We start from the raw sequence: 72089 nt of genomic DNA, 5'->3' as shown, positions 1-72089 counted from the left end.
GACCAGATCTGGGACGACCTCAGAGCTGTAATCCACCAAGTGTACACCAGAGAGTGTATGGCGAAGTCCAGATACATGGAACTCTACACGTATCCTCCTGCTTGAACTGAGATAATTTGCTTTCGAATTTTGATACTTAGTGGTAGGATCTATGAATTATTAGAAATTTGACATCGTGTGTTCTCTTCTCAGTTCATCCTTGAAATGTAGTCACAGAATTCATCTTTACCTTTAAGGTTTTTGAATAGAGGTACTGTTTTTCGGTTTTTTGAACAGAGGTAATAAAATTGGCTAGTTAGTTGTCTAATGCAGTGCTGGTCAGGACAGTAGCCACTAGTCACATGTATCTCTTTACATTTAAAATAATTTAAAAATTCAGTTTCTTAGTCACAGTAGCCATAGTTTAAGGGCTTAATAGTCAGATAATAAAATATTTCTATTACTGTGGAAAGATCCGTTGGACAGCACTGGTCTAAAGCAGGGGATCATTTGTTGAAATGTTGTCCATTTGTTGATATATTGTCTACAGCTGCTTTCATGTTACTCGGAGGGAGTTGAGTAGTTCTGTCAGAAACAATCTTGTCCACAAAGCCTAAAATATTTGCTATCTGGTCCTTTACATAAGAAGTTTGTTGACCTGATCTAACGGGATAGCACAGAGAACAAAAGTTTAACTGTTCTGGTCTTGTTTTACAAATATGGTATTTAAAAAGTATCTCCCTCATTTGTCATGTGGCCTGCCATGTGTGCGAGGGACAGTGCCGCGTGCTGCAAAGGTCACGAGGGTGTAAAAGACGCGGCCCTGCTCTTCCATACCCAGTGATGTGCTGTTCACCTTTGTAGAGTTTCTTGGTTCCGTGCAAATATGAAATTGGAACTAGAGCTAAGCCAACTCAGTAGTGAGCAGGTTGCTGCAGATTCTAGGATTTCAAAGTTCAATGGAGATTTAAGTTTAAATCTTTAGTATGTATCTGTAATTATCAAACTAGGTTATGTGATATTGTAGTGTTCTCTCAAATATGTTAGCATCTTAAAATCCTTAAGAAGAATTTAAACATTGATTTAGATGGATATGAAGCTGTCTATTTCTAAATTAACTTACAATTTATTGTATGTATGTACACATATTCATATATGTACTCATATATACTTACATGTAGAACACTTTTCTAAAAAAATCAGCTTGATTGAGATAATTCACATACCATAAAATTCACCCTTTAGAAAGTCAAAAAAAAAAAAAAAAAAAAAGAACCAACTTTCAATCTACCTAGTGACTGCTGACGTCACTCCGCAACCATTGGTCAACCCGGGGCCCCGCAGGAGACCTCTTAGAACCCTTGGGCGCGAGCGGTGTGTGCGCGGGCTCACTTGTGTTTAGCACTGCTCCTTGGTTACCGTTCGATCGGGAGGCTTTTGAGTGGTGCGGTCGTGGCAGAGAGGTTGGCTTGTACAGAATAGTACCGAGTAATCGCTGGTATTAGGTTTACAAGTGGCTCAGAGTCGAGGGGGCAGGTGAGCGGGCTGGCCAGTTAAGCTGCTGTCTCCTGCCATGAAGACGGTTTTTGACTTTGGACCGTAGAAGAAAACGTCACTCTCTGGCACCTCCACCGGGCTGCAGGAGGCGAGCGTGGACGCGGTTTTTTCGTGAAAGAGAATCGGCTATCGGCTGAGCTGGCAGATCCGACTCAGACATCTGGGAAAGATCCATCACGCTGCCGAACAGGGTGATGTGGAAAGAGGACAGCTGATCTTTCCCTGTGGAGTAGGGGTCGGGAACCTCCACCAGGCGGCAGGAGGCGAGCGCGGGAGCGGTTTGGTTGAGAAATGGAATCGGATTTCGGCTGAGCTACCAGATCCGACACAGACATCTGGGAAAGATCCATCAAGCTGCAAAAGGGGTCATGTTAAAAGTGGATAGCAGATCTTTCCGTGTGGAGTAGGGTAAGTGCATGACAGAGTGGATGGAGAAGTAGGGGGCGGAGCCAGGCCCAAGCTTAGGAAAGAACTGATCTGTGGCCACGTCAAGTAATAGCCCATTAGAACCATCTTTCAATATCCTTAGTGACTGCTGACGTCACTCAGCATCCATTGGTCAACCCGGGGCCCCGCAGGAGACCTCCTAGAACCCTCGGGCACGAGCGGTGTGTGCGCGTTCTCACTTGTGTTTAGCACTGCTCCTTGGTTACCGTTCGATCGGGAGGCTTTTGAGTGGTGCGGTCGTGGCAGAGAGGTTGGCTTGTACAGAATAGTACCGAGTAATCGCTGGTATTAGGTTTACAAGTGGCTCAGAGTCGAGGGGGCAGGTGAGCGGGCTGGCCAGTTAAGCTGCTGTCTCCTGCCATGAAGACGGTTTTTGACTTTGGACCGTAGAAGAAAACGTCACTCTCTGGCACCTCCACCGGGCTGCAGGAGGCGAGCGTGGACGCGGTTTGTTCGTGAAAGAGAATCGGCTATCGGCTGAGCTGGCAGATCCGACTCAGACATCTGGGAAAGATCCATCACGCTGCCGAACAGGGTGATGTGGAAAGAGGACAGCTGATCTTTCCGTGTGGAGTAGGGGTCGGGAACCTCCACCAGGCGGCAGGAGGCGAGCGCGGGAGCGGTTTGGTTGAGAAATGGAATCGGATTTCGGCTGAGCTACCAGATCCGACACAGACATCTGGGAAAGATCCATCAAGCTGCAAAAGGGGTCATGTTAAAAGTGGATAGCAGATCTTTCCGTGTGGAGTAGGGTAAGTGGATGACAGAGTGGATGGAGAAGTAGGGGGCGGAGCCAGGCCCAAGCTTAGGAAAGAACTGATCTGTGGCCACGTCAAGTAATAGCCCATTAGAACCATCTTTCAATATCCTTAGTGACTGCTGACGTCACTCAGCATCCATTGGTCAACCCGGGGCCCCGCAGGAGACCTCTTAGAACCCTCGGGCACGAGCGGTGTGTGCGCGTTCTCACTTGTGTTTAGCACTGCTCCTTGGTTACCGTTCGATCGGGAGGCTTTTGAGTGGTGCGGTCGTGGCAGAGAGGTTGGCTTCTACAGAATAGTACCGAGTAATCGCTGGTATTAGGTTTACAAGTGGATAAGAGCCGAGGGGGCAGGTGAGCGGGCTGGCCAGTTATGCTGCTGTCTTCTGCCATGAAGACGCTTTTTGACTTTGGACCGTAGAAGAAAAAGTCACTCTCTGGCACCTCCACCGGGCTTCAGGAGGCGAGCGCGGACGCGGTTTGTTCGTGAAAGAGAATCGGCTTTCGGCTGAGCTGGCAGATCCGACTCAGACATCTGGAAAAGATCCATCATGCTGCCAAACAGGGTGATGTGCAAAGAGGACAGCCGATCTTTCCGTGTGGAGTAGGGGTCCGGAACCTCCACCAGGCTGCAGGAGGCGAGCGCGGGAGCGGTTTGGTAGAGAAATGGAATCGGATTTCGGCTGAGCTACCAGATCCGACACAGACATCTGGGAAAGATCCATCAAGCTGCAAAAGGGGTCATGTTAAAAGTGTATAGCAGATCTTTCCGTGTGGAGTAGGGTAAGTGGATGACAGAGTGGATGGAGAAGTAGGGGGCCGAGCCAGGCCCGAGCTTAGGAAAGAACTTATCTGTAGACATGGCAAGAAATCGCCCGTGAGAAACAACTTTCAATCCCCCTAGGGCCCACTGACGGCAATCAGCAATCATTGATCAACGCGTGGCCCCGCAGGAGACCTCTTAGAACCCTTGGGCGCGAGCGGTGTGTGCGCATGCTCACTTCTGTTTAGCATTGCCCCTCGGTTCGCGTTCGATCGGCGGGCTTTTGAGTGGTGCTGTTGTGGCAGAGATGTTGTCTTCGAGAAGATAGTACTGAGTAATATTCGCTCATATCGGCTTCACGAGTGGGTATGAGCCGAGGGGCCAGGTGAGGGGACGGGCCTCTGAAGCTGCTGTCTTCTCCCAAGAAGAAGCTTTTTGACATTTGACGGTAGATGAAAGAGTCACTCTCAGGCACCGCCACCAGGTGGCAGGAGGCGAGCTCGGACGAGGTTTGTTTCAGACACAGAAACGGCTTTTGGCCTAGCTCCCAGATCCACTCAGACATCTGGGAAAGATCCATCACGCTGCCTAAAGGGGTCATGTTGACAGAGTACACCAGATCCTTTCGTGTGGATTAGGGGACGGGGATGACAGCGGAACGAGAAGTAGGGGGCGGAGCTCGGCCCAATCTTAGAAAAGAACTGAGCTGTGGCCACGTCAAGAAATAGCCCATTAGAACCACCTTTCAATATCCTTAGTGAGTGCTGACGTCACTCAGCAACCATTGGTCAACCCGGGCCCCTCAGGAGACCTCTTAGAACCCTTGGGCGCGAGCGGTGTGTGCACGTGCTCTCTTGTGTTTAGCAGTGCTCCTTGGTTACCGTTCGATCGGGAGGCTTTTGAGTGGTGCTGTTGTGGCAGAGAGGTTGGCTTCTATAGAATAGTACCGAGTAATCGCTGGAATTAGTTTTAGAAGTGGATAAGAGCCGAGGGGGCAAGTGAGCGGGCTGGCCTGTTAAGGTGCTGTTTTCTGACAGGAAGACGCTTTTTGACTTTGGACCGTAGAAGAAACAGTCACTCTCTGGCACCTCCACCGGGCTCTAGGAGGCGAGCCCGGACACAGTTTGTTCGTGAAAGAGAATCGGCTTTCGCCTGAGCTGGCAGATCCGATTCAGACATCTGGGAAAGATCCATCACGCTGCCAAACAGGGTGATGTGGAAAGAGGACAGCTGATCTTTCCGTGTGGAGTAGGGGTCGGGAACCTCCACCAGTCTGCAGGAGGCGAGCGGGGGAGCGGATTGGTTGAGAAATGGAATCGGATTTCGGCTGAGCTACCAGATCCGACACAGACATCTGGGAAAGATCCATCAATCTGCAAAAGGGGTCATGTTAAAAGTGGATAGCAGATCTTTCCGTGTGGAGTAGGGTAAATGGATGACAGAGTGGATGGAGAAGTAGGGGGCGGAGCCAGTCCCAAGCTTAGGAAAGAACTTATCTGTAGCCATGGCAAGAAATAGCCCGTGAGAAACAACTTTCATTCCCCCTAGGGACCACTGACTGCAATCAGCAACCATTGGTCCACCCGGGGCCCCGCAGGACACCTCTAAGAGCCCTTGGGCGCGACCGGTGTGTGCGCGTGCTCACTTGTGTTTAGCACTGCTCCTTGGTTAGCGTTCGATCGGGAGGCTTTTGAGTGGTGCTGTTGTGGCAGAGATGTTGTCTTCGAGAAAATAGTACTGAGTAATATTCGCTCATAGCGGCTTCACGAGTGGGTATGAGCCGAGGGGCCAGGTGAGGGGACGGGCCTCTGAAGCTGCCGTCTTCTCCCATGAAGAAGGTTTTTGACTTTTGACGGTAGGTGAAAGAGTCACTCTCAGGCACCGCCACCAGGTGGCAGGAGGCGAGCTCGGACGAGGTTTATTTCAGACAGAGAATCGGCTTTGGCCTAGCTCCCAGATCCACTCAGACATCGGGGAAAGATCAATCACGCTGCCTAAAGGGGCCACGTTGAAAGAGTACACCAGATCCTTTCGTGTGGAGTAGGGGACGGGGATGACAGAGTGGAACGAGAAGTAGGGGGCGGAGCTAGGCCCAATCTTAGAAAAGAACTGATCTGTAGCCACGTCAAGAAATAGCCCATTAGAACCAACTTTCGGCACTCAGCTCCAGGCGTGCGGCCCCGGCGCTGAGGGACGCTCCCCGATCTTGGCGGGACTGGGTTTCGCCAGGGCCTGGTCCCATCGACCAGGCGGAGATGTCGCGCGAGCCTTGTAGTCTCCAGGGAAATGCGGGTTTGCCTGCAATGAGATTTCATTTTCTGCATTTAAAGGACATCCTTTTCTGAGCTGCTGTGAATAAATTTGGGATGATACTGTATATTTTCATCTAATGGAGAATTAGCTGTATTTTGAATAAGGATTGCTGCACTGGACGACTTCAGAACATTACTCACAATGTCATCAAACAGGAGTCAGAATCCCCATGGACTGAAGCAGATTGGCCTTGACCAGATCTGGGACGACCTCAGAGCTGTAATCCACCAAGTGTACACCAGAGAGTGTATGGCGAAGTCCAGATACATGGAACTCTACACGTATCCTCCTGCTTGAACTGAGATAATTTGCTTTCGAATTTTGATACTTAGTGGTAGGATCTATGAATTATTAGAAATTTGACATCGTGTGTTCTCTTCTCAGTTCATCCTTGAAATGTAGTCACAGAATTCATCTTTACCTTTAAGGTTTTTGAATAGAGGTACTGTTTTTCGGTTTTTTGAACAGAGGTAATAAAATTGGCTAGTTAGTTGTCTAATGCAGTGCTGGTCAGGACAGTAGCCACTAGTCACATGTATCTCTTTACATTTAAAATAATTTAAAAATTCAGTTTCTTAGTCACAGTAGCCATAGTTTAAGGGCTTAATAGTCAGATAATAAAATATTTCTATTACTGTGGAAAGATCCGTTGGACAGCACTGGTCTAAAGCAGGGGATCATTTGTTGAAATGTTGTCCATTTGTTGATATATTGTCTACAGCTGCTTTCATGTTACTCGGAGGGAGTTGAGTAGTTCTGTCAGAAACAATCTTGTCCACAAAGCCTAAAATATTTGCTATCTGGTCCTTTACATAAGAAGTTTGTTGACCTGATCTAACGGGATAGCACAGAGAACAAAAGTTTAACTGTTCTGGTCTTGTTTTACAAATATGGTATTTAAAAAGTATCTCCCTCATTTGTCATGTGGCCTGCCATGTGTGCGAGGGACAGTGCCGCGTGCTGCAAAGGTCACGAGGGTGTAAAAGACGCGGCCCTGCTCTTCCATACCCAGTGATGTGCTGTTCACCTTTGTAGAGTTTCTTGGTTCCGTGCAAATATGAAATTGGAACTAGAGCTAAGCCAACTCAGTAGTGAGCAGGTTGCTGCAGATTCTAGGATTTCAAAGTTCAATGGAGATTTAAGTTTAAATCTTTAGTATGTATCTGTAATTATCAAACTAGGTTATGTGATATTGTAGTGTTCTCTCAAATATGTTAGCATCTTAAAATCCTTAAGAAGAATTTAAACATTGATTTAGATGGATATGAAGCTGTCTATTTCTAAATTAACTTACAATTTATTGTATGTATGTACACATATTCATATATGTACTCATATATACTTACATGTAGAACACTTTTCTAAAACAATCAGCTTTATTGAGATAATTCACATACCATAAAATTCACCCTTTTGAATGTCAAAAAAAAAAAAAAAAGAACCAACTTTCAATCTACTTAGTGACTGCTGAAGTCACTCCGCAACCATTGGTCAACCCGGGGCCCCGCAGGAGACCTCTTAGAATCCTTGGGCGCGAGCAGTGTGTGCACGTGCTCACTTGTGTTTAGCACTGCTCCTTGGTTAGCGTTCGATCGGGAGGCTTTTGAGTGGTGCTGTTGTGGCAGAGATGTTGTCTTCGAGAAGATAGTACTGAGTAATATTCGCTAATATCGGCTGCACGAGTGGGTATGAGCCGAGGGGCCAGGTGTGGGGACGGACCTCTGAAGCTGCTGTCTTCTCCCATGAAGAAGCTTTTTGACTTTTGACAGTAGATGAAAGAGTCACTCTCAGGCACCGCCACCAGGTGGCAGGAGGCGAGCTCAGACGAGGTTTGTTTCAGACAGAGAATCGGCTTTGGCCTAGCTCCCAGATCCACTCAGACATCTGGGAAAGATCAATCACGCTGCCTAAAGGGGCCATGTTGAAAGAGTACATCAGATCCTTTCCTGTGGAGTAGGGGTCGGGGATGACAGAGCGGAACGAGAAGTAGGGGGCGGTGCTAGGCGCAATCTTAGAAAAGAACTGATCTGTAGCCACGTCAAGAAATAGCCCATTAGAACCAACTTTCAATATCCTTAGTGACTGCTGACGTTACTCAGCATTCATTGGTGAACCCGGGGCCCTGCAGGAGACCTCTTAGAACCCTTGGGCGCGAGCGGTGTGTGCGCCTGCTCACTTTCCCTCACTCTGGGAAAGATCAATCATACTGCCAGAAAGGGTGATGTCGAAAGAGGATAGCTGATCTTTCCGTGTGGTGTAGTGGTCGGGCGCCTCCACTACGCTGCAGGAGGCGAGCTCGGACACGGTTTGTTTGCGAAAGAGAATCGGCTTTTGGCTGAGCTCGCCGATCCGACTCAGACATCTGGAAAAGTTCCATCAGGCTGCCGAAAAGGGTGATGTGGAAAGAGTACAGCATTTGCTGTCCCATGGAGTAGGGGACTCGGATGACAGTGTGGAACAAGAATTAGGGGTCGGAGCCAAGCCCAAGCTTTGGAAAGTGCTGATGTGTAGCCATGGCAAAAAATAGCCGGGGAGAAACAACTTTCAATTTCCCAAGTGACTGCTGACGTCACTCAGCAACCCCTGGTCAACAAGATGTCCCGCACAGCCCTCTTAGAACTCTTTGGTGCCAGGGCTGTGTGCGCGTGCTCACTTGTGTTTCTCACTGATGCTTGGTTACCGTTAGAACGGGAGTCTATTGAGAGGTGCTGTTGTGGCACTGATGTTTGCTTCTACAAAATATTACCGAGTAATATTCGCTCATTTCAGCTTCAGAAGCGGGTAAGAGCCGATGGGCCAAGTGAGGGGACCGGCCTCTGACGCTGCTGTCTTCTCACATGAAGAAGCTTTTTCACTTTTGAGGGTATCAAAAGAGCCACTCTCGGGAACCTCCACTAGGGTGCAGGAGGCGAGCGTGGAGGCGGTTTGTTTGAGAAAGAGAAGCGGGTTTTGGCTGAGCTACCAGATCTGACTCAGACATCCGGTAAAGATCCATCACGCTGCCAAAAGGGTGATGTCGAAAGAGTAAAGCATATCCATTCGTGTGTAGTAGGGTACCGGGAAGACAGAATGGAATGAGAAGTAGGGGGCGGAGCTAGGCCCAATCTTAGGGAAGTACTGATCTGTAGCCACGTCAAGAAATAGCCCTTTAACCAACTTCCAATCTTCTTAGTGACGGCTGACGTCACTCAGCAACCGTTTGTCAACCCGGGGCCCCACAGGAGATGTTTTAGAACCCTTGGGCACCAGTGCTGTTTGCGCATGCTCACTTGTGTTTAGAGGTGTTCCTTGATTACTGTTTCGTACCGGAGGCTTTTGAGTGCTGCTGTTGTGGCAGAGAGTGTGGCTTCAAGGTAAAAGTGTGGAGGAATATTCGCTCTTACCGGTTTCAGAAGTGGGTAAGAGCCTAGGGGCCACGTGAGGTGACGGGTCTCGGAAGCGGCTGTCTTCTCCCATGAACAAGCTTTTTGACCGGTAATGGGATCTTAACCCTTGATTTGGTGTTGTCAGCACCACGCTCACCCAGTGAGTAAGCCAGCCATCCCTATATGCAATCCGAATACGTGACCTTGGGGTAATCAGCACCACACTCTCCCGAGTGAGTCACAGGCCGGCCCGAAGCTTTTTCACTTTTGAGGGTACAAGAAACAGTCACTCTCGGGCACCTCCATCAGGGTGCAGGAAGGGAGCGTGGACGCCGTTTGGTTGAGAAAGTGAATCGGCTTTCGGCTGAGCTACCCGATCCGACTCAGACATCTGGGCGAGATCCATGACGCTGCCAAAAAGGGTGTTGCCGAAAGAGTACGGCATATCCTTTCCTGTGGAGTAGGGGACGGGGATTATAGAGTGGAATGGGAAGTAGGGGCGGAGCTAGGCCCTATCTTAAGAAAGAACTGATCTGTAGCCAAGTCATGAAATAGCCCGTGAGAACCAACTTTCAATCTCCTTCGTGACTGCTGACGTCACTCAGCAACCAGTGGTCAACCCGGGGCCCCTCAGAGACATCTTAGACCTCTTGGGCACCAGGACTGTGTGCGCATGCTCACTCGTGTTTAGAGCTGATGCTTGGTTACCTTTCGGAACGGGAGGAATTCGAGTGGTGCTGTTGTGACAGAGAGGGTGGCTTCTACGTTAAATTATCGAGAAATATTTGCTGAAATCGTTTTCAGACGTGGGTAAGGGCCGAGGGTCCAGGGGAGGGAACGGGCTCCTGAAGCTGCTGTGTTCTCCCATGAAGAAGCTTTTAGTCCTTTGAGGGTACAAGAAAGAGTCACTCTCGGGCACCTCCACCGAGTTGCAGGAAGCGAGTGCGGACTCGGTTTGTTTGAGAAAGTGAATCGACTTTCGGCTGAGGTACCAGATCCGAGTCAGACATCTGGAAAATATCCAACACGCTGCCAAAAAGTGTGATGGGGAAAGAGGACAGCTGATCCTTCCGTGTGGTGTAGGGGTGTGGAACTTCTACCAGGCTGCAGGAGTCAAGCCCGGACGCGGTTTGGTTGAGAAAGAGAATCGGCTTTCAGCTGAGCTACTGGATCCGACTCAGACATCTGGGAAACATCCATCATGCTGCCAAAAATGGTGATGTGGAAAGAGGACAGCATATCCTTCCGTGTGGAGTCACGGACGTGGATGACAGGGTTTCATGAGAAGTAGAGGGCGGAGCCAGGCAGTGATGTCCGGTGTGGAGGAGGCGAGTTGGATGAGGGAGAAAGCACACTTTTCTGGGCTCTCCATGGTTGGGCCTGAATTCTCCTGCTACCGATGATGCTAGGCTTTCGTCCCTCCATAAATTCCTTAGGAGGTGGGACGGTGAAATGTTGCAGGGTTCAAGTCCCCAAACCGTGTATTGGAGCAGCAAAACAGAAACAAAACTTTCGCTGGTGTTTGATGCCTTGATAATTCTCCTTAGAAAGCACTTTATTGAAGACCGTGAAGTGACTTAACTATCAAAATGAAGTCCATACAGCGTATTATTTGTCAAGTACATGTTTTCAAACACCATTAAACAATGTAAGTTAAAAGAAAGTGCATGGGGTGTACATTTCCCACGATACATCAATTTCCGGGGGCTGAAAATTCTTTGAATCAACTCCAATATGCACTGTAATTCAGTCTCCATCTATTCTTATGTGTTTCTTACTGAAGGATGGGAGAAGGAAACCCTCAACTAGGAAGATAGCTCCACATTGTTGTATAGGGAAACTCATGTATTTGAAAATGCGAGCTCTTTTAAAATGTATCCTTTTTGCTTCAGGCCAATAAAAATATGGAGTTTTAAAAATTTTTGAGTAACGCATGCTATCTTTTACTGTTGGGGTGACTTTAAGACAACCTTTGTATTGTGATGAGCAAAGACTTGTCGTTTTAGAGATCAAAAAGTGTTCTAATTCTCCGCAAAAGAGTAGTTCACTAAGAGCTGAAAAGACAGGTAAATGAACAAAATGGCATGGAAAATCCAGAAACACCCACATATGGGCAAGAATTTAGAAATAGTGTCCCCTCTGCAACGATTTGATGATGAAGAGCAGTGGTACCTATGCCGTTGCTTAAAATTTAAGCTCTTTATGAGTATACCAGTAGGAACTTTGGTGGGAGTACTACATTTCACAAACGTTTATGCCTTTTACCCATCAATTACGTTCTACTAAAATATCTATATGTAATGATGAGAGATGCATGTGAGTTGCTTTTCTCATGACTGCTTCAAACAGCAATGCATTAGGAAGAATCCGTATAATAGGTTCTATAAAAAAATGTGGTCACACACCATTCCATCCGACGTATACAGTTTATTTATTTACATTTTTGAAGTAGATACAGCTGTATGTAGACAGGTGAAGACGTACTTTGGTATATTAAATGAGAACAAAGATTGCTTAAACACATGCACAAACAGATTATGGTCTTAAGTTAGCCGAAAATATGTACCAAAGTGCTAAGGGAATGCATAGTTTTTTCTGGATATTTGAATTCAAAGTGAAATTCCCTTTTCCTTTTTCGTATCTGTGATTTCTACAAGGAACATGGATAACGGTCTCAGTAAGTCATTCCTTGGAAGGAAATAATCGTGGGGAAATGTAGGAATGTGAATCTTGCACAAATCAAAACAATTTCCCACTTTCGATCATTGTTATTTTCTGTGGATCTGTATGTTCTGCCAATTTGCAGCCACATCAGAAGTAAAGGGAAACGTTATCTCCGTGCATGTAGACTTTATTATGTACACATTTGGTTCTACACGTATGTTTGTGTTGTGTACAGCTGTATCCTATTTAAGCAGACCACAATAGGTTAATCATTTTGTTTGTATAGTTTTGGAAACAAAAAGCAAACATACATAGGATTACCAGTCATCCAAAAGTATTGCTTAACTTTACGAAATTTTCATTAAAATTATTGAACCCGTCAACTCTATTTATTTATTCAGTCAATGCACCTATTTTTCATGCATAACCTGAATACCTGTTATGTCGCAGACACTTTCTGTTGTCTCTCAGAACACTTTTATCCTTAAAAATGTCCTCTTAATCTGCCAGTGTGAGCAAGAGGACAGGTTTCGATTTGAAGTCCTAGACTTAATTTCGATGAAAGCTTTCCTTCCCTCCTTTAAAACAGATGCAACTGTGAAGGAAGGAATTCGTACAATAGAACACTTAACGGCTCGTGGGAAACATATACCAGTATGAAATGCTAGTATTAATCCTTGGAAATATCTGTCTTGCATTCAATTCTGTAAATCTCTATATTGAGTAAGTGGAGGCATTTCTATGCATTTCAATGTTGTATTCCCGTTTAGCTTAAAATTTCCTGAAACTCAAAAGTAAGCCTGAATATTTTCAGCGGAAAACGTATGGTTAAGGTTGCCTCAAGCTTAGGAAAGAACTGATCTGTAGCCATGGCAACATATCGCCCATGACAAGCAAGTTTCAATCTCCCTAGTTACTTCTGACATCACTCAGCAACCATTGGTTAACCCGGGGCCCTGCATGAGTCCTCTTAGAACTCTTGGGCGCCAGTGCTCTGTGCACATGCTCACTTGTGTTTAGATCTGCTGCTTGGTTACCGTTCTGAATGGGAGGCTTTTGAGTGGTGCTGTTGTGGCAGAGAGGTTGGCTTCTACATAAGAGTATTGAGTAATATTCACTCATATCAGCTTCAGAAGTGGGTAAGAGCCGAGGGGCCAGGTGAGGGGACGGGCTTCTGAAGCTGCTGTCTTCTACCATGAAGAAGCTTTTTGACTTTTGAGGGCAGAAGAAAGAGTCACCCTGGGGCACCTCCACCAGGCTGCAGAAGGAGAGCGGGGACACGGTTTGGTTGAGAAAGAGAATCGGCTTTCGGCTGAGCTACCAGATCTGACTCAAACATCTGGGAAAAATCTATGAAGCTGCCAAAAATGGGTGATGTGGGAAGAGTACAGCAGATCCTTCCGTGTGCAGTAGGGTAGATGGATGACAGATACAGTAATTAGAAGTAGTGGAGAAAGTTATTTGTGGCTACTTGGAAGAATTGAACACTCCCCAGGCTCTCACTCCTTCATTCATTCATCCATCCACTTGTTTTGGTCCAGGAACTGTGCTGGGCACAGTGGCCACCAAGGTGAGGCTGACCTGGTCCTGCCTAAGAGTCTCAAAATCAGGGCAGAGAGACAGACAATTATCATGAGAGCAGAAATATACACAACCGCTTTGGGAAGGAGGGAGGGTTGGTGGTATAGTCTGAATGTCCCCGAAAATTTGTGTGTTGAAACTTAATCTCCATTGTGGTGGTAATTAGAGTTGGGGACTTTTGGGAAGTATATTAGTCCCTTTCTGTTACTTATAACAGAAATACCTGTAACTGGGTAATTTATGAAGAAAAACTATTTATTGATCACAGTTTGGAGGCTGGGAAATCCAAATCCCAAGGCACACATCTGGTGAGAGCCTTTTTGGTGGGTAGTGACCCTTAACATCAAAGGAGGATATCACATGGCAGATGGCAGAAGCAGAGAGAAGGCTAACTATTCATTCCTTTTCTTTTAAAGCCCTCAGATCCATGCCCATGACCACCACTGATGTGGATTAACCCATTTACCTGGACATGGTCCTCACAATCTAATCACCTCTTCAAGGCCCCCCCTTTCGATTATTGTAATAGGATTTCCCACTCTCTTAACACTGTTTCAGTGGGGATTAAGTTTTGGCGGGACATTCAATCCACTGCAGGAAGTGATTATGTTATAAGGGCTCTGCCCTCATGAATGGATTATTGCCTTGTAAAAAGGCTGGTGGGAAGTAGCTTAGGCCCTTTTTGCCCTGCCCCCTTTTGCCGTGTGAGGACACAGTAAGAAGGCCCTCAGAACATACCAAATGCTATTGCCCTGATTTTGAGCTCTGCAGCCTCCAGAACTGTGAGATATAAATTTCTATTGTTTATCAATTATGCAGTCTGTGGTATTTTGTTATAGCAGCACAAATGAGCTAAGACAGATGGGCAGGGAAGTCTTCTTAGAGGAGATCTTTGTGGTTTGACTTGGGGATGAGTTGGGCAAGTGAGGAAGCTGGGATGGTCACTCTTTACAGAGAGAATAGCATGTGCAAAGTCCCAGGGGTCACTGTTTATCATATTTATTAATTCAACAGATGTGTATTGGATGCCAGTTATGTGTCTGTGCTATGCACAGAGATTACAAAGTGAACAATTATGGTACTTATAATCCAAGTGTTTCAGTCAGCTTAGGCTAAGTTATGCTGTGGTGACAAACAAGTCCCGAATATCAGTGGCTTATGACAATGAAGGTTTATTTTTAATTCACATTATATGTTCATTGCTGGTGGCAGAGAGAAGAGAGATGGTGGAACCATGTGTTAATTCTTAAATTTCTGCTCTGAAATGGCATGCCTCTCTTCCACTCACACTTTATTTGACAAAGTGAGTCACAAGGCCAAACTTGACATTAGTGGGTCAGAGACATATAATCCTCCCACGGAAAAGGGCAGTGAATATTTTGACCAAGAGTGCAACCTACCATATGTTTGAGGAAACACTAATAGCTTAATACTAGAGTTTATGGCATGAGGGTGGATAGAACAGTAAAGAGATTAAAATGTGAAGGAGAAGTTAGATCATGTAGGGCCTTGGGTACCAGGCTAAAGAGTTTGGGCACATTCACAACAACATGGATGAGCTTGGAGAAACTTATGTTGAGTGAAATAAGCCAAACACAGAAGGAAAAATACTGCATATCCTCACTCATAAGTGGGAGCTAAAAGAGAGAGAGGGAAGGACAGAAAGAACACAGTGGTAAATTGGACTTGCAGAGGGAGAGAACACACCCAGTGTTGAAGAGCAGGGTGCGGGAAGTAGGGAGGAGGAGGGAAGTTGGGGATTAGTTCTGTGGGGGACACGGGGAATAATCGCAATTTGTGGTAATGGGCATACTGATGGTATTGATCTAGCCATCACATCTTGGGCACAAGTGGTGACAGTCAGCTTTGTACCTCATGAATATTCATAACCAATGATAAAGAAGAGTTTGGGTGCTATCATTAGGCAGTGAAGAGCCACTGAAGGTTTGAAAAATTCTGTTGAGGAGTTTTAAGCCAGGAGATCTTACTTGCTCTTTAGAAAAAATCATTTCAGTGGCATCAGGAGAATGCCTAGGGGTGCTGATGCTACAGATAGGGAGTCCAGTTGGGAAGTTTTGGGAATATTATAGGAGAGAGAATGAAGAGGGCCCAAAGTAAGGCTGGAACAGTAGAGAAGAAGAGGAGAGGGCTTTCAGGTATGTCAGGAATAGTATCAAGGGAATTTGATTGACACATTGTTCAACAGATATTTTGTAAAGAATGAATGAATGAATAAGTGAAAGGGTGCATCTCAACCTTGTGCACCAATGAAGTGACCAATAAATCGATCATTTATAAAGTTAGACAGACCCTGGTCAAATATATCCCTATCCTTTTAAAATTTTTCAGTGACTTTTAAAAACTTACTTTTAATTTACATACATTACCATTCACTTATTCTGGAGTACAGTTCTATGATTTTGACAAGTGTATGTTATTGTGTAACCAATACGAAAATTAAAATGTTGAACACTTCCATCACCTCAAAACTCTCTCTCATACAGCCTCTCTTTGTTAGTGAAATCCTCCCTCCTCCCCAACTTCAAGAAACCCTGATCTGTTCTCTGTTGTTATAGTTTTACCTTTTCAGAATACTGTATAAAAGGAATCAACAATACATAGTCTGTTGAATCTGTCTTCTTCCACATAGCATAATGCATTGGAAATTCACCCAAGTTGTTGCATGTATGAGTGTTTCCTTTCTTTTTATTGCTCAGTGGTATTCTATTTATTTATTCATTGTATGGCTGTGCCAGAGTTGGTTTATCCAGTTGTCTTCTTCTGTTTGGGCTTATAACAAAATACCATAAATTGAGTGGCTTATAAACAACAGAAATTTATTTTTCACAGTTCTGGGGACTGTGAAGTCCAAGATCAAGGTGCCGCAGATTCAGTATCTTGTGAGGGCCCACTTCCTGGTTCATAGGCAGCACCTTCTACCTGTGTCCTCACATGGTGGAAAGGAATCCTCTGGGGTCCATTTGTAAAGGCACTAATCCCATTCAATCATCCCATTTACTAATCCATTCATGCTCTGCCCTCGTGCCCTAATCACCTCCCAAAGTCCCCACCTCCAAATACCCTCACATTGGGGATTAAGTTTCAACATATTAATGTGGTGGTGTTGGTGGTGAGAGGGCGTGGAAAGAAGCATTCAGACCATAGCACCATTCCCCAGCTGAGGAACATTTGGGTTGTTTCCAGTTTTCAGTATTATGAATAACGCTGTTGTACATGTATGAATTCAGGTTTCCATGTTAAGGAGGTTATTATGTGGGTATTTGGTGGGATTGCTGGGCCATGTGTAAGTGTATGTCTAACTTTATAGGAAACTGCCAAACTCTTTTCTAAAGGGGCTGTACATTCTGCATTTTCATCAGCAGTGTGTGAGGGCTTCAGTTGCTCTGCATACTTAGCACTTGGTATGGTCAGTTGTTTTTTCCCCTTATAATAGGTCTGCAGTGGTATCTCAATGTGGTTTTTCTACACATTTCCCTAATGACTAATGATGCTGAGCATCTTCTCATGTGCTTATTTGCCATGTCTGTATCTTCTCTGATGAAGTGTCTATTTAAATGTTTTGCCAATTATTATACTGGGTTGTTTGTTTTCTTATTGTTGAGTTTTAAGACTGCTTTATATAGTCTGGATATCCCTTGTCAGATACGTGAGTCTGTGGCTTGTCTTAATTTCTTAGTATCGTTTTTCATAGAGCAAAAGTTTTTAGTTTTAATGAAATCCAACTTATCAGTTTTTTTCTTTTTATGGATTAAGCTCTTGGTGTCATATCTGAGAACTCTGCCTAACCTCAGGTCATGAAGATTTCACTTATGGTTTCTTCTGCAAGTTTTATGGTTCTTATGTTTTGCATTTAGGTTTTATGATTCTTTTAGAATTGGTTTTTGTGTAAAATGTAACATATAGGTTAAAGACTATTTTTTCCTGCTTATGGATGTCCAATTGTACCGGCATTGTTTATTGAAAATACTATCCTCTCTCCATTAAATTGCTTTTTTACCTTTGTGAAAATTTAATGACCAAATTTGTCTGGATCTATTTCTGAACTCTAAAGTTCCACATAGGTGTGTAGATAGGCAGATACATTGAATGTGTCTATCCTTTTCCCAGTACCATACTGACTTGATGATTATAGCTTTATAATAAGTCTTGGAATAAGATAGTATAAGTCCTTCAAGTTTGTTCCTCTTTTTTCAAAGTTGTTTGGCTCTTTTCTAGGTTCTTTGGATTTCCTTATGAGTGTTAGAATCAGCTTGTTAATTTTTATAAAAAAGCAATTAGGATTTTGATTGTGATTAGGTTGAATCTGTGGATCAACTTGGAGAGAACTTACATTTTAATAATTTTGAGCCTTCCAATTCATGAATGTGGCATATCTTTCCATTTATTTGTGTGTTCTGTGATGTATTTCATCAGTGCTTGGTAGTTTTTAGCATACAGATCCTGCACATGTTTTGTTAGATTGTAACTAAGAATTTCCCTTTTAAAAATTGCACCCTTCTATTAACAGTTCATCTCTCTTGACCCTTGACCCATGTGTCTTTGCTGGTGAGTCTTTTGCAGAGGGAAATTGTAATCTTATGAAAGATGAAGGATTTCATGAAGTTGATAAGAGTATTGTTGGAGAATTATTCTAATCCACAAAGCCAGTCACAAAGGAAGGTCCAGATGAGTTGGGAAAATTAACAAAGAGAAAATTAACAAAGAGAAAATTAACAAGTAAAATAACAAAAAGTGGCTTTAAGAGAGAATAATTTGAATTTCAAAAGATTGTGAGAAGCCTTTGGGAAAACTAATGAGCCTGGAATATTTTTACAAAATTTCTCTGTGTAAACCAAAGACAAAATACAAGGAAGCTACATTATGCTCCCGTATATTTATGTTGAAAGAATATCAATACTTGAATCCTCCCTTTTTAAGAGTTAGAAAATGGTTGCAGTAAAAGTCTACACTTAAAAAAATAAAATATGAAAATTTTTTCATAATTTTTGGTTTCATTTTAAAAATAAAGTCCCAATCAACACTTCCTTTCTGGTAATTATTATAAAAATCAGGTCACGGGCCGGCCCGTGGCTCACTCAGGAGAGTGCGGTGCTGATAACACCAAGGCCCCGAGTTCGGATCCCATATACGGATGGCCGGTTCGCTCACTGGGTGAGTGTGGTGCTGACAACACCAAGCCAAGGGTTAAGATCCCCTTACCGGTCATTTTTAAAAAAAATAAATAAATAAAAAATAAATAAATAAATAAATAAATAAATAAAAATCAGGTCACCATTTTTAGTAGATTCATTTTACGTAGCCCGATATGTTTTCCTTCCCCAGCCAATAGACAGACCCTGGGTTTATTAGCTGGCCCAAATGGGTGCCAGAAATATGCCAGAGCTCCAACTTTAGAAACAGATAAATGTAGATTTGGATAGCTGAGAATTCCTGTGTGGAGGACAAACTCTAAGAATACCCCAAATTTTCCCACCTCTGGTGCTCAAGCCCTTATGTAATCCCCTTCGCTTGAGTGTGGGGAGGACTTATGAGTTATTTATAACCAATAGAATAGAAAAGGTGACAAAGGTGACAGGACGTTACTTCAGTGATTACATTATACGAGACTGTAGTGCACATCTTGCTGGCAGACTCTCTTGCTGGCTTTGATGAAGCAAGTGAGCATGTTGGGGAGGCCCTCAGCCCAACAGGCTCCAAGAACTGACTTCATTCCACTATGTAATCTTGGAAGTGGATCTTTCTCTGCCCAAGACTTGAGATAAGACTGTAGCCCTGGCTGACACCTTAATTGCAGCTTTCAGATGGGATCCTGGAGCAGAGAACCCTGCGAAGTCATTCCCAGACTCACAGACCACAGAAACTATAAGGGGATAAATGGATGGTGTTTTAAGCAGCTCAGTTTGTGGTATTTTGTTATGTAGCAATAGATAAGGAATAACCCTGCTGCATTTAGCTATTCTTATATAAACCTACATAAATACTTGTATTATTCATTCAGTTCTGGTATAAACTTCTCACTAAAATCCAACTTTCTTTCCTTCCCTCTTTGCTTTCTGTTAACACTGTGTGATTACTGTGTGCCAGATTTTATTCTATTCTCTTTTCAAGATTTATTTCCTTTTGATTTTGCAAAAACTTTTAGAATAGACTTCATAGTATTACCCTATTTACAGATGAGGAAACCGTGACTCAGGGAGGTTAAGAAACATGTCTCTGCTTGTAAATGGAGAGTGCTGACTCACACCCAGGACCATAGACTTCCAGAGCTTGAGCTCGTGTTGACCTAAAAGAAGCAACTGAAGCAAACAAAATAAGATAAAGAATTTATTTGCACCAAATTCACAGACTGCCGCCTGGGAGCCACACTTTCAAGTTGCCCTGAATATGTGCTTCCTTTGGTGGCAGTAACAGATTTTTAAAGAGATAAAGAGAGAAGAAGTTAAGCTGTAGTTCCAAAGTTGTTTCAAAGAATTTACAATGGTTCACTGAAACAACATAAGCTGCTGATTGGCTATACATTGCTCTTTGCATCATAAATTTCAGGATCTTGGCAACAAAGAAAGAGTGAGGGTCACATTGCATAATTTGCAATAACATTTGGGTAATCTATATCTATTGGTGGCGGCGGCTAGTCTGGATAATTATTAAAAACAGCAATTTACCCCAGACATGGAGAGGAAGATGTGACTAAAGCCCCATGTTCGTATCTTTCTGGGCATGGTAAGTTTAGCATAACTCACGTTCCTTAGATTGCTCTAGGTCACGTTTATTTCTCACTCGGAACTACCAGTCCATTTGGCCTGGAACTGAGGAGTTTCCCAGGACACAGGACTTTTAGTACTAAAACCAGGAGAGTCTTGAGAGTTTGTCACCCTACATAGCTTTGCCCAGTAGGACCAAGAGAATGGTCTCTGCTGGGTTTAGCTTTGGATGAGGTGTCTTGCTTCCCTTAAGTTCTGCCGAGTACATGCTGGTATTTCACTTCAGGGCTGTTGTCACTAAGTTCCTAGTATTGTCTGCAAATGCCCCAAATCACTTTTCACTCTTCCTTATGCTCTGCAAAATGTTGGCTGCTTTAGGTGCAGCCAACACATAAAAACCGGGCAGGGTTTTTCTAGCTGCTGCCCAGAACACTCTGTGCCTGTAGTACTCCCCCTGCTCAGCCAGGAAATGTCAAAGGTAGAATTTCGTTTGCTTCCTTGATTCACTTCCTGCCAGAGACTCCTCTGAAAACAAACCCCCCTTGCTCAGCACAGCTTCCTGTGTAATATCATTAAACATCACCCCAGCATCCATTACTTAGGAACATCATAAGTTAATTGTACTTCCTACACCCTAGGCAAAAAAGCACATTGCAAAGTCCTGTGAAGTCGCTAAGTGTTGATGCACACACAGATTTCCCAGATATCCCAGATAACCTCTGGATAGGCAGAGAGAAATTGGTCCCAGCGGTCTGTCTTACATCCCTGAGAAAGAGGAATGTTGGGCATTTCTATGCATTGCAGAATTCAGTAACTAGCTGGAAAAGCAGGTTTCCCCCATCCCCCAGACTACAATTGTTCTGATCCAGAAAGTTGCTGGAAATTGGGGGTTAAAGAATTGCAAAGGCTAACAAGTTTAGGCCACACAGACTGAGTTCAAAGAAATGCTTTCAGAAGTAAACAAACAAACAAACAAACAATCAAACCTTCAGCAACAATTTTTCAGGGTTCAAGAGTAATGATTTCAAAAGCAACTTAGTTAATTTAAAAAAGTCTCTGTTGCATTGATAATGAACTCAAAATTATTTTTTAAACAAAAACATCCAATGTTTAAAAAAATATTTGGGGACGAATTTTGCTTATTGAACTGCTGTTTTTTAATTACTAGATAGTATTTACAAATTAACATTAATATAAAATTTTCGTGATTATGAAAATAGTGCATGGTGATTGCAGACAACTTAAAAATACAGAAGAAAGAAGAAAAAAAATAATCATAACTCCATAAACTGGAGATGGGTATCTACTAGAAAAAAATTGGGATTTGACTGTAAATAATGCATTGGGTTCTGTGTTTTTGCTTGACCTTGAATTCAGCTCAAGGTCACCACATCACAGCATGACTTTTAACGGCTGCCCAGTATGGTTTTGTGTATCTGGCATAATTTACCTAACCAATCTCTTATTGTGGGACATCTATATTGTTTCTTTCTTTCTTCCTTTCTTTTTTTTTCCTTCTTTGTAAATGATGCTGAACTTCACATTGCGGCAGATACACCCTGTGCCCATCTCCTAGGCTAATCCTTAGAAGGGGGGGTGGTGCTGGGGTTCATCTGGTTAGCTGAGTTGGTTAGAGCGCGGTGTTGATAACACTCAAGGTCACGGGTTCAGATCCCCATCCAGTCCAGACCCCCCCCCCAAAAAAAAAGATAGAAGGGGGATTGCTGAGTTGCCTCGGGTTTTGGTTGTGAGGACCGGATTCATCTCTTCACCTAAAGGACAGTAGGATTTATTATAAGGATTCTTTTTTTTTTTTTTTTTGAGGCTGGCAGGTGCAGGGAATATCATAAAGATTTTGACCCGGGAGGCTCCTGGAACCAGAGCACCGAGGGACCTTAGCTCTGTTTTGTTCCAGAGTCAGCCCTCCACGATTGGCCTGGCACAAGCAGGGTGGGGCATAACAAGGGGCCTGGGCATCCACACTGAAGCAGGGACTCCCGGTGCGGAGAGACAGGATAGGGTGCACGTGACCCTCACAAGCCCAAGGATCCGGCTGCCAGGCCAGCCACTCCCAGTGAGTTGAGATTCTCGGTGTTGGCTGGGCTGCTGGAGGCCACATCCCCTCGAGAGGGTGGGAATCTACGGTACTGCCTTTATGAACCCCATCAGAGCCTGGCGCTAAGTAGGAGAGGAGAAGGAGCCTAGGCAGGCGGTGGGGCCGGATCAGGCGGCAGACTCTCCGATTCAAATTCTCTGTCAAGTTCCAGGAGGAATCTCCACCAGGATGCCAGGAGCAAGGCTCAGCGATGCTGGTCAATGCTGAGCATTTGTCGACACAGCGCGCCCCCTGGTGGACATTTCTCCATGACCAGCACAACGGGGGCGGAAGGCGCTTGATGGTCCAGCCCTCAGCCACCAGGTCTGGGGAAGCATTCTGGAGATCCTTCTCTTCCTGGGACCACGGATGCCGGGTCTAGGCCCAATTCTGTCCCTAGCTTGGTATGTGGCTCTGGCCACCTCGCACCCCTCTCTGGGTCTCACATTTGTCATCTGTGAAATCTGTAAGGTAATGCCAGCCTCAAAGCTTTGGCCTGTGGGAGAGGAAAGGGTCTGAGCCTTGGCTCTTTTTGCCCATTTTGGTCAAGTTGGGGACCCAAGAGTGGCTGCAGCACACATGTGAAGTGTGGTCAGAAGATTCCAAGGGGTACTGGGTACTGGGTTTGTGCCCTGTACTAGAGCCTCCAAACTCAGGGGCAGAAGCAGGCTCTCTGCCTACATGCGGATCACTCCTCCCATGTCAGGGTAAAAAGGGGCCACACAGAGGAGGTGGCCAGGGTGCTGAGAGCTCAGAGCCAGGCCCCACTTGAGGGTTAGAAGGATAGTGACTGTCATATCCGGAGGTGACTTGGGGACTGGGAGGCTTCTTGGAGAAGGAAGTAGTGAACAGATCACATGGGTTCCAGAGACTGGAATTCTGTGAGTTCAGGCAGCAGGCACTTTGGACGGGTAAGAAAACTGAGCTCAAAAACCAGCCTGAAGGGGGGACATCAGCAGGAATAGCAGGATAAAGAACTCCTCTCTCTCATAAAAGCAACAAGAATACTGGCAAAATTGTCAAAGTCAACTTTTTCAGAAGTCTGGAAATTAATCTGGGGAGTTTCTATTCAAAAAAACAGCTAAGTTTTGGTTACCACAGAGAGCTCTCTGGGGTTTTAACTTGCCCTAGTCCCATCCCTTTCTCCCCATCCCTGCAGTAGCTTTGAAACTCAATAGCTCTGCAATCACAGTGAAAACCAGCAGCCTAGGACCACTGGAAGGAACAGAACAGAGCTGAAACTCCTCCGAAGCTTAATTTCCAGATAACCGTCATTATTTGACCTGTATGGTGGCTCCCTGGAAGACCCCACTTATAAGGCTGTGTTTATTTGACCTGACTTGGAGCTTACTCAGTACAAACAGCATTTTCCCTGGATGGCATTTGTTGAAAACAGTCAGGGACAATTGTTTAACATCAGGGCTGTCTGAGCCAGTGATAGTAGCTGCAGCAAACAAGGAGCTGACCTAAGGTATTCAAAGAAAAAGTTGGGGAATGAGCTGTCCATAGAGGGCTTTGAAAAGCTTTGGTGTACTCCTAGGAATCTAGAAGCCCACACACAGAGGGTTGTGCACATGCTCAGGAAAGACCCTGTTCTTTATTTTCTGATTGCAAATGGTATTGCAACTTCCACAGGCCTTGCCTGCAGTGTAGACTGGAAGTAGGAGGGGTGCAGTATGTACAGGGGCTGGGTGAAGGCTCTGGGAGGAGAGAAGACCGGACTAGGTGTCCTTTGTTATTCTTTTCTCCAAACCCTTTTCTGCGGTGTCTCCAAAATCCTGACTGCAAATGTCCCCTTGCCCTCTGGGTTCCTCTGATGATGGTGGTGGTGGGCATGTGTACGTGCATGCGTGTATGTTTCATATGAACCCTCTCAGTTCTAGAAATGGAAGAATCTCGAGATTTTTATTTAGGTATTAAAAAAAATACAGTACGTCTCATGCACCAGTGTGGCCAATATATAGTCATTGTCTGTAGAGCAATTACTATAGTGATAGGAAATTGTTTATCTAACTAAAAAAATCTGAATTAAAATTGTTAACCTAGACAGCAACCTGCTTATTATGCAAAAACACTTATTCTATATGTTTGTGAGAGCTAAAAATTTGTAAGTATTATTAGTAAAAAAAAAAAAATCATGAAAAATAGTTATTGATTAAAAAAGAGTCAGTGTTATCTACAATCCCCTGCAGTGCCAGGGGCCTCGCCCAGAGTGGGACCCTCAGTCCATGACAAAGGGTGAGCTAGAGAGTTTGTCTCCTTCTCTGCCTCTCTTGATTGATGCCACTTCCCTAAGGCCTGCTTGCAGTAGAATGTTCCGTGTATGGGAGATGCAAAGATGACTGCAGAGCTTGGGCAGGGCAGGGGCCTTGCCTTCTGCAGGGTCGGTTCCCTGAGATGGTAACAATGCATGTAAAGGCCATAGCATGGCTCTGTTATGCAGTCATTTCTGGATTTGGACGTTGGCCAGACTTGCTGAGGGCAACATTTCGGATGCCTTTAAGTCAAGAGATAAGGAGTAGACAGAGAAGAGAGAGAGAGCGAGCGAGCATGAATGAACAACCAGCAAGGCGGAGATGGGGAGAGGTCTTCCGCTCCAGGAATATCTGCGCCCTAACAGGTAAAACTGGAGGGGTGTTGGGGGTGTCAAATCAGGGTCTCAGGTCCTCTCCAGAAGGGGTGGGTATGGAGGTGGCCCTCACCCTATTATCTGTCACACTTGGTCTCCACTGTCCCTCCAGGATGAATTCAGAGTTGCTTCAAAGTTCAATAAGCCATTTCCCTGAATGCAGTTGAATGGTTCAATGCTCAGCACAGCACAGTTACTGACCTTGTGGCAGGCCAGCAAGGTCACCTCAGGACCCAAGGTCAGGAGCTGCCATATGGCCCTTTCCTCCCTCTTGACAGGCCTGGGAGGGGCAGGGATGGGGCATTTGGGAGAGTGTGAGGGAGTCAGAGCAGGGTTGGTGCTCTTGAGATCAGGCCTGATGGACGGTGGCAGTCTCCCGGGGACTGGGCTGCAGCAAGTCTTGCCCCGAGGTCATGCCATTCTGCCTTTTGCCTCCCGGCAGATAGGCACCAGGACCTCATCAGCCTCACCAGGGGTGTCAGCGCTTTCAGGGGAAGATCCACTCCCTTTGCAGTTGAACACAGGCTGCTTCGCTCTGCAGCCTTGTGGAGCCAGAAAAGTCTTTAAGTAAGGTCGGTGGTCTGGGGGTGATGAGGCGAGGGATGTCTGAGCCCAGACAGAACACTAGCCTGGTTTTCCCAGCATTTAGGGGGTAGCCATCACTGAAGTAGCTTTCTGGATATTTCAGGGACCTGGAGTTTGCTACGCCTCGACCCCCCACCACGGTGAGGTCTCTGGGACCTAGGAGGAAGGGGTGCTGGGCGGGGCAGTGAGTGCCAGTCTCGGAGGTCTCAGGGCCCGCTTGGGACTCTCCTGGGCTCCAGTGAGTTTGGGTCCCCAGGCCCAGAAGGCGGTGGCCCCCTAATACACCAGCTCTTCCTGGAGGTCCGAGCCATACAGCTCGGCCAGCATTTTGAACCTGGTCCCCCAGTCGTTGAGGAAGTCGTAATCGATGTCAGAGTCAGACGAATCGGTGCCCAGGGAGCGGAGGGACTCGACGACAGACTCAGAGCCTTTGTAGCCGTAGACGTGCAGCGTGTCGTAGGGCAAGCAGCCGCCGTCGTGGTCCGCCTCGACCTTCTTCACCTCGATCATCGCGGCCATCTCCCTGGGCCCGCCGTGTGCCCTGGGCGCGTGCTGCGGCGGCTTCTGCACCCGCGCATACAGCGGCGGCCGTGCGTCTGGCGACAGCCGCGGGGGCTTGGCTCCGCCGCCGCGGCGCACCGAGTTGAGCACCGACACGTCGTAGCTGGTGGTGTCCATCTCGCCGCCGCCCTCCTCGTTGTAGGTGACCAGCTGCTCGTGGATCTCTGGCACGCTCTTGCCGAGGGCATGGACCTGCCTCCGGAGCCGCCACCGCAGGAAGATGAGCGGAGTGATCACTGCCGGACAGCGAGCAAGAGCGACAGCAGTTAGACACTGCCAGGTTGGGGGACCCCCGCTCCGTTCCTTCCTCATCCCCGGAAATTCCAGGGCCAGGACTCCTCCATGACTTGTCCAACACGGACGCCTGGGGCTCCACCCGTCCCCGTGGGAGAGTCATCTGTCCCCACACTCTTGGTCCTGCCTGGCTGTCACAAACACTGGTGTGCACGAGCGGAGAGGAACAGAGTGGGGTTCGCTGGAGTTCTTTCTCCTCTCTCCCTCTCAGCTCTGTTTATCTGCATCCTCATTTCCTTCCTCCTTGTCCCACTGTGGCGAATTCTTCCACACCGTGTCCCAAAGGCCCGGAGGCCAGAGGTTGGGGCAGAAATGGGCGAAGGGATGGAATTGGAATTTGGAGTGCAAAGATTCTGAGTCACTACATTGTTGATGACTGTGTTGATGACGGTGGATATTGGTGGTGCCAGTGGACGTGGGACTCATTGCACGGGCAGCAGCCACCCTCTTGAGCACCAGCTGTATATGGGCTGGCACTGCATTGGGCAGGTGCTCATGTTACTTCACCCAACGTAGACATTATTATCCCTATTCTACAGTTAAGCAAACTGAGCTCAGAGAGGCCAGGGGACTTGCCCAGAGTCCCATGTTCAGGCAGTGGTGTAGACGTCGACCGTGCTGCAAGCTCTGAGAGGTGTGGCTGTGTGAGGGACTCAGCTCCCTGAGGGGGGCGTGGACTGTGTGGTACAGAGAGCTCCCCAAATTAGGCTCAGACCATCCCCTGGGCTCTGTCCTTGAGCCTTTCACAAACTGCTGCATACATAAGTATGTGGGATACCCAGGGAGACATCCTTCCTGAGCCTCAGTTTCCTTGTCTGTGAAGTGGAAATGATGACTTCTCTGCTCTGTTTATATTTCGAAGGTGGTTATGAGGTTAAATGCAATTCTACGTGTGGTGGGGAAGCCATCATCATTAATTATTATTAAAAGGGGAATCTGAGTCTGGACCTTCTGCTCCACAAGCTCCAGAAAGGGGTCATATCCAGAGGACCTTTCGGGGAGACACTGAGGGTGCCCCACTGTATCTGACCTTGTCACTGTGGTGCACACGACCGTGCTCTCTAATCACCCGAAGGCTTCCTGCCCCACCTCATGGCAGGTGAAATGCAGGATAATTGATACACCTCGGAGGAGCCCTCAACCATCAAATGATGGGGTTGGGTGGATAAACACCAGCTCCTCTTCCACAGGTGGAGAGACGCTGAGGTGTAGCTCTGGCTGCCTCCAGGTTCCCAGCGGGTGAAGCTCCTTGTCCATGATGGTCACTTCCCTGATCCCTTGCCCTTCACTAGCTGCCTCCCCTCCCTGCTTGTCTACCCTTTTCCTTAGGAGGTTTCCGGGGAGCACCTCCCAAATAAACTACTTGCACCCAAAACTTTTCCCAGGACCTGCTTCCTGTGAAACCCAAACTAAGGCAAGGCCTAAAATGCTACTAAAATTTCTGAGGCCCAAATAAGGGGGAAAAAAAAAAAAGAAATATCAAGGCTGGAGGAATTCTATGAAAGGAAAGAATGCCCCCAGGACATAGTCTAAACTAGACAATGTTAAATTTTCCACTTTAGAACTGGATTTTTTTTTTCAAAATTAAGTGTTGTGTAAATACATGCCTGAACAGTGCCTAGCACACAGTAAGTGCTCAAAATATGTACGTTCCAGGAGCGACTGTTATGCATAAGTAAGTTATTTTAAAGTGGAGATGGCCTCTCCCCAATGAGTGCAGAGGGGTCTTAAGCCCCCTGCAACCCAGACGCCTGGTTCGGTGCAGCCGTCATCTTTGTGTCCCACACGTGGACCCTGAAGCCCAGGATGGTGCACAAGCCAGGGCTGCCTTGCAGGCTGGAGGAGGGGCTGGGCCTGAATTCCTGTCCTCTCCTCCTCCTGTGAAGCCCCTCCAGCCTCTCAATCCCACCCTGCCCAGCACTGACCTGTGATGGCGAGGATGCAGACGAAGATGGCCACCAGCGTCTGGATGCTGACGCCTGCCTGGCAGCCACGTCCTCGCAGAAGGTGAACTCCCCGTGCTCGTTGCACTTGCACAGGGCCACGGCCAGCGTGCTGGTGCCTGTGAGGCTCGGCTTCCCGTTGTCCGAGATGAGCACGGGCAGGAAGTGGATCTTGACACGCCCCCGGTCAAATTGCCCGTGCTTGACACTGATGTTGGCTGTATTATCTGGAAACGCCAAGGCAGTGGAGTCAGGCTCTGCCAGGAGCACCCACCGCCCTAGGCCACATGGCCGGGGAAGCGGCTCCCCAGAGAGCCCTCCCTGACTGCACCAGCCCGTGTATTGCCCGGGCTGTGTGTCTGCACTTTGCATCGCCTGCCTCATGTTTTAGCCGTTTAAGCGCAGGTCTACTCCTCCACAGATGGGATCTTTTGGAAAGCTGCTTTGACCCAACTTCCAAGAATGGCTCGGCCAGAACGTAAAGTCCCTGCTTTCTGTTTCTGTGGGCGACTGATATGCCTGACCTCATCCCCTTCCCTAAACGCACTCCAGTAACAGGCAGTTTTCTCTTTCAGCTCAATTAATTAATGATTGTTTCAAGCTTTGACAAGCAATCAGGAAAAATAAAGTTTTAAAGTCTTTTAGTATTATGCTAACTTCTAAGGCTGTTTCTGCTATCCCCGAAAAGCCATTGTTATAAAGGAAGCTTACAACAATAAAAACAATGCACGCGTTCCCGCGAGCACAGAGAGAATAGTTCCATATGTAATGGAGGGTTTCCTGGGCAGTCCGGAATGGGGATATGCTCTGATCCAAATATTGGCTCCTCCTCCCAGCTCCAGTCAGCAGTTTCATGTACATAAGAATTCCCCAGGGAGCTTAAACACACTGATCTTCAGACCCCTTCCCCTCCTCCTAACGTGTGCACGTGTGTACACACACACACACACACACACACACACACACACACACACACACACACAGATTTCTGATTCAGTGATTGTGGGCAGAGGCCAGATAATCTGCCCTTTGTAGGCTCCTGGGAGGTTGTAATACCAATGATCAGAAGAGGGCCCAGGATCTACTGAGCCACACTGGGTTGGCACACTCAAGAAGCCAGCTGAGAGCCAAGGAAGCTGCCTTTTAGATTTCAAACAAAAGCCAAATACATTTCATTATTCATCATTACATTTCAATATTAAGTCTATTATGATTGAAAATAAAGGATATGCCATTGACATTTTACGGGAGAAATTAGAGATTTTGACATACATGACATTCACGATGTCAGTGAATCTGAGACCAACAGACTTGCCTCCTGGTTGCATACGGTTGTCCTTGGGGTGGGATTGATGCTCTCTTCCCCATTGTCGATCCCTACTCTGAGGTGGGCATTGGGGATGGGGTGACAGGTGTTTTGCCACATGATTTACTTCTAAAGACAGTTGAATGTTGAATGGTCCTTCGTTGACTGTCTACACATCACGGACCTTCCCTATCCCACAGGAGGCTCCTTAAAGACAGGCTGTGTCTGATTCCCTGGGTTTGTCCTCTCTTCTCAGGGACCCCACTCCTCAAATTTTCTCAGAGGTGGCAATAGGCTGTTTCAATACAGGGGTCCTCAGCAACCACAGTTTCACCAATCAAGGACAAGCGGAGATCCCAACCTGTGCTGGGTGAAGGATCACTCAATTTAGACCCAAGGGGCATTTTCTCTATTTTTCTGAGGAAGTTGCAGAGGCCATGGAAACCTGTCTACATCGGCTGGCATTAAATCAACTCAGCATCATCACTCTAGAAAGGAAATACTCATCAGAAGCTTGGATTGGTCACTACTGACATCACAGGACCCTCTGGGCTGTGATTGGTGGACCATACCCTGTTCAGGGGCCACCTAGTGGTAAGTCATCATTGTAGCTGAATTAAGACAAAGTTCACTGTATTCTTGGGATTTAGGGTTTCACATTTCCAGCTTGGAGTCTTTGGGAGTGACCTCAAAGCTCCCCATCACAGGACAGTTTGTAATTTTGCAGAGGCACAGAGATTCCAATGTGGGAAGGGATCCATAGCCTGCACCGCGTACCTGTTCTGTGATGCACACCCACTTGGCCATCTTATGGGGAATGGCAGGCCACATGGACTTGGCAGTTTGGCCAGGGTGGCTCTGACCATCACACAGCCCAGGATTGTACAATGTATGTGGCCAGAGTTGTACAAAGTATCCCATAACTTGCAAATCCCAGTGGTAGCCTGGTCCTTGACCCTGGTTGCTTTAAGACTTAAATAACCTGACCCCTGACCCTGCTAAGAGCCAAGTGACTGGTTTGTTGCGCACCGTGATTATCCGTGAGGGTGAAGTTGCTGTCTTCAGTGCTCAGGGCAAATTTGAACTTCACGTTTTGTGGTGTTATGTTCTTGTCTGTTGCAGAGATCCGCAGGACCAGCTGGAGTGTGTAACACAGAGGATGGTCAGTGGTGGTGTTGGAGTGGCCTGGGGCTCAGTGATGGAGACTTTGGGTTTAGATGTGACCATGGCTGCCTCTCACCTGCAACACTAACATAAATGGCTTTCATAAGGACACTCTTTCTACCAACCCCTGTACCCCCCCAATCTACTCTCCATACAGTGTCTCTTGAGCCTCAGTTTACCCATCTGTAAAATAAGGATAATGTTACTTTCTCCAGGGCTGTTGTACAGGTTACATTAAGCTCAGTAGAACTCCAGCTGACTGGATGGGAGGTTCGGCCCCTAAGCCTGCCCCACCCTCCTACCTGAGCCAGACTCACCTGGCCCTGGGCTGCATTTCTCACACACTTTTGGCTCATAGGGCTGGGCAAATTCTGGGGTGTTGTCATCCACATCCAGAACTTCAATGTGGACCTGCACGATGGATTCTTTGCCTGTGGGTGGTCCCTGCATGGGAGAGGACTTGTCACCACTGGGGACTCAGCTGATGCTGGCCCTGAGTGTGTGGGGTGTGGATAGGTAGTCCTGGAGGGCTGCTCCATGAAAGCTGCTTTTTGGAAGGAGAGGGGGCTATGGACCTCTGAAAGAGAGGCCAGGAGTGGTGTTCTGGATGGAAGGAGTGTGAAAGAGGAAGGGGCAAAACTTCATATGTAAGAAAGATTACTGATGTATTACTTGTGAGAATCAAAAATGTAAACAATGTAATTGCATTTAAAAAGGTCTCAATTAAATTAACGAAATCAATAATTTACTTAAGTAATTAAATGGACTTAAATAAATAAATGTAGTTTTTTTTTTTTTTTTTTTTTTTTAAAGATGACCGGTAAGGGGAGCTTAACCCCTGACTTGGTGTTGTCAGCACCACACTCTCCCAAGTGAGCCACGGGCCGGCACCTAAATGTAGTTTAATTAAAGAAATAAAACAAAATAATTACAAAAAAACTAAAAAGGTAAACAACCTAAAAGATGCTGAGATTGGGTGAATAATTTAGGCCACTGAAAAAGAATGGAATATATGACCATTTACAATGCCCATGTAAATTACGTGTTAAAAATGTAATTAAAAAATTATTTTAGTACCATGGGAAAATTGTTCTGGAATAAGGTTAAGTAAAAACACAGGATATTTTGTACAAATATTATGATCTCACTTATTTAAAAATATGTATAGAAAAAAAACAAGAGAAAATACACTAAAGTGCTAACAGCATTATGAGAGGATTGTTTTCTTCTCCTTTTCTGTATTTTCCATATTTAAAATCTTTCTAATTTTAAAATTATATGAATGGGGAAGAAAGGAGCAAAGATTGGTCTGGAAAACATGTAGGAGTCTGTCCTGAATTTGGGGCATAGCTGCCAGGTTGGGAGATGTGAGGGTCTAGGTGGGCCCAGCAGGGGGCAGGGCCCTCCGGGGTAGCACTGGTGGGGTCTTGGCCACAGTTGCCCCTCTCTGGGCCCTTGGGGGATCCTGGGTACAATGGGAATAGTCCTTCTCCTGGAGGATGGTTGGGATTTTTCAAATAGATAAAGGAAACCCTAACACTTGCCCACAAAAGTTCCACAATTTCTGGAGAAACTATCAATCTCAGAGTTGGAAGCTGCTTCAGATTTTGAATCCACCCCATCAACTGGGGCATAAACAACCCCCAAAGGAGTATTTCCCAAACATCCATGATAATAAGAACCACATGACACTTGTTCCATGCACATTCCCAGGCGCCATCTCTGGCTCCCTGGACCAGAACCTTCAGGGAGGTGTCTGAGAAGCTCTGTTTCATAGGTGCCATAGGTAATTCTTATCACAGAGACATCTGTGCACCTGCTTTATAACAGTGCTTCTCAAACTATGATGTGCAAGAGATTCTGATGTTCAATATGGGGGTGAGGACCAAGATTCTACACTTCCAGCAAGGTCTTAGGAGATGCAGATGCTACTGGTTCAGGGACCACACTTGGGCATGGAAGCTCCATCACATCCCAGCCAAGGGGTGCTTCAGCAGGTGCTTGGAATGCCTTTAGAGACCCCAAATGACAGATTATGCCAGTTTTGAAAGAATGAGGGTAAAGGAAAAGAGCCCAGGTCCCCTGGCAGATGGGGTCACTCACCACTAGAATCCAGTTCTTCAGCCTCCACAGTCAGGTTATACCAGGGGTAGATTTCTCTGTCCAGTTCTTTCTCATTGTAAATGTTCCCTTGCTTGGTTATTCGGAAGAATTAGCCCTTGTCACTAGTTCTCCGGATGGAGTATCTGCCAGGGAAGAGAGTTTTATGGCTTTCATTGTTCTTTGCTGAGTCCAAACTCTCAGCATGACAGACAGGGCACTTCAGGACCTGTCCCCTGCATGCTTCCCCACCCTCCTCTTTCACGGCTCGTTGCACTCCAGCACTCACAACACTGAGCAGACCCACACAGCAACAGAGGGATCCAGGGGGTGGGATAATATCTGTGGTCTTAGCAATGGTGCTGTCACCAGGCTGAAGGTGCTACCTGAGACCATCAATAGCATTTTCAGAGTTGGGTAGGTGACACTCTACAACACCTGGAATTGGTTTTTGTGATCAGTGAAAAGAAAGTTGAGCAAGAGCTAGGAAGAAATGCAAAAGAGCCTGGAAGAGATAAGAAATAATTAAAAAGAAATTACATTTGTGAAGTAAAAATTTGGAACGTTCCTTCAGAAATCAGGAAAAAAGTTACAAAGAGATTAATATACATATATGAATCTATATATGAATCTATATACACACATACGTATACACACACACAAACACACACACACACACACACACACACACACGCACACACGCACATATTTATATATAGCTACAGTTTGAGTTGTGTTCCCCAAAGTTTCATAACAGTGTTGAGAGTGGGAAACCTCAACATGGTAATTGAAAGGCGGGGTCTTTGGGAGGTGATTAGATTGTGACGAGACTATGCCTTCGTGAGTGGATTGATACATTCATGTAGAGATAAGTTGATGGTTTAGTGGGTGGTAATAAGTGTGGTTCTGATGGCTTTATAAGGAGAGTGAGGGAGTGGGTCAGCTCTCTTACTCCTGCCTTTCTAGCCATGTGATACTCTGCCTCGCTGTAGAGTGTCAACACCAACAAGAGCAAGGCCCTCACCACATGTATTCACTGGACTTTTGACTTCTGAGCCTCCAACACTCTAAGCAATAAATATCATTTCTTTATAAATTATCCAGGTTCAGGTATTCTGTTATAAGCAACAGACATGGACTAATATATATATATTACTGAGGAAAAATTCCAGAACAAATAGAATGGAAGAAATGACAAAAAATAAAACTTTTCTGATCTGAAGAAAGGCCTAAGTCTACAGATTAGAAGATGTCATCGATATCAGGCATAATTGTAAAAAGAGAACAATATTTGAGCATATCCTGATGACACTTTGAATTTCAAGGCTATGTGAAGGAATTGAAAAAGAGTCCAGACAGAAAAAATACATTCTTCGTAAAGAAAGACGAATCAGATTCACCCCGGATTTCCTTACAAAATTAAATGCTATCACACATTGATAGCAATTTTGAAAGATAGTGTCTGTGATCTCAGGACTATATGAGCACACCTAGGTGTATTAAAATAAGAAAGCAAAGCAAGTAAGGAATTTGTAAATATTCAAGAGCCAGAAAGTATATCACCTCCAAAAATGGGTCCTAAGTTTTTTTTTTTTTTTTTTTTTTTAACTTACTCCATCTAACCAAGAAATGTCTCAACATAAAGTAAAATCCTGGTTTGGAAGGAATTAAAATGAAACTATTGATTTCTTTATCATAAATGGGAAAGCAATGGTGTGTGTGTGTGTGTGTGTGTGTGTGTGTGTGTGTGTGTGTGTGTGTGTCTGTGTGTGCGTGATATTTTTAACTAGAAAATATAGGTCTAGGAAAACATTTAAAATTTCAAAAGTAGAAGTAAATCTACAGGTAGAAGTAAAAATAGATGTATTCCATCCAATTATCTAGGAGAAAAAAGAGAAAGAAAAAATAGGCTGTATAGCAAAGGTGAGGGTAAAGAAAAAAGCCATTAAGTTTAAGAAATGGGAAATATAAAACAAGATAAAAGAAGTAAGATTAAACTTATCATTTATAATGAAAATGCAAATACATTAAACACAAAGCATCTCAGTGTAGATTAAAAAGCAATGCCAACTACATTCTATTTTCAAGAGACAACTTAATGCCAGATGACCTAGAAAAATTAATAGTAAGGGCTAGAACATTTATGTCAGGCAAATATAAATAACATGAAACCAGGACTGACAAACTTAACATCAGGCAACATGGAATCGAAGGCAAAATGTTTAAGCAGAACAAACTGGGTAATTTCCTAGGGATAAAAGTTACAAACCTACTGAAGGTAAAGTAGTTACAAACCTTTGCATATGCAAAGCAAAAGTTTAGATATCCTAGGAAGAAATGAACAAAAATACAATTGTATTACTGCACAGGATGAGCTAATACAAAAACCAAATAACACCCTATCACTCGTAAATGAAAAGAAATAAACCAAGTAAATCTCTTAAATAAACCACTGGGTCAAAGGGAAAACAAAAACTGTAATCACAGAGTATTTAGAATGCAATGGTAATGAAAGCAGTAGTCCTAAAATATGAGATACGGCCAAAATGGAGGGACATATTTCGACCTTAATAAGAAGACCTAGTACCATAGAAATGTTAACTCTTCCAAAATTGATACATAAACACGATTCTTATTAGAATTCTAGTTTTTTTAAAAAACAGATAAAAGATTTTTAAAGTTCATACGAAAGAATAAAAGAGAATGGATAAAAATTATATAAAATAAAAAAAAAAGCAAGGGAGGGCTTGCCTTATATGTACTGAAATTTAGCATAAAGCTTCTGGAATAAAACAGATTGGCTCTGCCACAGAACGATAGAATAAAGAATTCAGAAATAGATTGGTTGTTCTCTTGATGGTCATATCTCGCTAGATGGGACCTGTGGGAACCATGGTCTGAAGGAAGGCTTCAAGGTAGAGCAGAGGACAGACAGCTCTGGATGGCCAGGACCATGCAAAGTGGGGTGCGCAGGCAGGACAAGGTCCCAGCAGCCCAAGTGGGTTAGTGGAAGATCTTGGGCTACTCCTTCTGCCTCTGCTACTTCCCATGCAATGCCGGGAGAAGCCAGTTTTCCTCTCTGAGTCCTGGTCTCAGACGAGCAGACATAAGAACATCACTGCCAGAATTGTCATTGTCATTGTCATCAACACAACCACCAAGTGCTTACCCAATTCTGCACCAAATCTCATTGGGGTCTATGGCTATCACCACGACAATCAGAGGTTTCTTCTGGTTCTCCCACAGCTGGAAGTGGTAGAAGAGCTGCTGGAAGTTGGGGGGGCTCATCCATATCTGTGATGTTGATGATGACGTGGGCTATGTTTCTGCTGGAGGTGCCTCTCAGGTATCCGAGGTTGATGGTGTGGTCCATGGCCTCGATGGTGAAGCTGTATTGCCGGATACGTTCATAGTCCAGGGGCTGCGTTAGGGGAACGTTATGATGAGCACCTGCTCTGAGCTAAGGAGGTGGCATGTCGTCTTCACAGCAACCCTGCACGGTAGTACTAGGGGGTTGCCCATTTTGTGATGAGGAGCCTGTGGCCCGGACTAGTGATATGTCCAAGGTTATCAAGAGAGAGGCTGGGCCTGGCGTCTGTTTTCAGCTACCCCCATTTCATCTCAGCAGCCTCATGACCGCACCCCAACCCTGGCTCTGTGCCTGACCCCGTTGCGATTAATGAGGACATACAATGGATCAGCCATGGTCCTGCTCCCAGACTAGTGGCTCTATCCGCTGGTCCTTAAGGACTTGCCTTTTCTTTATGCCTTTTCCAAGGATGCTTCTCCTCCCCTTCATGCCTGATGAACTGCTGCTCATCCCTCAAGAAGCCAATCAGAAGCAATCAGATGCCCTCTCAGAAGCCCCTCCTGAGGAGGTGGTTGCTCCCTGCATGGTGTTGATACATAGCACTCAACACACCCGGCTATCCTTTATGTTTATATGTCTGTCTCTCCCACTCACTGAGAGCTTCATTGACTCTGGAGGTTGTGTTCTCCCCTGGGTATCTTTAGTCCCCAGCATGGGGCAGGGCCAGAGAGGGACTCAGGCCCAGGACTCTGAGTCCTCTACATGGCAATCCCGGAGCCATTCTTATGCCCCGACAGGACTTTCCCTCCTCTCCCAGATACAGTGGATCTGACTTCTCTGTCAGAACCAGACACTGTCCTTGGCCACCCATGTCCTGTTCCCAGGCACTCATTGTTTTCTTACTTGCTGATGGCTTTTTACTGGCCAGGACACAGTGCAGGCCAGGAAGTGCCAGGGAGTTAATGCCCCCAGGAGCAGCCCTCAGTCAACACTGCAGGGGTTTGGTGTATAAATACCCCAGCTCCCTTGCCCTCAGCTCTGCAACTCTGAGTTGTGTTCAATACTGTGCCCTGGAGGTACCCACTTGCCTACACTCCCATTAATGAGCCCAATATTAGCTTCCTTCTTTTCACATGTTGACATTCCTGGGGCTTCCTGGGATCACCTCCCACATAAATGATTTATAACCAAATCCTTGTGTCAGGGTTTGCTTCAGGGGTAACCTAGCCCAAGACACTGGGTTGCAGTCTCCATGAGCTCATGGCCATCTCTGAGCTGACCCAGAATGTTCTCCTTTGCTGGCTTCCGGCTCAGGAGCAGCCCCTGGGCAGAGGATGCCAGGAACCCCAAACCCCGCACCTGATGTCATTGCCACAGGCAAGCCTACAAACCTTCATGGGCTTGATGATGCCCTCATTGTGGGTGGGGTCTGTCTCGATGGTGAAAGTGTCCCTGTACTCGCCTTGCGCGATGTTCTACTTGGTCATCCGGTTCTGGGGCTCATCTAGGTCCTCCACAAAAGAGAGCCCAAGGGGCTTCCCACGCGGATGGCTTCAGGCACCACAAATGTGTACATGGCTGATGCAAATAGTGTGCCCCAAAGGGCAGTGGGTTAATCAGATAGACAAGGTGATTATACCTTTATATTATCCTACCTTATATTGATACAGGAAATGGACATTGATGAAATAATGATAACAACGATAATAATAAAACCCCTGGGATTCTGGCAAAGAGGTCTGCCCTATCTGTCCATCCCTCCATCCCTCTATTCATCCAAGTAGTTATTGAGCACCTACTGTATGCCAGTCACTTTGCTAGGGGACCTATCAGTTGACAAGAGAGACAAGTTCTGCCTTCAGGGAGTGTTTGCTGCGCACAATGAGGCCACTCCAGGAGAACTGGCCTGTCTTTGTGTGGCCGAGACTCTGAGTTGTGACATCCAGCACCAGAGGATGCAAGTGGACAGAGCCACATGACTTTCTGGCCCGGCCTCAGCCAGGGCATGGGAAAAGCTGTTGGCACACATATTTTGGGGGACAATCAGTCTGTGGTTGGCGTCAGAGCCCAGCCCTGGCTCTGGATACAGAGCTTTGCTGTCCCTCTGCTCTTTGGCTTGTGGGAATTTTCTAGCTGGGGCTTGAGTCTCAGGGCCTGGATTTTCCTGAGCCCATAGGATCTGGGTGAAAATGCTCCTATCTGTAGTGGGGCTCTGGGCACAGGGGTAGCATCCAGCAGGGGGCATGGTTCCCTCTCATCTGTGAGAATGTGGTTCAGGATGAAAGAAAGGCCCCTCCCTGCACCAAAAGGACTCCTCTAGGCCTTAGGTCAACCCGGGGATGGGTAGAGAGGGAGACGGACTCAGGGCTCCTCCTCCAGAGCCCCCAAGTTATTGAGTCCGGAGTGCTCCAACCCCCGACCTCCCCAGCACCCTAAAGGAGGGGCTCACTCTTGACGAGGATGGGGAAGTTGTCATTGACTTCTTGCAGAGTGACCAGCACAGTGGCCGTGCCCGAGTCCCCCCAGAGGCCCCGGGTGTCTAGTGCCTCCACCATGATCTCATATCTGGCTTGCAACTCTCGGTCCAAGTTATTGGTTGTCATGAGAATGAGTCCTGTAAAAGTGTCCCAGCTGGAGCCATGTTACCTAGGAGCTTTTAGAAAATACTGATGCCTGGGCCCTAGCCAGAGAGAACCTGACTTAAAAGCTCCGCAGTTGATTCCACTATGCAGCCATAGCTGAGAACCACGAGTACACATCCACTATTTCCACAGCCTGCACTGTGAGGCCAAAGCTGGTATACAGCAATTTGGTCCAATATTGGTCCTAGCCACCTGGAGCACTGTGTTGAGAAAGGTCGTGAGGACACATCCAGGCTCAGAGTGAGAGTGCTGTGATGGATTAATGATGTCTGTCTTCGTGCACCGCAGGATAGCAATGGTATCTGTGCGATGCACTTGACATCCCTCTGGAAGACAGTGAGCCCAAGGACTGACCATCTAGTTTCCAGACTCAGTCCTTACAGTTTTTTAAGTCACAAAAACTATGTGGCTATGCTCACTCTATACGTTATCAAATTCAAACTTCACAGCTACACTACAAAACCAATATAGGCATTCGTATTTTCTAGATAAGGGAACTAAGACTCCCAGAGTTTAGTTGAGTTATCCAAGGTCTCTAGAGGGGGTTGGTAGCAGAGCCGGAGTTTGGAAACCAGATCTGTCTGAACCTGTACCCAGAGCTGCTAACCAGCATTCTCTGTTGCCTCTCGGTCACTGCTTGGGTAACAAGATCCTGCTTTTGTTCCCTGGACTTAAGTCCATGTCTTGGGCACCTGTCTGCTTCCTTCGTCCCTGACCAGCCACCTTGTCTTTGCTTGTGATACTGACCACCTCCATGGGACAGGGTGGTTCAATGATTGGTGACAACTGTCAGACTGGGTTCCTCACAGCATCTGCACCTGGAATATTCACAGCCCTCATCCCCCATCCCCCAAGTCGGTGCCTGCCCAGGACTGTTAGTCACACAGACCGGAATTATCGATGGAAAAATAATTTTCTCCCTTCAGGACTTGGTACAAGACAGAGGTGTGATCTGCCACAGTGTGGTCATCTGCGTCCACTGCTGTCACACGGAAGACCGAGGTCCCTGCAGAGAGAGAATCCTGAGGTTGCTGCCCTGAGACTGCTGGCCCCTCACCTCATCCCTGGATGAGGGCAGATGGGACTCAGGCTATTCCCTGTCTCAACCTTCCCAGGTCTTCAGGGAGAAAAGGCTGCTTTGTTTCCTGAGGAGCTGGCATGAGGACAAAGTGCTGGCAGTGATGGGGGCCCAGCCAGGCCACCCATGAAGGGAGGCAAAGAACAGGTGGATTGTGCATTTATGAGGGAAATTAGGGAGAGGGCAGAGGGTTGGGTTCAGGTGGAGAAACCAAGGAGAGTAAGGGCTTTTCTCCATCTCCTGGAAGGGTGAGGACAAGGAAATGGGAAGGTTCCCCCAAAGGAGTGGTGTCACATCTCTCATCACCCCCTTAAACTCCAGGGTCCACATTTAACAGGAAGTTCTAGTCTCATGGCCCTGGCTAGGGACCCTAGACTGAGCGGGTGGAGAGGGAAGCCCTTTTCTGGTACCGTCTGGAGAATAGGGGAGGACTGAGGAAGGAATAATAACCTCCTGAACCTGGAGTCCAGGCTGGTGACACGTCTTATGGCCAGGGTTCTGCCCTCCACCCCACTACTACACGGCCTCTCGAGATGACTCTTCTTGCATTAGTAGCAGGGCTTGGTATTCTTCATGTACAAAGGCTACACTCTTGGTGTGCCAATCCTGCGGGTCAGAGGCAGTGGGTGGGATTTGCTCTAAAGAGTAGTGGGATATGTGTGTCTCTGATGGCCAGGGGTCAGTCCATTACTAGGTCTGAGCTCAGTTCATGATCAGGATCAGGGCTCAGTCCATGACTAGGTTCAGAGCTCTGTCTGGGGCCAGCTCAGAGCTTAGTCTTTAGGGACCAGAGTTTCAAGTCATATAAAGTGGCAACACAGTCGTTATAACCACTGCCCTGAGCTCACTGAACCCTGACCCCAGGCAGTGAAGTGGTTGATGTGAGAAGTGCCTCCAGGATGGGGATGAGGGAGAGAAGATGGAGGGGGACAGACTGGGCACTTGCCCACAGCCGACATCTCGGGCACAGATGCATTGAACAACCGGTGCATGAACACAGGCCAGTTGTCATTCACGTCGTGAACTTTGATGGTGAAACTGGAAGGAGAATCCAGGTCTCTGTTGGTGTCATTGTCCACGATGAGGGCAATGAGGTGGTACTCGGAGGTCTTCACCCGGTCCAGCCTCTCAAAGGCATACACGTCTCCTGTGTCCTCGTTGACCCGGACGACCTTGCCGACAGACTCTCCTCTGATCAGGTACCTGGCATTCTTTCTGTTCACGCTCGACTTGATCTAGGAAATAAGAGGCAACATGAGCTGGGAATGGGTAGTGGTGGCTGTGTGCGCGTGCATTCATGTAGGTATGTGTGTATGCACGTGTGCATGTGCGTGTATGTTCATGTGTGTGTGTGCATTGGCGTGTGGTGCTATGCAGGGGTCCTAGATGTGACACTGAGGCTTTTAACAAGGGCCTCGACTGGTCACCAGAGAGTTGTTCCTGCCCAGGTCACTGCAAACACCACATTGGTGTGAGTTGCGTAGCAGCACCCAATGTGCCTAGAACGATACCTGGGACATAGTAGGTGCTTAGAAAACATTTTTTGAGTGGAAGAATATACTTGGTGCCATTGGAAGGCAAGAGAGATTTTTGCCCCTTTGCAGTCACTTAATTTCTCTGAGTGGTTGTTAACTCATTTGAAAAATGAAAACAATATCGCTTCTGATGTTGATGTTGAGTTGCTCTATGAGCACAACAGCCCTTTTGAAAATGAGTTCCAGGAAACACTGGCCTCCTTTGCTGTTCCACACAGTCAGTGGTGTGCTCAAGCTGGCTTGTGTCAGTGTGGCTTTCAAGAGCCAACTTAAGTTTTCAGGAATATTTGTGAGTTGGTTGTTAAACATAGCCATTATTAAACATGGAATTCTATAAACTTACAATTAAATAAATCAAATTAAAAACAAAGGTAACAGATATTCAGAGTTCATCACTTCTAAACTATTTTACTGTGTTCAAGAGGTTAATTATGTCTGTTATTCTGTATGATGGAAATACTAAATAATGATGTGTTATCCACATCTTTTCCCAACTCTGCCCACAGTGACGTCACACTGGTTGATTGAAATCAGACATGGTGAGAGTATTTACACCACGGAATTGGCAATTGCTGCAGATCAGGATCTTTTCCCCTGGAGAGCCAGTTGTCAAACATTTATCAGCACACCGTTGGTCCCAGTCAATTTAGTTTTGGAATGGTCACAGTCTCCTGGAGACTGTGATTGTATAGTCCTGTAGAAAAGAATTCCAATGAGCTTTCTTTAACTCAGGATTTCCCATACTTACTAGGCCACTGAACTATATAATTTTTGTAACACATAGTATTGGTGTCCTAAGATATGTGTGTTTCTGATGGCCAGGGCTCAGTTCATGATCAGGATCAGGGCTCAGTCCATGACTAGGGTTAGGGCTCTGTTTATGATCAGGATCCGGGCTCAGTTCTTATCGAGGGTCAGGGTCAGTCCATGATCAGTATGAGGGCTCAGGGTCATTGGCGCCCTTGGTTGGAGCAGCATCAGCAGGGTGGCAGGGTGAGAAGCCAAATGGCAGAGTGTAGGGAAGAGTCTGGAAGGTGAAGGAGTGGAGGCAGATAGTGAAGACCCTACCTCTTGGGTGGACAGGGAGGGGGAGAGGTTGGCAGCTGGTGCGGGCAAATCCTCTGGGGGCAGTGCTGTGGTACGTACGGGGCAGGTAGTTTCCGAGGTGATTTCAAGGCCCAGAGGCTGGGAGGTACAATGAGTAGCTGGACAGCAAGCAAGGAAGCCACCAGCTCTGTAACTGTGGCCTGTGGGGATAATGGGGACTCAAGGAGAGGGGACCGTCTGGGGCCTTGCATGAGTTGCTCAGGGTTAGGATAGCACGGCAGTTTTCAAATTTGCTTCTGGATCGGTGCGTTAGGACCCGCAAAGGCAGGAACTGCGGTGGGAGGGCACATCAGCTTGGACCTATTTTACTGGAGTTCTGCAGATGATTTCATGTAAATGGAAGTTTCTGTTTTCCTGTAGGCTGATGTTTCCTAAATAGACTTTATTTTTTAGAACAGTTTTAGATTTACAGAAAAATTGGTAAGTACAGAGAGTTCCTATATGACTATTCATCTTTACCCTTAGTATTAACATCTTACATTAGTGTGGTACATTTGTTATAACGAATGGACCAATAATGATAGATTATTATGAACTAGTATCCATCATTTATGCATATTTCCTTAGTTTTACTTCATGTCTTTTTTCTGTTTCAGGATCCCATCCAGTTCACCACATGACATCTAGTCATCGTATTTCTTTAAGCTCTTTTGGGCTGTGACATTACCTCAGACTTTCCTTGTTTTTGATGACCTTGACAGTTTTGAGGAGCACTGGACAGGTATTTTGTAGGGTGTCCCTCTAATGGAATTTGTCGAATGTCTTTCTCATGAGTAGACAAGGGTTATGGGTTTCTGGGAGCCTCTCCCGCTTTCTAATACCACCGTATTTGGACATTAACATCTCAATGCCAAAAGCCAAGCTGACCCATATTTATGGATTCAGAAGGCTGCTCAGGAATGTCTCCTGTTGTCCATCCAGGTCTGTAAAGAAAGGCTCCAGGCTCTGACCTTGATAAACAGGGACTTCCTTCCCTTGGATTACATCCTTGGGAGCCGGGAGGTGATCCTTAGAGCACTGTCCTAGCCTTTCCCAGGTACTCTTGTTTCTTCTCCAGGTGGATCCTCTGTCCCTGGCCCTGTGCAGGGTGCCGAGTGAACGCTGTTGACAGATGGTGGCAGACCCAGCACTCTTTCTGCTGCGGGCAGGCCCTGGGCGAGCCCTCCACAGCGGCATGTGATGCAGGTGGCCCCGGTTTCTGCTGACACTCCCTGTCTTACCCCACAGATTTTCCTTGGAACTAGCCATTCTCTTCAGAGGCTGATTCATGGCACAGTTATCCCACTGGGAAGGTCATAGGTGGGTTGACTATATTTTCCTCTATGACACAGAGCTCACATTCATGCTGAGAGTCAGGAACCTAGCCCTTAAAGGTTCTGTCCTGGTCTCACTTTGTGATCCTGGGCAAATTCTTCCCCTCTGAGTGGCCATGCTGGAGTATTAAAATTTGCCATCCATTCTGGATAGCAAGAAAAGCCTATGGGCATAGTCAGCTGGCTGGGGGTGGGGCTGTGAGTGGAAATTCCCAGTTGGCCCCACCTGCTTCCTTTAGCTGGCAGGGCTTTTCTGGTGCTTCAGCCAGACGGGGATTTCTCTAGGACCAGAGGGCACCACTCACCACCACCACTGGAAGAGTACTTTGCCTGACATATTCTGCCCTTCTAGACTAGGGTGGGCAAACTGTTTCTGTAAAGGGCCAGATAGTAAATACTTTCAGCTTTGTGGGCCATATGGTCCTGGTCACAACTTCTCAACTCTGCCATCATTGCATGAATTCTTAAATGAGTTGGTGTGACTGGTGACTGTGTTCTAAGAAAACTTTATTTACCAGACTGGGCTGTGGGCCAGATTTGGCCCACAGGTGGTTGTTTGCTGACCCCTATCTCCATGAGGTTGGGAACCATGCCTGTTTTTGCCTACAGTTGACTTCCCAGTACCCAGTCAAGTGCTTGAAACCGACCTTACTTTCTCTAGTACACTGACCCATTCTTTCTTGTGACCAATGTTCAGATTCCAAGAAGCTGATGTGGTGAGATTTTAATGCACTCAGAAACCTTCTTCCTCACCAAAAACTCTCAAAATACCTCCTCCATCTAACTGTCACTGCATGTGAAATTCCATCATGTGGACCATTCCTCTGAATTAGACTGGAGAGTTTTGACATCAATGACAATTTGACATGGTGAGACAATTCAGCAGTCACTCAGATTAGCTCCGAGCTCTAGGAAGGTGGGCTTGGATGGATACGTTTTAAAGGAGGACAAAATGAGGGTCAGAGCCCTAGGGACTGGCTTAGAGGTGGGCCAGGCACTTCACTCTGAGTGTCCTGGAATTTGAGGAGTGGTGTGGGGGTCATGGAAACAAGGATGAGATGCTCTGAGAGAAATGGGTTTTTGAGGAGGTTCAGAAGCCTAGACCAGGGTTGGCAAACTATGGCCTGGATGGTTCACTTTGTTATCAGCACAATTTTGTAGATGGCTGCGCAGGCCTTTCCGGATCTCTCAGAGGAGAAAATTGAGTGACAGCTTTGGCTGGCTCTACCCTATGCCCTGAGCCCGCAGGCGAGGCTAGCCTTCTCAGGCTGAGCATGGGGTGGTCCTTCTGCCAGTGCTGTCTTGTCTACGGACTGAAGGCTGGGAGAAAATGAACCATGGTGCTCACCATCAACTATACCACCACCTCCATCATCTCCATGATCACCATCATTATCACCTTCTCCTTCATGACTGCCATCGTCACAATCACCACTACTATCACCATCATCACTACCACCACCACCACCACCACCACCACCACCTACACCTTCACCACCACCATCATCTACCCCTTCACCATCAACATCATAACTTCCATCACTACCACCACCACCATCAGCACCCTCACCTTCCCCTTCACTATCACCAGCACCACTACCACAACTATCACCTCTACCATTTTTACCCCGACTGCCATCACCCTCACAATCATCACCTCTACCCCCACATCCATCACAATATCTACCACCATCTTTACCATTATTATCATCCCCACCACCACTGTCACTATGGGCCAGCTGCTGATGGCTTCTCCTGGCCTGGGGCCTGAGCATTACCTTGCCCACATAGTGGGGCAGTGAGGTGTTTCTCTCTTCATCGATGTGCATCTTGTTCCAAATCTAGTCTCTCTTCTGTTGCCAGAGGGTGGGCAGCATGCTGGGAGTGTTCAGTTGGGCAGGGTTAGTGCCTGCTGTTGCTGCTGCAGCTGCCACCAGCGAGCCCAGGCAGGCGCCCAATACAGCGACCAGGATCATGAGCCTCTGCACCTTTCCAGGAGAGACAGATCTGGGGAAAGAGGAGAGATACCATCAGGGCATGGTGGCTACTGCCCAGGGTTGTGGGCATCTCCCATGGAGAACTGAACAACCTTTGTCCATTCACTCCTTCACCCTTCACTCTCAGATGACACCAGCAGAACCAGACCCTGTCCATGCCCCCAAAGAGCTCAAACTCTGGGAGGCAGAAGACAGACACAGAAATAATTCCTACTTGCAGGCCATGCGTGCTAGAATGGAAGGAAGTGCTGGGGATGTGAGAACCCAGAAGAGGGGCTGCAGGAAGGGTCTCCCAGAGGAGGGGGTGATGCTGATGCTGATGGTAGCTCCAAAAGCCCTATGCATGAGCTCCAGAGCTCATGCCTGGAGAGAGACAAGGACCCACAGGGTGCAGGATGAAATGGGCTCCTCCCCTGGCTGTCCCCTGAGGGACAGGTTGGACTCTGTACATCCCAGGAGGTTTCTAAACTCGAATAACATTTCCCCAGGCCCCAGGCCTGGCGCCAGGCTGGCCTCACTAGGACCTAGGGTGTCTGATCTGGGCGAGCTGACCTCTAGGCCCGCTGACATTAGCAATCAAGGCCCCTGCCCTCTGGTTCCTGCCTCTGGCCCAGAAGGAAGTGGACTCCTAGGGTGGGGGTGGAAATGTGGGGTCTTTTGTTCAAAAGTTGGTGGGCCCAGAATGCAGGTGCCACGTGCCCGGCAGAGGGCCCTGCCTCCTCCAGGCCTCAGTTCCTCAGCCGCAAAGGAGGGGGTCGAGCAGGGAGAGATCTCACGCCCTGGACGTAGGATGCTCCAGGCAGGAGGAAGGCAATGAACAAAGGCTTGGGGCAGGGAGTGGGGAGGTTGGGAGTCCTGGCCAGGAAGCTGGTCCTGACTCAGGGGAGGCTCGGGCCCTGTGGGTCACTTCCTTCTTTGCCCGGAAAGCAGCAGCGAGTCTTGGTTCTCTCTTCATCCCTCAAGTGAGAAGTGACTCAAAGATGATCAAGTAAAACAAATGGAAGTGAAACCAAGGAACAGGGAGAGAGAAAGTTCTTAGACTTCTGGGCAGGAAGGGTGACAGCCCAAGCTCTGAGCTGGTGGCTGTTGGGCGCCTACTGTGTGCCAGGCTCCATGTTGGGCAGTGGGATGCAGCAGAGAGCGAAATGATGGGACCTGCCTTCAGGGAGTGCATGCTATAGTGGGAACAACAGGAACACAAGTAGAAGGAAAAACATCAGCTGGTGATCAGAGTGTTCAGGGAATGATGATGGGGCTGCCACAGAGAGCGGTGGCAGCTGGCGGAGACTACGAGGTTAAAGAAGGCCTCTGGGAGAGCTGACCCTGCAGCCACTGCCTGAGTGTCAGCCATAGGAATGCCAGGGGAAGAAAGGGAATTCCAGGCAGCAGCACCAGCCTGTGCAAAGGACCTGAGGTGGAAGAATGGTTAGTAAGTTTGAGGAGCAAAAGAAGTCCCGGGTCAGATAGAAACGAGCAACAGGGGCTGGGGTGCAAGAAGTGGCTGGGTCAGTGAGATAGGCTGAATATCCACATCCTAATCCCTGGAACCTATTAATATGTGGGGTGGTCTCAATGTACTCACAGGGTCCTCAGAAGATGGAGGCAAGAGGGTCAGAATCAGGAAAGAGAAGAGGTGATGACAGGAGGCTGAAGCAACGTGAGGCTACAATCCAAGGAATGCAGGTGGCTCGAGATGTGGAAAAGGCAAGGACATGGATTAGACTCCAGAAGGAATGCAGCCCAGATTGTAGCACCTGAGCGCTATTCAGTACTGCTGACCTCCACAACCGTAAGTCAATAAACAAATAAATTGTTGCTGCTTTAAGCCCCCAACTTTGTGGTAGGTTGTCACAGCAGCCATAGGAAATGAATGCAGTTGGGCTGGGCAGGGCCTTGTAGGACAGGGCCTGGGGAAAAGTGATGTGATCTGATCCAAAGAGATCCCAGCTACAGTGAGGGGAGTGGCTGGTGAGGGGTCAAGGGTGGGCATGGAAGACCAGTGAGGAGGCTGTCACCTCCATCCCAGGCGAGAGTTGATGATGACCCAGACTGAGTTTATAGGAGATGGCCTATAGGAGATCTGTTTCTGAGGTGGAGTTAATGGGACTTGCTCATTGACGGGATGTAGGGAGTGAGATTTGGAGAGGAACCAAGGATGGCTCCCCAGCCTTTGGCCTGAGCATCTGTGGGGACAGCGGGGACTTTACTAAGATGTGGAAACCTGGAGGCCGGTGGTGGCACATTTGGTGGGGAAGAAGCCAGAAGTTCTGAGTGGGCTGTGTTAGGTTGGAGTTGCTCATTAAACATCTCTGTGACTGTGGCCAGCATCTGCTGGAGACCTGGCCTGGATCCTGGGGGTGCTTGCTGCATGTGGACAGTGTTTAAACCATGAGGCTATGTGAGAATACTATGGATAGCAGGGAGCTAGAGAAAAGAGGTGGCCAGGACAGCCACCAGGGTCCTGACCCTTCTCTGTCTGTGAACTTCAGGGTTGAGCTCAATGCCCTCCTCTGCAGAGCCATCCTTGGTCCCACTTTCCATCCCTGCGCAGCCCTGTGCACCTTCCACCGCAACCCTGGTATGCCCAGGCCCCACTGTGAGGACTAAATTGTAGCTGCCTCCCCTGTTTGCAGAACTTCTTGCCCTCTCGTCCCTGTCTGCATCTTCCCACAGGGACACAAGTCACACAGGGCTCTTTTCAGGCTCACACAGTGCAGGTGACGGTTATGATCGTAAGCTCTTCGGTGTATGGAGTCTCAGTGGCACTGTTTGTTGCTGTGCTGCTGTGGGCCAGACACTTCGCCTCTCTGAGCCTCAGTGTCATCATCGTACAATGGGAACACTAATATCTACCTCTCAAGGTTGTCTTCAGGTCTGTATTAAAAAGTATTTGCAACGTGACCAATAAACAGTAGCTCAAAATGAAACCAAACATGCACGAATCTTTACTGACTCTCTAGTCCTGCCACGCTGAATGGGTTGTTGACCTTTCTTGTTCCTTAATGCCCAGTCATTTGGTTGTGGGATTTGCAGGCCATTCTGTTTTCCCTTCCCACCCTCTGAGATGCACTCCCCCTCAGCCCCCACCAGCCTCTGCCCTGTGTCTAGGGGGCTGCCGCTGCGGCTCCTGGCCTGGTTTCTGGGTAGGTTTGGCAGCAGGGGATCCAGCAGACACTGGAGGATGGGAGGAGAAAAGTGGGTATTTCTTTCCTGCTCCTCTCTGCGCTGGCCCACATTTGCTGCTGTGGCTGCATTTCTCTGTGATGCCAGTCCTGTTGGCCAGGTCCTCTATTGTTTTGTCCCTTCCTGGGTCCTAGAAATGCCTTCCCCTGTGTCCCATCGTCTGTGAGTTGGTAACAGCTTTCTACTGTTGCTGGTCTTGGGTTGCCTCAACCTCCCATTTGTTCCCTTAACTGAGTTCACTCCTCTGTAAGCAGCCCCTTCGTAAACTCTGCTTCCTGCCGGGGACCCCATCCGACAGAGTGAACAGGAGCACGTGTTTCTCTTTGCGGGGGTCTGCTTGGATGGGCTACAGTTCCCCAGGGCTGATGAGTAAATAACTACACTGGACTTCAATAACGCAGAGGCCACATTCACAGGCTATGATCACATGGCTCCTGGGGGACACTGACCTCTTGGTGGGCTTGGGCTGGCCCCACAAACAAAATGTTCCCTGAATAAGAAACCCCCCTTGGATTCTATTCCATGTCTAGCAGAGGCCCTGCTGTGAGCCCTGGAGGGAAATCCGTTGGCACACATGGGTCACCTTCAAGCTCCTGCCCTCTGATGGGACTGCCCTGGCTCTCGTTGAATCAACCCATGTCACCAGTGTGTCACTTGCTGTGGTGGGGGAGGTCTGCATGCTTAGCTCTCTTGTCAGTCAGCTGTTAGTGAGGAGGCAGGAACTTGGAGACAGGGGCTTTTGGGAGGTGGGGATACAATAATCCTGTCTCTACCCCTGTGCTGGAGCCTGTAGCACCCTTTCTTGCCTGGGTGGTGGAGGGGGACCAGCACCCTTGAGAGCCTCCTCTGAGGCCCATGTTGTTTCATTTAAACCTTGCAACAATCCTGTGAGGTAGTTGTCAGTAATCCCATTTTGCAGATGAGGAAAGGGAGGTCCAGAGAGGTGGAGTAAGTCATCCCAGGTCACACAGCAGCAAGAGATGGAGCCAGGATTTGAATGAAGCCGCCTTTCACCCAAAATAGTGCTTTTTGCATCATGCCGCCCTCTCTCTATAATAATAATAATAATAATAATAAACTGTTCTTGATGCTCAGCTGTCATAGACACAACCTCACTTAATTTTCACATTATCCCCAGCATCCCCAGGATGTAGAAATTAACATTCCCAGTTCTCAGAAGAGAAAACTGAGGCTCAGAGACAAACAGCTCATAGTGGTAGAGCTGGAACCCTCACCATATGTATCTTTTTCTAAATCCTGGGATTCTTCTACACTCAATGTCAGAGGGACATGTGGGACCTTTTCATCTGAAAAGCCACATTCATTTGTGTCTTTTGCCTTTTGTGTTAGAAATTTGGCCACCAAAACGGGGGCTGAGAGGAAGGGTTTTGTCAGAATATTGTTCTTCCTTCTACTGATGGAGAGTAGATAACCTGGCATGATTTGCTGTAGCCACAGCTGGAAAAAGAATTTCCCTTGGCTGCAGCCCCTGAGGGCGTGGTCAGAGCCATGGGTGGGGTAAGACTTAGCCCCTTTCCTTCCAACAACTAAGATTTGGGTTTCTTGGTTGTCCTCGCCAGTTTTTGGACAGACTCAGGCTGTTTCTGGATGGATTTGAGAACCACAGACATCAGAGTTTCTGAGGATTTTGAAAATGATTTCTGTGCTTGAAAATCCCCAGCTGAGCAGCCCTGGAACTTGTCTGACCACGGTGGTGAATGAGGAGGCCTTAGCCACTCAGGTGTGGGTGCTGGGCACTCAGAGGCCAGGTGCCTGCCCCTGTCCCTGTCATTCAGGACACTTGATGATGTCCCTCTCCATGGAGCCATGTTAGAGGCTTTGGGCATAGTTCCAAGTAGATGAGAGTTGGCCCTCTGTGCCCTCGGTTAGTCTGGGAAGATCCAGAGGACCCTAAATTAGAGGATGGAGTGTGTGGCACAAAGCCTCTGGTGAGTGGGCATGGAGCCCAGGATTAGGGGGAGGGGTGCCTTGGAGAATCCGGGGGACGGCTGGGCTCAGCCATCCTCAGATTGGGGTCGAGACCTTGCAGGGTCCTGGGGTCCAGGTCTGTATCTACAGTGGGTGGGTCCACTGGGGTCAGAGTCAAGACACCTGAGCCAGTCTGGGGACTCAGGGGTGGCTCTGAAGGTCAAGCCAACTGGGCAGCCAAGGGGACAAAACAGGGGTCCTGTGGCTCCGTCTGCTCCTTTCCACTTACCAGTCTGGTCTCCAGGTGCTTGATGAGACCCAGCCCATAGGAGGTTAACTCTCTGGGAAGCTCATCACCCCTGCCCTGCCAGGCTGGGTCATGTCGTCTTGGTCTTGGCACTTACTGCTCTCTACTCTGCCTGGATTGAGGTCACATGTCACCACTTCCCTGAAGACCTGTCTAGAGCTCTGGAATGACACGGTCACTCAAGAAACATTTATTGCGTGCCTACTATGTGTGAGGCACTGAACTACAGGAGGGGAGCAAACACAGGCTCCACCTCTGGGGGGAGATGAACGCTGATCATGTGGCAAAAAGTGCACAGTTTTAAACTGCGACATGTACTCTGACAGAGGAATATAGGAACCTTTGCAAGAGTGTGGAGGGGAAGGGCCAAGATTGGTCTGAGGGTGCAGTCCCAGGAAGGAGTTCTGTCTCTTATTGACCCACTGTGGGACATCAGGAAAAGCTCCATTTGGTCCCTTTCTCTTTGTGGACCCATGTCTGTCTCTGGGATATGACCTCAAAGGGGTTGTGATTTTGGCTCAGGTCTGTACTCTCTAAATTACAGCATCAAAAGGAGGGGCTAGGGGCACAAGGGAAGATGGAGGAAGGGAATGGAAGAAGACCTGGCATTGTTGCTAAATAAATCATAGGAATTCTGGACCAACTGCGAACCCCTTAGTGGGGCAGCCTGGCCAATGCCCCTGGGCTGGTCCTGCTCCTGACCAGTGGGCAGTCCCCTGTCCCTTGAACTGACCAGAGCTTACTCAAGCCTTGGATTCTAGGAGTCAAGTCTGGGCTTTCAGAGGTTGTTGAACAGGCTGGACGGTTCTGGGGGTGAGGTAGAAAATGTTCCAGGTCAGGGATATACACATGACATCCTCAGGCCACATGGACCCCCAACACCCTCAAATGTGTCTTCACAAGCACCTGACCATGCCAACCCCCACAGAGGCTCTTCCACACAGGGCTGCCCCCTCTGCTCCCCACCAGCACACCCGCCTTCAGCTAGGATGAGATCTGGCAGCTGAGCTCAGCTCCAGTGAGACAGGATGTTTAGTCCCAGCTCAGACTTCCGTGGGTTCTGGACTCTGCCCCAGAGGCTGGGTCAGGGATTTGGGGAAGGGCATGGGAGAAGATGGCCCCGAACTTGCAGGAGGTGTGTCTGCAGGAAGGTGCGGAGCTGGAGCCCAGCTCCATGTGTGGCCTTGGGCAGCTCCCCTTGCTGCCTGCCTAACCCACACTTTGAGTCTCAGTCTAGGACAGGTGTGGGACCCAGTGACCCCCAATTTTTTTCTGGACTGTCAAACTTTCTGCGTGAGCCGCAGCATTTATAGCTGGGCCTTGGCAGCCACAGACAAAGAGTGAGGCCCTGGGAGACTCAGGGATGGGGTTTGTCCAGGCAGCTATAAACTGTCCCTTGGTGCTTTCTCCTGGTTTGTGGCTCAGTTCGGCCCTGGGACCTGCTCCTCTGGGTCTCACACCTGCTCTCCTCACCTTGGGGTTCTGCCAAAAGTATCCCTAGTCTCCATTCCCCTTACAGCTGCTCCTCAGCTGACCACTCCGTCCTGATTCCCTACTCCTTGCAGCCTTTAAGGCCAGCACAGTGTGTCCCCTGCCAACACCTCTAGCTCTCTCTCTTCTCCTCCTCCTCTCTGACGCTTCCAGGCATGAGGAGAGCCAGAAGTTTCTGGAATGTACAATGTGTTTCCTCTTGCCAGCAGTCTTTTTGCACAGGCTGTTTCCTCTGCCTGGAATGCCCTTTCTAGCTGTGTTCCCTAGGCGAATGCTTTAATTCCTTTTAAGCGCTAGGCTACCTTCCTTCTGCAGGAGGTCTTCTGACTGCCACTTGCCCCCAGCACAGCCTCTGCACCCTGGCCTGAGTGATGTGGAAAGAGGAAAGCTGATCCTTCCGTGTGGAGTAGCGGACGAGGATGACAGAGTGGAATGAAAAGTAGGGGGCGGAACCAGGCCCAAACTTAGGAAAGAACTGATCTGTAGCCATGGCAAGGAATAGCACATTAGAACCAACTTTCAGTCTCCCAAGTGACTGCTGACGTCACTCAGCAACCATTGGTCAACCCGCGGCCCCGCAGGAGACCTCTTAGAACTCTTCGGCGCCAGGGCTGTGTGCACATGCTCAGTTATGCTTAGACCTGCCGCTTGATTACCGATCCGAACGGGAGGCTTTTGAGTGGTGCTGTTGTGGTAGAGAGAGGTTGGCTTCTCCGAAACAGTACCAAGTAATATCCGCTCATATCGCCTTCAGAAGTGGGTAAGAGCCGAGCGGCCAGGTGAGGGGATTGGCCTCTGACCTGCTGTCTTCACCCATGAGGAAGCTTTTTGACTTTTGAGAGTAGAAGAAAGAGTCACTATCGGACACCTCCACCAGCCAGCAGGAGTCGAGCTTGGACGTGGTTTGGTTGAGAAAGAGAATCCGCTTTGGGCTGAGCTTGCAAATCCAACTCACACATCTGAAAAAGATCCATCACGCTCCCAACAAGGATGATTTGGAAAGAGTACAGCTGATCCGTCTGTGTGGAGTAGGGGTCGGGCACCTCCACCGGGCTGCAGGAGGCGAGGGCGGACGCGGCTTGGTTGAAAAAGAGAATCGGCTTTCGTTTGAGCTACCAGATCCGACTCAGACATCTGGGAAAGATCCACCATGCTGCCAAAAGGGGTCATGTTGAAAGAGTACAGCGGATCTTTCCGTGTGGAGTAGGGTAAGTGGATGACAGAGTGGATGGAGAAGTAGGGGGCGGAGTTAGGCCCAAGCTTAGGAAAGCACTCATCTGCAGCCATGGCAACAAATAGCCCGTGAGAAACAACTTTCAATCACCCTGGTGACTATTGACGTCTCTCAGCAACCATTGGTCAACCCGGGGCGCGCACGAGCACATTTAGATCTCTTGGGGGCCAGGCTGTGTGCGCGTTCTCACTTGTGTTTAGACCTGCTGCCTAATTTCCGTTCCGAACGGGAGGCATTTGAGTGGTGCTGTTGTGCCAGGAGGTTGGCTTCTACAAAATAGTACAGAGTAATATTCGCTCGTATTAGGTTCAGAAGTGGGTAAGAGCCGAGGGGGCAGGTGATGGGGATGGCCTCTTAGGCTGCAGTCTTCTCCCATGAAGACGCTTTTTGACTTTGGACCGTAGAAGAAAGAGTCACTCTCTGGCACCTCCACTGGGCTGCAGGAGGCGAGCGCGGACGCGGTTTGTTTATGAAAGAGAATCGGCTTTCGGCTGAGCTGGCAGATCCGGCTGAGACATCTGGGAGAGATCCATCACGCTGCCAAACAGGGTGATGTGGAAAGAGGACAGCTGATCTTTCCGTGTGGAGTAGGGTTCAGGCACCTCCACCAGGCTGCAGGAGGCGAGCGCGGGAGCGGTTTGGTTGAGAAATGGAATCGGATTTCGGCTGAGCTACCAGATCCGACAGAGACATATGGGAAAGATCCATCACGCTGCCAAAAGGGGTCATATTGAAAGAGTATAGCAGATCTTTCCGTGTGGAGTAGGGTAAGTGGATGACAGAGTGGATGGAGAAGTACGCATCCATCCATTCATCCATCCATCCATCCATCCATCCATCCATCCATCCATCCATCCCATAGATCTATCCACTCACACATCCATCCACCACTGAATCCATCCATCTGTATGTCCCTCTATCCCTCCATTCATCCATTCTTCCATCTATCCATTTATCCTCTCATCCCGTCCACCCAACCATCTCTCCATCCATCCCTCTGTCCAGGCACCAGCTGGGTCAGCTGTTGCTACAGCCTAGACCAATAGCGACAGGGACTGGGGAGTAGAAACACACTGTCCCTCCAACCTTCAGCCTCACTCTGAGTTCCTCTCTTGGCAGACAATGGGGCTTCTCGTGCCACTGAATATATTATGGTGGGCACCTGTGAGCTTTTCCTGAGCACCCATTACTTCTAGGATGCCTTCCCTGACCACCCTGCCCTACCCATGGAAGAGCGCCATCTCCTTGATGCCACCCGCGTTGCAATCACAATTGGACAAGGGTCCCAGGGCCCCAGGGTGGGCAGCAGCTCACCGTAACCGTGCTCGTACTCTTGGTTTCGGTGGTGGTGGCGGTGGTGTTGGTGGTGGCCGCAGTGATGGTGGTGGCGGTGCTGCTGGAGCCGGGCCTGCCTGTACCTGCGGATACTGCCCACGATGATGGTGATGCAGGAGAGGATGATGACCACACCTATGTCAGCACTTGTCACCAGCACAGGAGACATGAGCAGATGGCTGTGCTCTGGGCTTTCTGAGAATGTGGGGTAGAAGTAGGTGGTGCGGTTGTATCGTGCTACTGTGGACAGAGAAAGAGAACACTGAGCTGGGGCCAAGGCCTGCCACACACTTTCCTCCTCCACTCCACCCCTGCTACTCTGGGTAACTCACCCCTAAATAACAGAGGACAGTCTGGGGTCAGGTGCATAGATTTTATCCTGGCTGCTCCTGCCAGGTTGGAGGGGAGCAGTGCCCTGCCCTACTGCCTGCAGCAGCCTTTTGTACTGGGGGCCGATGGTCCCTCCTCTCCTCTGAAGCTTCTGCTCCAGGAGCTCGACTAACTGACAGATAGGAAAAGTGGAACTCAGAGAGGACAATGGACTTGCCCAAGGTCACACAGCAAATGAGTGGCAGAGCTGAGGCTTGAGTCCAAGACTCTCAGTGCTAGATAAAGACTCTACTCCACCAAGAAATGAGGTTGAAAGGTCAACATGACTTTACCAAGGTCTTGGGAAGGGGCAGGGAATGCACAGGGGGATGGAGTATAAGAACAAACACTACTGGCCTCAGGCAGGCCTGGGGCTGTGGGCTGCAACTGACCCAGACAGGTCAAGGCGGGTGGATCAGATCAGGGAAAGCTTCCGAGAGGAGGTGAAGCCAAGGTGATCTCAGAGGATGAGAACATGTTGGCTCAGGGAAGGCTGGGGAGGCATTCCAGGCAGAGGAAGAGCAAGGACAAAGATGCAGAGGAATTGGAGGGGACTTCCAGGAAGGGTATGATGTGGCAGGAGCAAGGAGAGTAAACTCCTGTGGGACTAACAGCTGGATCTCTGAGAGCTCCTGGGAATTGTGGTAACTTTGTCCTCCTATAGGAAATGACGACAGGGCCTTGTGGGCTGAAGTCCTATGGAGGGTTCAAAGGCAGCCAGGAGAAGCCACATGCACCTGCTGCCTTGCTCAGGGATAGCTAGCACCTCATTAGTGAGTGCCTAGGAATGCCACTCAGTTCCCTCCAACTAGGCCAGAGTGGTGATGCAGATGTGCAGACTTTTACAGATTTGTGGACTAAGGCTCAGTGCTATTAAGCAACCAGCGCACAGTCACCCCATTACTCCATGACAGAGCCAAGCTAGAAACCAGGTTTGGCTTCAAAGTGTAGGGCTCACTCCCCAGCATCCCCTGCCCTAGGCATAAGCCCTTCCTGAGGCTGCCAGACCCATTTCTGGACAGCAGTAGGAAGCCACCTTCAGACACTCAACACACCATAGGGTCAGGGGCAAGCATGAAGGGAGGTCACATCATTCCTTGGCTCTGTTTAGAGAGGGGTCTCCTTGCCTGTCCTCCCAGAGCCCATGTCTGAGCCCTGCTTTGCATTTGTTGCAAATAATCGCTTGTGGTTTCCAGGGCTTGTGACTGATCACTCTTTGTCCTCAAGCTCAGCACTGGGGCTGGGTATTCCAAAGGTGCCCAATGACTGTATTGAATGAGTGGCTCCATATTTGAGACCAGATGAGGTAGGCCTCAAGCTGCCTCAGGGGAATGAAGCCTCTGTCTTGGATGGTAAACAGAGTTTGGATGATCACCTGCCAGAGTAGCTGAAAGAGGTTTTCACCACCAACCCCCAGATGAGGGCCTGAACCTCTGCCAATCAGAGACTGGACACTCATCTGTTGTCATTTTCCCCTTCCCATCCCCTCACAGCACTGCCCCCAAAAGCCTCACCCATGCTCAGCCCATGACAGGAACAGGAGGATGAAGCGTGAACTCAGGACCTTAGCTAGGGCTAGGAATGTGCCCCGGGGGCAGTTCTGGCTCACGCTTGTGGCTCTTGCAGCCAACTAACCTAGAGGCCCTACTGTCTGTATGTCATACCAGGCTAAGATCCAAGCCTTTGTTTGCTGAAGTTCAGTGTAAGACGCTCTTCTGGAGAGGCTTGTGTTGGAGAGAAGGAACAACCCACAGCTTTGGCTGGGCATGTATGCTTCTTGACTCTCCGATGTGAGAACGCTGGGGCAAATGGATTCCTGGGATTCTTAGAGAGACAAACACAGGCCACTATTTTCAAAGCCTCTACCGTGTGTAGAATCAATGCTCAGAGCTCACTTCATCCTTGGTGCTATGTTGATCTGACTCTCCCTATTTTACAGGTGAGGATACTGAGGCTCAAAGATATTAAATGACTCACCTGCAGTCATACAGCCAGTATATAATTGGGCCAGGTTCTCTCTGGGTCTTGGTCTCCCTACTAAATCATAAGGAGCTGCGCAAGAAGCTCTCTAATGTGTAACAACAATAGCACTAAAAGAGAGAAGAGGGAATAGAGTTATAGAGGAGCAATTGGATTAACTTAATTTTCACTGAAATTAGCATAAACATGAGGTAGATTCTGATAAGTTAAGATGTACATGGTAAGGCCTAGGGCAACCACTAAGGGAATCACTCAAGCAAATATGGTGAAAAACTCATTTAAAGAATTCAAACATTATAGCAGAAAATATTCACTTAAAGCAAAAAGGAGAAATAGAGGAAGAAAAAAGACATGAAACATATACAGACAAAAAGTAACATGGCAGATGTAAATCCAACCTTATCAATGATAACAGTAAATGTGAATTGATTAAACAATCCAATAAAAAAGCGAAGATTGTCAGACTGGGTAAAAAAACAAGATCCAACTATATACTGTTCATAGGAGTCTCATTTGAGAACCAAAGACACACATAAGTTGAAAGTAAAAGGATGGATAAAGATACACCATGCAAATAGCAATCATAAGAAAGCTGCAGTGGCTATAATAATATCAGAAAAAATAGACTTTAAGACAAACAAAGTCATTAGAGATAAGAGGGACATTTTATAATGATAAAAGGGTTAATCCATCAGGAAGTTATATTTTAAACATAAATGCACCTAACAACAGAGTTCCAAAATATGTGAAGCAGAGGCTAACAAACTGAGGGGATATATAGACAATAGAACAATAGCCGAAGACTTCAATGTGCCATTTTCAATAAGGTGTAGGAAAACTAGGCAGAAGATCAATAAGGAAATAAAAGACTTGGACAACACTCTACAAAACCAGAGCTAACCAACATTTACAACAGCAGAATGTAGATTCCTCTCAAGTGCACATGGAACATTTTCCAGGATAAGCAATGTGCTAGGTCATAAAACAAGCATCAATAGGTTTAAAATTATTAAAATTATACAAAATATGTTTTCTGATCACAGTGAAGTGAAATAAGAAATTATTAAAATTGTACAAAATATGTTTTCTGATCACAGAGAAGTGAAATTAGAAATTAATAACAGAAAGAAATTCGTGAAATTCACAAATACATGGAAATTAAATAACATACTAATAAATAACCAGTGAGTCAAAGAGAAAATCTTAAGGGAAATTAGGAAATACTTTGAGATGAGTTAAAATGAAATTGCACCAAAACATGTGGGATGCGGCTAAACCAGTGTTTAGAGAGAAAATTACAGTTACAAATGTCTACATTAGAAAAAAGAAAAAAAAATCTCAAATCAACAACCTAATCTTCTGCATTAAGATACTGGAAGAGAGCAAACTAATTCCTCAGCAAGCCAAAGGAAGGAAATAATAAAGATTAGGGTAAAAATTAGTGAAATAGAGAAGAGAACAACAGTAGAAAAAAAATCAATGAAACCAGAAGTTGGTTATTTGAAAAGGTTCATAAAGTGGACAAGGCTTTAGCTAGAATGACCAAGGAAAAAATAGAGAAGACTCAAACTACTAGAATCAGAAATGAAAGGGGACACTACTACAGACCTCATAGAAATAAGAATTATCAGAGAATACTACGAAAAATGGTATGTCAATAAACTGAGTAACTTGAATATAATGTATACAAATTCCTAAAAATACACAAAACTAAGGAAACGAACTCAAGAAGAAACAGAAATTCTAAATAGATTTATAACAAGTAAAGAGAGTGAATTAGTAACATAAAGCTTTTTACACCAAAAAGCTCAGGACCAGATAGTTTCACTAGTAAATTCTACCAAACATTTAAAGAAGAAATAATACCTTTAATGGGTACAAGACTTCGATTTGAGAAGATGAAAAAAGTTCTGGAGATGGAAGGTGGTGATGGTTGCACAACAGTGTGAATGTACTTAGTGCCACTGGAACGTACAATTAAAATCATTAAAATGGCAAATTTTATGTTATATATATTTTGCCACAATAAAAAAGCTTAAAAAGTACAAAATTTCATAAACTTTTCTAAAAAATAGAAGAAGGAACATTTATCATCTCATTCTATAATGCCAGCATTATCCAAAACCAGACAAAGACATCACAGAAAAAGAAAATTACAGACCAACATTGCTGGTGAATATTGAGGCAAAAATCCCCAACGAAATACTAGCAAATTGAATCTAGCAGTACATAAAAGGGATTATACATCATGACCAGGTGAAATTTATCCAAGGAATGCAAGATTAACTTAACTTCCCCAAATTTATTGATGTGATATGCCACATTAATAGATTAGAGGGCAAACCCCACATGATCATAAAAGCATTTGACAAAATTCAACACCCGTTTATGTTAAAAACACTCAACAAACTAAGAATAGAAGGGAACTTTTTAAACCTGATAAAAGGCATCTAAAACCACAGATAATATCATGCTTAATGGTGAAAAACTGATATTTCTTCCCTAAGATCAGGAGAAGACAAGCATGTCCACTCTTGCCACTTCCATTCTACATTGTACAGGATATTCTAGCCAGAGCAATTAAGCAAGAAAATACAATAAAAGAAAAGAAGTAAAACTGTATTTGCAAGTGACATGATCTGATATATAGACAATCCTAAGAAATCCATTAAAAAAAAAACATTAGAACTAATAAGTTCAGCAAGGTTACAGGATACAAGACCAATATACAATAATCAGTTCTATATCTATATGATAGCAATGAGCAAACCTAAAATGAAATTAAGAATGAACTAGTTAGGAGTAAATTTAACAAAAGAAGTGAAAAACTTATATTCTAAAACATTTTTGAAAAAAATTAAAAACCTGTATAAGTGGAGAGACACCCCATGTCATATTGTTAAGAAGACAGTACTCCACAAATTGATCTACAGATTCAACACAATCCTGATCAGAGTCTCAGCTGACTTCTTTGTAGAAACTGACAAGCTGATCCTAAAATTTATATGAAAATTCAAGGGGCCCAAAATAACCTCAAAAGAAGAACTAAATTGGAGAATTCACACTTCCTGATTTCAAAACTTACTGTAGAGTTACAGTAATCAAGATAGTGCAGTACTGGCATAGGAATAGACATGTTGATAAATGGACTAAATTAAAGTACAGAAATAAACCCTTATATTTATGGTCAATTGATTTTCAACAAGGGTGCAAAGACAACTAAATGAGGAGAATAATAGTCTTCAACAAATGGTAGTGGGATAACTAAATACATGCAAAAGAATAAAGTTAGATCCCTCCTTCACACCATATACAAAATTAACTCAAAATGGACAAAACACCTAAATATATGACCTAAAAACTATAAAACTCTTAGATGGAAACATGGGGGTGAATCTTTATGATTTTAAATTTGGCAAGTGAGTCTTAGATATGACACCAACAGCATAAGAAACAAAAGAAAATAAAAGAAACACCAAAATTAAAAACGTTTGTGCATCAAAGGACACTATCAAGAAGATGAAAAGACAACCTATAGAATAGGAGAAAATATTTGTGAATCATATATATAATAAGAGACTCCAGAATATATAAAGAGCTATTGCAACTCAACAACAAAAAGAAAATCCAGTTAAAAAATGGACAAAAGATCTGAGTAGACATTTCTCCAAAGAAGATACAACTGTCCAATAAGCACATGAAAAGATGCTCAAAATCCATAGTTATCAGAGAAATGCAAATCAAAACCACAATGAGATACCAGTTGACACACACATGGCTGGCTATAATCAAAGACAGATGTGCTTATATTCCAAAAGACCAAGTGTTAGTGAGGATGTGGAGAAATTGGAACCCTCATAAACTGCTGGTTCTTCGTAAACACAGTCTGGCAGTTCTCACAGAGCTAAACATAATTGCCATATGATCCAGCAATTGTACTCCTAGGTATCTACCTAAGAAAAATAAAAACACATGTACACACAAAACTTTGTATGTTAATATTCATAATACTATTATTCATGATAGTCCCCCCTGCCAAAGTACATGGAGCATGGCTGCCTCTTTCTCGTCCTTTAGATCTTTTCTTAAAAGTCTCCTCCTCAGAGTGGTTGCGCCTAGTTGCCATTCACCTCACTATACATCATATTACCCGATGCACTTTTTTCAAACAGCACTTATATCCCAATCTCTGAACATCTTGTTTATTTATTTGTTTACTTGTTTATGGAGTTAGTACATCTTTGGACTCCCTGCCCACCTCACTAGATTGTTAGCTCCTTGAAGACAGATATCCCATCTTCTCTGACCTGTGTACTGCTTGAATCTGAAGCATCCAGCCAGGTGCCAGGCACATAATAGGTGCTCATTAAATACTAGTTGGATGACTGAGTGACCTGCAATGGACTTAGTTGGCTTTGTGTCTATCTCCCCATTAGGCTAGAATTTGTTTTCTTCTCTATTTTTTGGCTGATTGTGACAGCTTGAGTTTTGGATGAAGTGGCAACTTCTCCTTTTGGTGCCCTTGGCTGTTAGCTATAGTAAGCTAAAGTTTTCCATTTTTCTTCAACACTCATAGATGAAAGGTGGCAAAGTGAGGCTCCCCTCCATCTTTTCTTCCCAGTCAAAAGGGATCAGTTTAAATGGTCTTGTCTGACCTCAACTTAGGAGAAACTTAGTCCTTGGCTGGTGAACCTATAGTGTACCTACCACCATTTCCTGAGTCCATACCAATGGCTGACATTACTAACCGACCATGGTCTCTTTCCTGTGTAGCCCAGGATGCAGCCTCAGTATCCTTTTCAGCTCAGCACTCTATACAGTGACTACAACTGCCTAGAGCTGGTCATGATATGGAGCTTTTAGCCACCAGTCATCTAGCATGACCAGAGTCCGGCATGTTACCACTCCTGAGCCAATGGCCATGCTCTTTCTATCACGCAGCCTCTCACCTTCAGAGCCAATGGCAGATCTTGGGAGTATCAGGCACACCTGCCCTTCTTGGGGAGGATAGGTGTGTGTGGGATCCACAGTGCTGTGGAATAGTGGGCTGGGTCCAAAATCTTGCCCCTAACAGGGCATTGGAATGTCTGTCCTATCCTGATCCCAGGTTTTGCAGTAGTTTGAGATGCACTGGTCACCCCATGATCCAAGGCAGACATGCTGCTAGAGAGCTGGCCATGGCAGGGCTGCAGGTGCTCAGATTGAAAACCTAGGGTTAGATGTGTGTGTGTGTGCATGCACGTGTGTGTGCCAGTGCATGTGTGTGTGCTAGCCCCTTGAAGCACGCAGAACCTGGCTCCAAGGTGCCAGCCCCGTAAGGTCACCTTGAAGGCACCCCTCCCTCCACTTGCCTCAGCAGCAGATGACAGCCCCACCCTTATCTGGCACCAGCCTCGTTACCAGTGATGGTGTCACCTGTGCCTGCCAATGGAGCCAGTTGACACAAACATCCGCCTGCAAGGCTGGCTGGGAAATTAATCTTCCAGTCACTGCGACCAGCAGAGTAGGCACTGCTTTAAATTATGAGGGAAAGTCTTCCAATTTCCAAACCTGGGGCCCATTTTATCAAGAAGATAAATATGACTGCAGAGAAATAACATGATGAAAGCCCCCCTTCCCACACTTTCTGCCTCCTTGTCCCCCTGCACCAGCTGTGGCAAGGACAGAGGATGAAGCAAGCTTCACTTCTATCCTGGACTTTCTTCCCAAGCAGTTTCTACAAAGGTGCCCACGACCAAATGGAAACTATACCTCAAAATAAAGGCTCTTCCCTGAGACACCACCTTCCCCCCACAAACCAGCAGAAGTGGTAACCATCTCCTGAGCACCTACTGTGTGCCCTGTACTTTTCAAGCACTATATTATGTCATTTAATCCTTGTGGTGGCCTGTGATGAGATCCACAGTTAACAGGTAAGGAAACAGCCTCAGAGGGGTTAAGTAACTTCTTCAAGCTCACAGCCCTATGAAGAGGGACCTGGGTCAGCGGGAAGCTGAAGTCCTGTGCTCTTAGCCTAGATGCTATTCTGTGGCCCCAGGCATGAGGAGTTCATATGTTTGAAATCTTGTGAAAATAAAATGTTTCTCTCCCAATATACACAATTATCATGGGTCAATTAAGAAAAAACAAAAAGAAAAAAAAAAATTCAGAGACAGAAGTAGATAAGAAGTTACCAGAAACTGAAGGAAAAGAATAACGGGAAATTAGTGTTAAATGGGTATAGAATTTATGTTTAGGATGACAAAAAGGTTTTGGAAATAGAGGTGATGGTCACATAGCATTGCAAACGTAATTATTTCCATGAAAGAGTGTGTTTTAAAATGGTTAAAATGGCAAATCTTATGTTACATATATTTTATCACAATAAGAAATAGTAAAATAAAATAAAATGTTCCTCTCCTTAAAATGACGCTTTGCTTCTCCTGAGCCACTTTTTATGTAGTCAGAGCAGGCCATGACCTGGGGTTATTCAGAATAAAGACAAATCAACAGCTGAACATCACTGATAAGACGCCAGGATCCCAGAGATAGGAGCCCGTGTGTCTCGGGATGAGATGGGCAGGCAGTCATATGGGAAAGAGCAACCAATTCAGGGCTGGGCGGGGGCGTTCTGTGTATAGTCTATCTCCAGATCTGTTCTACAGGTGTCCTTGATTGTAGGGAAAGGGACCCTTGAGTGACTTCACCATAGAGGAACACTGACAATATGGTGGCTCTCACTGACTCAGCATTCACTATGCATCAGCCAGGCTCTAAACTCTTCACATGTGTGGTCATCTCATCTAATCTCCATCACAACCCTGACAGGCAGCTATGGTCTTTCCCTCCATTCTACAGATGGGGAAGCCGAGGCACAGCTCTAGTCAAAGTGGCAGACCAGGACTTAGATCCAGCCTCTTCTTACCGATTCTTGAACCTGCACTCTCAACTGCTCTGGTTCCATATGGACTGAGAGCCCCCAGAGGGTGGGTTCTCTCTATCTTGTCGTCTCCTCTGCCCTGTATCTTGGGCAGGGCCAGCACAAAGAGAAAACTCAGGAGTCATTTGAATTGCACAAGGGGAAGTCAGTGATATGTAATGCCTCCTAAGGGAGGGCACATGAGCCGCTCTCAGTCATTCTCACTCACTCGTTGCCCTGTCCTCCGGTTCATCACTCACCCAAACCCCACCCCCAACTCCAGCCCAACCATGGGATTCACAGATGTTTGCAAAGAAGCATTGGCAGACTGTCAGAACAGAATAGGTGCTTCCATCCAGGACAGTAAGTCAGGTCTTGATTAAGGAATCCAAGTCTAGGGTGGGCTAAAGATCAATGATAAGTCAGTTTGGAAAATTCCACTATAGAAGAACCTTGGGACACCCCCATGAGGGCTCGGTGCATTTGAGGAATTCCAGGAGAGGTGGAGGCTGTAGAGGAGACTGGTCAGGGCTGAGGTTGGGGGTGGGGGCTGTCAGGGGCCAGACCATGAGGGATCTTGAAGGTTAAATCAAGAGACTGTCCTTGATTCCAAGGACAAAGGGACAAGGGCAAAGAGGGGCATGGTCAGAGTGTTAGAGGAGAGCCCTATGGCTCCAGAAGGGAGGACAGATGGGCAGGGGCAGGGTGGGAGGCAGGAGATCTGTGAAGAGGCTTCCGTGAGGACTCACATGAGCATGGAGCTAGAGGTAGAGGAGGCTGAGCCACAGTCCCTGCAATATGTAGAGCCAAGCACAGAGTGGGGTTCAGATGAACACACTCGATACCACAGAATAACACTGCAGAGGTCCTTGACCCTTCCGATTTCTTGTCCTCTGAGCAGGCTTCATAGACAGCCCTGGTGTTAGTTACAATCTGTACATGGGGTTCCAAAGACCCCCATAGGGCTGGGGTGGTGCCTGGGTCCAGGGGCCACTGCTATGCCAGGCAGAAGCCAGCTCTGGTGCCTCTGGGACTGGGAACTGCCTAGAGTCAGAAGGTCCTATACAACCCAAACCTGGTTATGGAGCCAGGTGTTGGGCTTGCTTCCTCTCTGTGTGATGCCATTGTCACTCCCAGTTACAGATGAGGACTGAGTCTTGGTGAGCTGAAGTTGCATGCTCAGATTGCTTACCTAGCTGTGTGGCAGATCTGGGATTTGAATCCAGGACTGTCTGATAATTCATCAAACAGTGTCACAGAAGAGGAGAAGAGAGCAGGATGGAAGGGGGGTGTGGGGCAGGAGAACTGGGTTCTGTTCCTGGTTCTACACTCACTCACTGTGTGACCCTGGGCACATCCCTTGCCCTCTCTAGACCTGCTGGCTATCTGTCTGAAGAGGCACTTATTCTTGAACTGGTGTTCCTTCAGGGTGGGTGAATGGGTCTGAGGGAGGTGGGAACTATGAGGGAAAACAATGAGATCCAGGCCTGTGTCAGGGGGCTGGGTCAGGACAGGCTCCAGTCTGGGGAAAATGAGAAACATACAGGGCATTGAAATTGAGGCAGACCCAAGTCCTGGCTGAGTGTAGTGTGTAGACAACTCCACAGTCGCTCTGTCTGGGTACAGTGAAGTGATCTTTCAGCCTGCAGCTACCTGAGCAGCCGTGACAAAGGGAAGGCTCAGAGACTCAGGAGTGCTGACTCAACACCTTTAGCCCTCCAGTCCTGCCCACTCTCTCGGAGATGCTGGTAGAGGGAGAAGGAGGGTCAAGGACTCAGGTCTGACTGAAGGTCCCTGTCACAAAAATTATGAAGACATTCGTCACAGGTCCATTCCCTGGCAAGTCTGGCCTTGGCAATGCACTCTTCCCCCACTACTGAAACCTACAGGGCAAGGCCACGGAGTCAGTGGAGGGAGTGTAGGGAACGTGACTCAGGCACCATCTTTCCAGCAGGGACTTGGAGAAGGGCTGGGGCAGGGGATGTGAGGGCAGGGCTCATTGCCTTGGGCACTTCTGAGTCTCCTTTCCTGCCTTTTTGGTTGACTTCTCAGCTCACTGGCTAACATCCATCCTCTGGTCACCAGGAGACTGATGGAGGTATGACACAGGGCTGGGGGCAGGTCAGAGAGAAGGACATATAAGGGCTGGGTCTTGAAGGATGAACTAGCAGAATAAGATCAGGGGAGATAGGGAGAAGCATGGAAAGGAACAGAGAGGGGTGAGGTGCCAGCAGAGCTCAGGAAAGGGGGGTTCTCCTGGAGGGAGGCTGTGGGATGTCCCCTTGATGGCAGCTGAATGTTGGGATTATGGGGATGAGGAAAAGGCTCCTTCGTGTTCAGGATTCTTCTTACAATGGTGATGCATCTCTACAAGAAGTCAACTAATGTCATGCCAAGTTCCTAATATTTTTACATGATCATTTGTAGCATTAGGAGTGGTGTAGATTATGATAGAAAGGAAGAATGGAATATGGAGTCATCCATCTATTCATGAATCCTCCACCAGTTCATTTGACCAACAAATCATCCCCCCTCCCAGGCATTTATCTATCTAGGCCATCTACTCATCATTCACTCAGTCATCCACCTACTCATCATCCATCCATCCATCAGCCATCCACCCATCCATCCATCATCCACCCATCCAACCACCCATCCATCATCCATCCATCATCCATGCATGCATCCATCCATCCATCGACCTATCCATCCATCATCCACCCATCCACCCATCTCTCATCAGTCCATCCATCCATTATCCATCCATCCATCAATCAGCCATCCATCATCCATCTATCATCCATCCACCCATCCATTCATCTATCATCCATCCATCATCCATCCACCCACTCATCTCTCATCAGTCCATCCATTCATTATCCATCCATCCATCCATCAGCCATCCACCCATCCATCCACCCATCAGCCATCCACCCATCCATCCATCCATCAGCCACCAATCATCCATCTATCATCCATCCACCCATCCATCTATCTATCATCCATCCATCACCCATCCACCCACTCATCTCTCATCAGTCCATCCATCCATTATCCATCCATCCATCCATCAGCCATCCACCCATCCATCCACCCATCAGCCATCCACCCATCCATCCATCCATCAGCCATCCATCATCCATCTATCATCCATCCACCCATCCATCCATCTATCATCCACCCATCCATCCACCCATCCATCCATCCATCATCCATCCATCCATCCATCATCCACCCATCCATCCATCATCCATTCAAACATCCATCCATCATCCACCCATCCATCCATCCTTCCATCCATCCATCCATCCATCCATCCATCCATCCATCCATCCATCCCTATATCCATCCACTCACCAATACTCACTATGTCCTTACTCCATGCCTGGACACATGCTAGACACTGGGAACACAGATATGAATCAGATTTAAATGAACCTCTCAAACTGTGGAAAGCAAGCAGTCCCACACAGGTGCCTGGTTCTGAGTAGGGCAGTTCTGGGGCATCATGCAGGTCCCTGCTCCTACTTCAGCAGAGCATCTCCGCTTCCATCTGTTTTACATGTCAGAGTGAAGAGAAGAGTGCTCCACTGCCAAGTAGAAGGTTTTCAATCACTGTGTTAAAATATAAATAAAAAATATGTGACACACCCACAGGCCCTTAATGATTCTAAATATATGAGATGAAAGTGGTTTACTCCACTAAGATACATTCTGCCACTTTAAACTCAGTAAAATTAACTCACACGTATCCAAATTCCGTAAGTTTACCTGCTTGTCACCATTCACTAAAGTGAATCTCTGGCTTTAAGTATAGTTTACTTACTGGCTGGAAAACTTGCTGAAGGTGTGTCACAAACCCATTTTCCTTATTTCTGCAGAGGAAATAGTGAACAGTCTGACATTGCAGAATGGAGCCAGGTTAGGATTAGACATTTCACTTGAACCTAATTCCCATTTTCCTGCTAGAATCATCACTGGCCTTGACCTCCTCATGTTCTCTTCTCTTCCATTGCCACCTAGGGTTGGCTCTTGGACCATTTTCCACAAAGAACTCAGGATTTTATAACACCAGTAGAGTCACTGTGCTTGCCTGATTAGGTTGAGAAGCAGATGCTGGGGGGCCGGCTTGCCCCACCCAGCAGCTAGGAGGTAAGCTCCCACAGCCCAGCTTGCATTAGGAGACTCAAAATCATGGTTCAGAAAAATGGCCATTGACTAGAACATTGACTTTCCAGAAAGTTTATGAATAATTGACATAGAAATGTTAAATTCATGCTGCAAATTATCATGAGCTATCCCACCCAGGGGAGAGAGAATATTTATGGAGGATTGTGTGACGGCCATTCCATCCATACACAGTTCTGTGTGTAAAGCTTTTAGTCCTCGGAACAAGCTGGACCAGCCTAGATCTGTGTTCTTGGGCTACAGTAGCTAAGCTTCCTTCCCAAGAACTGTCTTCCTGTAGTGTTGCTTTGGCCTTATGCCTCAGAGCCCACATTGAGGGGACTGAAGAAGCAGCTTTCTCACAAGTGTGTTGCTGCACATACTGTTAATTACACTTCTCAGTATCCCCTCAGTGAGGCTCCATGTGAGAAATTGCTCCAAGATTTGAGGACCACGAAAAGCTTGACTTTCCCAAAGAGCTGCTTTCTCTTTACAGATAATGACAATCACGTAACTAACCCTCCTTGCCTTGTAACTTTGGCCTCCAGGAAGCTCAGAGACACTTCTGCAGCTTGACTGGAACAGGAAAGGAAACCAGCCCTTCCTTAGCTCACTAGTGCCAGTTAGCATCAACCAATATAGTCATGCAGGGATTCCCTTTGTGAGTCAGATTTGGGGGAATGAACATGACTGAGTGTCTAGGCAGGTCACCATTACATTACTTGCTGTTGTAGCTGTGAGTAATCATCCTGATTTGGGGGTGTTTTCTGTTTTGCTCAAAAAAGCTTTAGGGAGAGGATATCACTGGAGGTGGTAAATGCAGCATTTAAGAGCCTGGGTCAGTGACATTGGCCAGGTTACTTAACACCTATGTACCTTAGTTCCCTCATCTCTAAAACAGGGTAATGATCTCTCAAGCTGGTTCTGTGAGGATTAAGTGAGATAGTTTGCATGAGTTACATAAGCACTCCATAAGTGCAACCACATATAAAGCTGAGTGAAACTGTCAGACTGTCATTTCAGTTCTCTGGAAATTGGCCAAAGGCATACTATGAACTAAGAAGCATTTATGAAAATGACTGAACTTCAGGTAAAAACAGTACAAGTCTGGGGTGTTCTTGTCTGGGACTTCTCCCATCCTCTTCCCCACCAACTGTCAGCCAGAGTGGGACAGGCTGTGAAACCCAGCAGCTGTCACGCTACCACTGCAGAGACCAAGTTGATTTAGAGTGTTGTTAAAGTGGCAATCTTGGTGGTACATAAACAAGGAGGGCCAGCTGCTGCACCAGCCTGAAGTTGTGGTCCTGTTTGTAGCAAGAAATGGACTAGCAGACTAGTTAGAAATTTAACAGGGAGTTTTGGGAAGTGATCCAGCTATAGGGGTCTGGGTAAGTTCTCCACACATCCTAGGTTGAGTGCAGGCTGTGTGCATGTGCAGCAGAAGCCAAGAGGGGCCCACGTCACCAACACATCCCTGGCTAATGGAGCCTGCATTTTGTGCAGAAGAGGTGAGAGATGCTTAGAGGGAAGTGAAATCTGGGGCAGACTTGAAAATGGACTGAAGTTTCAATGCACTCTCCAGGCTGCACACACAGAACCAATAGCAGAGAGTGTAAGCCTTACTGTCTTGAGATGTTTGATTACAGCCTCTGGCCATTCTTTGACAGAACACTGAGCTACGTAGACATGGGTCATCCACTAAGAAGGATTCAAAATTAAAGCAAGAAAAAAAAAAAACCAACAATTGAGCAGAGACATTAGCAGCTGCATGTTGCTATCGCGACAGATCTTAATAGATTTAGTTTAGGCCAGTTACTAAACAGACAAACAGCAACAACCTTGAAGAGGTAAAAAGTCAGAATCTTTCAAAGTTGAAGGTAAAATAAAGACATTTCCAGATAAACAAAAAATGAGAGATTTTGTTGCTAGCAGACCTAACTCATAAGAGATACTAAAGGTAGTCCTTCAGGCTGGAAGGAAATGACACTAGATGCTAACTTGAATCCATAGAAAGAAATAGAAAGTTCTTCATATGGTCAATATGTAGGTGAATACAAAAGATTCTATAAGTATATTCTTTTTAATTTCTTCTCTTAACTTCTTTGAAAGACATAAGATTATATACATAATAATTATAATACCATTTTGTTTAAAACATATGCAGATGTAATATACATGATAACAAAAGCACAAAAGTGAGCGGGGGAGGAAAATGAGATATATTGGAGTAAAATTTCCATATTTTATTGGATTTGAGTTAGTATTATTCTGATGTCTCCAGAATAGACTCTATATGATCCATAAAACACGTCTCAATAAATTTAAAACGATTTAAATCATACAAAATATGTTCTCTGACCACAACGGAATTAAATTAGAGATCTAAAACAGAAAGGTATCTGGGAAAACTCTAAATATTTAGAAATTAAACCACATGCTTCTAAGTAACCCATGGGTCAAAGAAGAAATTGCAATAAAAATAAAAATATAATTTGAACTGAATAAACACAACATATCAAAATTTATGGGATACAGCTAAATTAGAGGGAAATTTATAGCTTTTACATCAGAAAAGAAGAAAAGTCTCAACTCAAAAACCTAAGCTTTCATACTAGGATACTATGTTGAAAAAGAAGAGCAAACTAAACCAAAAGTAAGTAGAGGAAGGAATAATAAAGAGGAGAGCAGAAATTAATGAAATAGAAAACAGAAAAGCAACAGATAACATCAATGAAACCAAAAGCTGTTTTTTTGAAAAGATAAACAAAATGGACAAATTTTAGCACCTGTATGAGGTAGGCGCTAGTAATCCGACTCAATAGATGAGGGTACTGAAGCTCAGGAAGCTGAAGTGACTTGCTCAAGGTCACAAAGTCATTTTGGGGGTGGGGGTGGGGAGACAGGATTTGAACTTGGTTCTGACTCCATAGCCCTAGGAATAATCAAGATATCTACCTGCCCTCCTGGGGAGCTGTGGTTCCCTCCCTTACTCTGAGGCTGTACAGATGGGCACTGTGTTAAGTGAGAGGCCATCTGAGGTGCCATGCGGGTTGGCAAACACAATTACAGAGAAAACCATTTCTAACCCCCGTCCTCCCTTTCTCCACTCTCTGAAAAATCGATCCTGCAAAAAGATTCTGGAAATTTCTCAAACAAACACTCACTGGCAACTTGCTCAGATTCCTGGCCTCCCTAAAGATCTCTTTGCTAAACACCCATGAAGGATTCCAGTGCCATCTCCCCTCTCTAAATGTCACACTCTATGGGCATACTTCTGCCAGTCCATTTATGCTTTTCTGGCAGTCGGGGCAATTATGGTTCCCATCTCTGTTAACCATGCTGCCTGGGCCTAGAGCTTACAAAAGGCAGGGCCCTGTGTGTTCCCA

General features: G+C 46.7%; 1 pseudogene; it reads right to left on the bottom strand.

Moving 5' to 3' along the window:
* Positions 1-25736: 25736 nt before the first annotated feature.
* On the bottom strand, positions 25737-45813 carry LOC134389047 (cadherin-5-like; annotated as a pseudogene).
* Positions 45814-72089: the final 26276 nt, after the last annotated feature.

The sequence above is a fragment of the Cynocephalus volans genome, chromosome 10 (genome assembly GCF_027409185.1).
Source record: "Cynocephalus volans isolate mCynVol1 chromosome 10, mCynVol1.pri, whole genome shotgun sequence".
NCBI lineage: Eukaryota > Metazoa > Chordata > Mammalia > Dermoptera > Cynocephalidae > Cynocephalus > Cynocephalus volans.
This window is presented reverse-complemented; position numbering and strand designations above follow the sequence as displayed.